This window comes from Cupressus sempervirens, chromosome 2 (assembly GCF_028749045.1).
Source record: "Cupressus sempervirens isolate cs-2001-9-10 chromosome 2, ASM2874904v1, whole genome shotgun sequence".
In the NCBI taxonomy this organism is placed as follows: domain Eukaryota; kingdom Viridiplantae; phylum Streptophyta; class Pinopsida; order Cupressales; family Cupressaceae; genus Cupressus; species Cupressus sempervirens.
In genome coordinates, this window is record NC_143119.1 from 261,579,938 (window position 1) to 261,652,026 (window position 72,089).

Sequence of the window (72,089 nt, forward strand, 5' to 3'; positions counted from 1 at the left end):
AATTCACTATGGTGATACAAGCTTGATGAAGAAATTGTGATTGAAAATAGGATTTTGCAACAAGCCTTAGAAAAGAAAAAGCATCAAGAAATGCTTAGGAGAGAACATAGGCAAAAGAAGGCACTCCAAGATTAAAGACACATTTTTAGATGCATTCAACTTGTCAACTCCTGAAGAGACCAAGCCACTGATAGAATGGCTAATAGATATAGTGGAAAGGGTCAGTAATGAAGACCTTGATACCACTACAAAAAATTTAGAATGGTCTGAGAAAAAGTTTCAAGGAAAGGTGAATGAGAAAATATCTAGTGAGATAACACTAACTCAAGTTGCATTGGCAACTAAGATTGAAGAGTTGAAGAAGGTACTTGAGAATAGATTCTCATTGTACAAAAAGCTATGAAATCCTACACTCTTCACTCAAGAGACCAAGAGCCATATTTTGAGTCTAGAGAGAAACCTCAACATATCAGGTACTAAGCTACCTTAGAACCAAACTCAAAGTGAATAGCATTTCAGAACATTGCTTCAGACACAACATCAATTAGCTATACTAATAGTAGATGAGGCTAGCATAAGAGCCAAATTGACATGTATATAGGAATCCCTTACCCCACACATGGAGATACTACACAAGGAGCTAGGTTATGTTGAGACTCTACTGAAGGAAAACCCCAATCTTTCTACTTTAGACAGCCTAGTGCACCTTGTTGCTGAGCTTGCAATCCAAATTAAGTCATTGGATGTTGCATGGGACAACTAGGATGCAACCCTCAAAATCATAATGGATGTCCATAAATCCTTTTTGGATAAACACACTATACGTATATAGCCCATTTGACATAAGTGTTGAAAATGGGGAGAATAAAGAAAGGAGGAGATATAACAATAAACGGGGGACAATAAATAAGTTATAGAAATAGGGGAAAATAAAGAATGACATTGGAGATAAAGTTTCAAGAAAATAGATATAGATATCAGATGAAAGAGTATTAGATACAACGTATTGAAGTCAAAGGGAGCATAGATTTTGGATATAGAACATGCAAATTAACTCAAGGGGAGTTATTAATTTTGAGGCATATAGGTTATTGCAAAATTCTAAAATTTTGAAGTTTTGTATATAAGTCAAGTCATGGATATGTTATGCTTGAGGAGATTAAGATTGATTATGTATATTCAAGTGTTTTTGACACTCATGTCAAAGGGGGAGATTGTTGATCTCAAATTGGTTTTGACAAGTAAGTTTCAAGACACTTAAGCTATTTACTTAGTTCATGCCAAACTAGTAATAAATGTCAAACACAACATATAACTTTTAGACCATGCTGAGTTACAATGAGTGCTGAGTCACTCATGTATCAAGTCACTCAAGTGCTAAGTAAATAGACCATTCCAAGTGATTTAGGAGCTGAGTAAATAGTGGATGTCAAGTAGTGCAGGTGTCAATTCATGAACATAAATGTAGTGCATGCTAAGCATCAGTAACTTCATATGCCAAGTGACATAATTTTTGACATATTTGTTTGTAATGGCACAAACAACTATGTAAACCATTTTAAAGCTGACTTAAGGATAGATTACGATCTTTTGGAGATAAGGAAAAATCTATATTTGGATTCCCTACATAATTACATGCAACCAATTAGAAAATGGGATGGTTTAAGTGATAAAATGAATGAATCTCAGCCATGGATTCATACCTAACCCTGAGCCATCTAAATCTTCTTGAGGAGGCTGAAGCTCTAAACTCTTTATGGAGTAACGGAAATGGATGGTTGATTATTTGAATTGGAGGAATGAAGAAGATAGTTTTCAAAGCATTCAAGGTGTCTTAGAATCAAGAGACCTAAATTGTAGAATTAGTTAGAGAAGAACAAAGGATAGAGAGAAGGATACAACATTGAGACATCTGATCATGAAGGATCAATTAAATATTGTGTAGGGGTGATATGTAATCATGTAAGCAATTGCCAATTGCAGGATCTATGCTGAGACATTTTAATAGGTGATTTTAGTCAAATCTCTTAAGTAGAGTAGTCCTAACAGGTTGTATGAAATTCTTTAACAGGGTGCTTACTTAGTTGTAAGTTGAAGTCCTCTAACAAGGCACACTTCTAACAGGGTGTTGAAATCCTCTAGCAAGGTGAGACTTAATAGTCTTTGTAAGCCTTTAATAGGGCATACCTTTCATACGGTAGACCATTATTCATGGTCAAAACATTGTAACCTTAATTACACTTTATAACTGCAGTAGTGAAGATTTGTGGGTGTCATTCCCACCCTAGTTTTACCTTCTAACTTGGAGGGTTTTTGAGTGATCATATCTGGTGTTATGTGTGTGATTTCTTACATGTTTACATGATTTGGATGCATATGCTTTACATGTCATTTTAGTTTACATATTGAATCCATATGGTGAATGAATGGTGAAATTTTTTATGGGTCCAAGTTTAAACTACTAAGTCACAACCCCCCCCCTCCCCCAACAATCTCAGAAGTTTACTCTTCCCACTTGTAATTCCAACAAAATTTGTGTGGATTTTATTGTGATTTTTTATTGATTAATGTTTGTATTCTTCAAGTCTACTATTTTAGAATAGTGGACATCTAGTTGAGGTTATTGATAGTTCATAGTAGAGACCAAGCAATGGAATGATAAGACCTGAACTTGTTGAAGTGTTTATATTTTCAATTGGTACCTCTAAACCTTGAATATATGATTCACCCCCCTCTCAGCTATTCTAAACATTCTAACAAAAATGAGTAAGAGTTAAAAGGCTTTGTGGAAGGCCTACAACTATGTTCAATTTTCAAATTCTAATATATTAAAGTTGAAGGTGGCTTAGACATCATCATTAATGTCCTTCAAAAGGGTTCCACATCTGATTCAAAATTAGAATCACTATTAGAAAAATAATTAGAGCCGCTTTAGTCATTCAAACATACTATAATTAACCACATATGTAGAGAAGAGAATAACCTAGTAGATAAGTTGGCTAATAAAGGAGTTGATGGTTCTAATAAGACTAGTATTACTCAAATGATTTGGTCAGATGGCCAACTAGGCCTAAATTATATTAATAGGGACTTCCTAATTCTCTCCTCTTTATAACCACTACTATATCTTTAGATTAGTTGTGTCAAGTATTTGGAAGACTAAGGAGGTGATTGGTTTATTATGGGAAGGATGGAACATAGAGGTTCCTTCTTTTCCTTCTTTGGTTATAGGTGAACCTACAATAGTGGGTTACACTTTTTTGTCTAAACTAACACTAAACTCTAAATTTTCAAGAAAACTTAATTTTTGAATGCAAATTTCTATTTAATAGTTAGGAATTTGAAGATGAAGTAAATTAGAGGCTTTTAGGATTTTTTGTGTAGAATCTAAATATATATTTTAATTGTTTTTTGAATTGATTTGATTGAATTTTTTTTGCTCTCACAAAAATTTGTATGTTATCAAAAACCTGATTTTTAAAAAGTGACATTATTTTTTACACACGTAACTTTTTTTCTATAGTAGATATCAATATGATTCTTTCGAATTTAGTTTTCTAACATCCATCCCAAAACCATGGAGGTGATATGATGTCTTTATCCTTAGTATTTCATATTTTATCAAAGTTTAAAATTGACCTATCTGGTATTTGGACATACATGACTTTTGACACATGTAACTTATTACATATTTACTCAATTTCAAAATTTCTTTTTTTGGTTAAAAGAGGACTTGAATAGGGAGATTGTAGTTATTTTTTAAAATTTATGTTCTCTTAGTTACTATTTTTCCATGAGCATCCAATATATAGGTTTATTTTTTATAAAAAAACCTTTGTTCAATTCATGTGCAAGAATGTCTACCTAAAAAAATTCAAAATGCAGCAAATTTTTAAAGCTCATTTAGAGTACTTCTATCATGCAAAATGACATGACTTTAGTGCACCACTTGAACTTGGTAAATGAGCTTGGAAGCCATGAAAAAATAGTATATCTTCTTACACTTAGGAAAAATCTATATTCACCTACTCTCGATAGAAACTAAGTTTATATCAAAAATAAAATCACTAGTTTCAATAGAAACAAAAGCGTCTAGTTTCTATCAAAACTAAGAACACTAACTCGTGTGATTAAATGGACTAGCCACACTTTCAACCAAAACTACTTAATGTAGTTTCGGTCAAAAGTGAAGTTGGCCCTTAGGTTTTTATTTTATTTTAAAAACGTCATATAAATAAATTTCAATTTTTTCAATTGTAATATTCAAATCCAATCAAATAATTTGCACTTAAATTGGGAGGGAGGAAATATTTTGCAACTTGTCTATTTTCAAATTTTGGAAAATAAAAATTGCGACATGGGAAATAAAGGTAAAAGAGAAAGTAAATATTCATGAAGAATAACTAACGAACAATTTGATGAAAATTGTTGAAAAACTTTAGCGAGATACTATAGGAGGCAACATATGTACATGTGCAATATTTTTCACAATGCATATTTAGTTCATATAGTGTGCAATTTTCTATTGTATACTTTTTGTATGTATATAGTTATGATTAAGGTTTATCCAATTAAGAATATGGTAAATATAAATTTAGGGTTACTATTAACTTAATATTAAGGGTTTATTGAATTATGAATATTTAGGATTTGGGTTTATTACATTATGGTTTTTAATTTATGAATATTTAGAATTAGGGTTTATTACATTATGGTTTTCAAATTATGAATATAAAGAATTAGTGTACATTTTAATTATTCTATTTTAAATTATGAATTTATTTAGGATGTAGTGAAATAGGAAAACCTACTAAGGTTGGAGAAGGTTCATCCCAAGTTTAAACATGTATGTATGCATGCATCTCTGGCAAGTATAGCCTCTCTTTAGATTTCTACCTATCTAGAGGAAATATTTATATCTTTGATATTTAATTTTAGAGACAAATCCCCTTACAAACTTGTTTGATTTTATTTGTTATATTGTGCACGTGTAATAGTAGATGATGAAAATGTTGGACATGAGGAAATTGAAGATGAAGTAATGGATATCAAAGAAGGACCATCTAAAGGTTAGATAAAATTGTATTTAATTTAGTTTATTTATTATGTACATACACATATGTCGACCCTAAAGAGAAGTTGTATCTAAAGTCTTTTTTTTAATTTTTCTTATAGCCCAAGATCAAATACCAAATGAGAATGTTAATGTTGGTCTTAGAATGGTCTTGACATTCAAGTGTCAATAGACTTAACCAATTCCACCATTTATGTCGAGTACACTATGTATGCCAAGTAAGTTGTAGTGGTTACTGAGTTAGAATCTTAACAAGTGCCAAGTGACTTCAGGTGTCAAGCAAGTAATAGATGCTGAGTAAGACAAAGTGTAGTATGTGCTGAGTGATTTGAGAATATTCATGTGCTGAGCATCAGTAATATAATTTGTGATGAGTAACACAAAATCAGCATAATAGTTTGTGCCTTCACAAACTAAGATGTAAACCATTTTTGGAGCTGACATAAAAAGATTTGGAAGGAGCAAAAAGATAAGGATGAATCATTTACATTACCTATGTGATCTGCATACAGCCAATCAAAAAAATGAACTAGGCATTCAACCAATGGGAAAAAAGCAAGGTATGAGCGGGAATTTGAGATTCAATGTGGAACCCTAAGTCTTCACAATTTTTAAAAAGAGGTCGAAACTCCATTGCATAAGTGGTAGAGAATAGTGTATGGGGAGATTATAGAAAAATTTCAGTGTGAAGAAGGGAAGACTTAGAGGAATAGAGCAACATTTTAATATCTAGTTGATGAGAACAAAATAGGCGACACATACAAAGATCAGATCAAGCAAGGATCAGAATAGGAAGAGTAGATCTAGTACCTGAACCCATCAATTGAAGATTGCACTCTATTAGGTCAAATGTTCTAATACTTATAATTTTATTAGATGATGAAAATCCTATGTTGATAGGTTAGCTTAATAGCTAGGTAAGAGAACCTTTCGAGAAGATAGTTGAAAATCCTATGTATTAGGTGGGTTTAACAACCTATTGTAAATCCTTTAACAAGGAGACACTTCATGTAAAGGGTTTGTAAATCCTCTAACTAGGTCACTATTGACATAGTGTAAAGCCTTTAATAGGGTAGGCCTTTCACAGGGTAGACCATTAGAAGTGGTTGAACATATTGTTGCAGTAATTTTTTGTGTAGAAGAGGTAGAAGTCAAGTCAAAGAAGAGAAAGGCTAAAACTCAATCTTCAGCTTAGTGCAAGACTAAGAAGGTCACTAAGCTAGCACAAGCCAAGCCTACATCATCAACAAGAGCCACTACAAGGGCATCCACACAAAAGGCCAAGGAACAATCAAAAGATAAGAAGAAGGCTAGTGAATAGCCCTCTGAAGAACCAAAGAAGAGAAAAAAAGTATGTGGCACATCCAAACACTGATGAAGAGGAAGGAACAGAGTTAGATGACAATAGCTAGTTTACAATGCTAAGTCATCCCTCCAAGTCTTCCATTGGCAAGTTATGTGTAAATATTAGAAAAGAAAACTTGAATGGTTTAAAGATTATATGCTTTAATAAGCTCCATAAAGAAGAGAAAAATAAAATAGAGAAATCAATGTATGCAATGATGGCCGAATAGAAACACACACCTCTAGACTTAGATAGTAAAATTCCCAAGGAGCTATACAAGATAGTTGAAGATAAGTGGCATTTTTGTTTACAAATGGAAAAGGAGATAAGAAAATCAACCCTAGCTAGAGTGTTGCTAGGCCTAACCAAAGGTCAACTAGCTAAGGCGAATAAAAGGCATAATAAGATAGAGGATGTTGTAAATCCACAAAATTGTGGAAGTCAATATACAAGAAAATTGATGATGTATTTGATGAGGAATATAAGGCAGAAGCCAATGGCAAGAGAAAAGAAGAAAAATAAATAGAGAAGAAAAGTGAAGAGGAGAAGAAAGATGAGGAAGGAAGAGTAGAAGAGGAAGTAAATAAGGAGGAAGAAGAAGAGAATATAGCTAAAGGAGAGGAAAAGGTATTAGATGAATAGGAAGAACAAAGTTTGAAAGACACACAAATGCCACCTCCTAGCCCTCCTCATGCCACTATCACACCTGCAAAAATCATAAAAGTAAAGGATGTTATTGACACTTCATGTCAAAACATCAATCCTTTAACTAAAGAGGATCTCTCAAAGATCCTTCACCAATCCACTCTATAGGCACAGTTGTGTACAAGCCTTGTATTGGTGAGTGTAGATGAACTACAAAGAGTAGTAGTAGTACCTCAAAAAGAAAAGGTGAAGCCTAAGGAACAACCTTTTACATACACTGCTACTAAACTCCTACTACTTCCACCACCATCTCCACCAAAAGTAGTAAGTGATGCACTTCAGATGTTGAGTGTAGGAATAGGAGAAAATATAGGAAAACAAGAATAGTCAATAGGTTCACCCCCAGTGAATGTTAGTGATAAAGGGAAATTAGAAGAAAAGAAGGAAGAAAAAAGAGATGAGGTGGAAGTTGCAATACAAACATTGGTTGAATTAAAAAAATCCGGTACTCCCACTCAGACTCTTCAGAAGTTGAGCATTGATATGATATCACTACAAGTTCAAACACTAGGCTCGAGCTCTAGAAAGGTAGCCAAGATACTTCACTATGGAGATCCTAAACTTGATGAAGAGATCATCATTCCCTCCTATGAATCCAACACCCCCACCATAGAAAAGATAAATGAAATACAAGGTGCACTAGATAGGAGAAAGAGAGAAGAAGTATTGAGAAGAGAATACAAGTATAGGCAACCATTGAATGAGATAAAGGACATCTTCATGGATGCCTTCAGCTTGTAGTGACCAGATGAAACAAGGTTTGTAATAGAACAACTACCAGATATAGTTGACTAGGTGACTAATGCAGACCATGATACAAATGTAAAATTCATGGAGTGGTCAGAAAGAAAATTCTAGCACAAAGTAAATGAGAAAATATCAAATGATATAGCATTAGCACAAGTTGAATTGGCTAAGAAACAAGAAAAAGTGAAGATTTTACTTAGGAACACTTTGTCATTGTACAAAAAATTGTGTGATTTTTCCAACTTCACACAAGAGACTAGCCAAAGAATAATCAGCTTGGAAAGAAATCTCAAGCTTTCTAGCATGCAACTTCCAACAAATCCAGCTATACTTATAGTAGAGGAAGCAAATATTAAGGCTAAATTGATGTAGATCAAGTCCTCCATAACCCCTCATTTAGAAGTCCTCCACAAGGAGCAAGCATACACATAAATAGTCCTAAAGAGAGATCCAAATCTTTCTACCCTAGATGGACTTGTACACCTTGCTATAGAGACTGCCATGCAGCACAAGTCACTTGACATAGCTTTGGAAAATTGGGATGCAACTCTAAAAACAATAATGGAGGTAAATAGTAATTTTTTGGCTAGGTATGGTATTACTCCTTAGAGCCCTTTGACATAAGTGTCAAAAAGGGGGAGAAATAATAATAGAGAAAGGGGGAGATAATAAGATAGGGGAGATATAATAGTAAGGAAGATATATTGAATGGGAAGATACAAAATTTTTGAATTTTGGCAATTGTATAGTAAATAGCTTTGATGAAAAATGAAAAAATTCCATAAAGCTCTAATAAAATAGATACAAAGACATAGGTACAGGATAGAAGACAATGAGTAATAGGAACATTTAGCATAAAATTTTGATTTCAAGAATAGACTAGGCATAACCAACTCAGGGGCAGTCATAAGGTACATTGTTGCTCACAAAATTTTGAACATTTTTTGAAATTTTGTATGTATGTCGAGCAAGAATAAAGAATGTACTCAATCAGATCAGTTCATTAATGCATAGTTAAGTGTTTTTGACACTCATTTCAAAGGGGGATATTGTTGGTCTTAGAATGGTCTTGACATTCGAGTGTCAACACACTTAACCAATTCCACCATATATGTTGAGTACACTATGTATGTTGAGTAGGTTATAGTGGTTGCTGAGTCAAAACCTTAATAGGTGTCGAGTGACTTTAGGTGCCAAGAAAGTGATAGATGCTAAGTGATTTAGGAATATTAATGTACTGAGCATCAATAATATAATATGTGTCGAGTAGCACAGAATGAGCATAATAGTTTGTGCCTTCATAAACTAAGATGAAACTATTTTTGGAGCCGACATAGAAATATTTTGAAGGAGAAAAAGGATAAGGATGAATCACTTACATTCCCTATGTGATTTTCATGCAACCAATCAGAAAAATGGGGAAGGCATGCAACCAATGAGAAAAATGCAAGGTATGAGTGGGAATTTGAGATTCAATGTGGATTGTAGATCCATACCTAATCCTATGTCTTCACAATCTTTAAAAGGAGGTTGAAACTCTATTACATAAGTGCTAGAGAATAGTGTATGGGGAGATCATAGTGAAAGTTTAGTGTGAAGAAGGAAAGACTTAGAGGAACAAACTAGCATTTTCATATCTAGTTGATCAAAATAGAATAGGGGACACATACAAAGATCAAATCAAGCAAGGATAAGAATAGGAAGAGCAAATCTAGGTACCTGAACCCAAAAATTGAAGATTGCACTCTATCAAGTCAAATGTTCTAATACTTTCTTATCATTTTATTAGATGATGAAAATCCTATGTTGATAGGTTAGCTTAACAACTAGGTAGGAGAACCTTTGGAGAAGGTATTTGAAAATCCTATGTATTAGGTGGGTTTAACAACCTATTGTAAATCCTTTAACAGGGTGGCACTTCATGTAAAGCGTTTGTAAATCCTCTAACCAGGTCACTATTGACACAGTGTAAAGCTTTTAACAGGGTAGGCCTTTCACAAGGCAGACCATCAGAAGTGGTTGAACATATTGCTATAGTAATTTAATGTGGGTATCTCTTGTGTCATGTGTTGATGCATGCTTTCATTTCATATTTGTTTATATGTTTACATGCATGTACTTTACTTTTAGTTATGTGTTAGTGACGGTTTAAAATGATAAAAACTAGATACGAGTAAAAGCACAAACCTGTGTCACCTTTTATAAAGGAGAAGTGATATCAAAATTTAAAGTCTTCAACTTTAACGAAATAAAAGTGGCATTTGTGCTTAGAATTTGAAGATTATGTAAACTAATTAAATGTGTAAAATTGGATGAATTTTATGTCTATAATTTTTTTTTTTTAAATTGAGTGAAAATTTTATTTATTTTTGAATTTTTAAAGTGTATTTTTAATTTTTTTTAAAAACTAAAAATATAGAGTTTTTTTCTTGTCAAACAAATATATGCAAATGTTCATATTTTGGTTTTATTTTGGAATATGTTAGAGTTAACATGTATACCTGGTGCACCAAAAAAGAAAAATTGAAATTTAGCTAATATTTTTGAAGTTATAACTGGTCAAAGTCAAAGTTATCAGAAATAGACAGTTTTTTTCTCCCGTCAAACTTTTTCCATCAAATCTACATATTTTTTAAAACAAATTACATATTCTTGAAGAAGACTCTCTCCTCTAGTGCACCATAAAAAAAAATTAATTTTTTAACATGATTTACTATTTTTTTCTTATTTTTGAATAGACATCTTCTTGAATCTTATGATACCTACTTGTAATATTTTCAAATTATAACATATTATTCATAATCAAAACTTTTAAAAAATTATACAATCATAATCATGACTCCGAGAACTACAAAAGTATATTTTTAGTTTTAAAAAATACTTCAATTTAGTAGGTCAAATTGGCCTTCAAAGTGAAATGTTTACAGAAGTTTGGATTTTTTCTTGTTTGGCTGCCACATAGGCTACCGCATAGACTATTTCGGCCGCAACTATTTCAGCTGGAACTGTTACGGTCGAAACAGTTTCAGCTGAAACACCTACCGGCAGTAGAAACCGCTAGCGGTTAATGTGACTATTTGATATAAAAAAAATATTGTTTTTCCTTTTTTAAAAAATTAAATATACAAGGACAACGAAAATTGGAAGAAGATTTTCGAAAAAAATTAATTTTGAAGCAATTTTCAACAACTATTTTGTGGATTTAATCAATATTGCAAAGGCTCGAATATTTTGAAGGTGCTTTTTTTCTCTTCTAATTATTTTTATTTTTATGTATTATATATTGAACCATTAGCTGATATTTAGTGAAATCTAAATTTATTTATTTATTTTTTCTATAGATTGAAATATTCAATGGGTAGTAAAAGGAAAAGATCAAGGAAATATGGTTGAAAAAGAGATGACAAAATGAAAGGCCATACAAAACATGCTCAAAACCAACCTACTGAAATTCCTAAACATGATGAGATTCATGAAGAAAATGAAAGTAATGAAGAGGAAGAAATTGGTAGTTCTATTGATAGAGACAAATTAGAAAGCATAAAAAATTTGATGGATTTGGATGAAGAACTACTTTTTAACCAAATTAGATCTAAAGATATGATAAATGATAACACTATCAGAAAGCATTGTCAGAACATGTGGGATGAATATTTCAAGGATAAAAGTATATTTGGACAAGCACAATTATTTGTCAAGTTATTTAGGAGAAAAGATATGAGACATGTTTTAGACTTGTTAGGTGTTGATAATAGGAAAAGCCATGCCCATAATATTAATAAAACAATAGTTGAAAATTTGCAAAATGCTTATAATAAAATTGACAACACAACTCGAGGAGGTGATTTGAGTAATGCACGTAGAGCATTGATGACTACTATATCTAGCAGAAAATTGACACATAGAAAATAGGTACGTGCAATTTTTGATGTACTACATATATCTAGAAGAACTGTCCAGAGATACATCAAGAGGAGAAATATGCTAGATGATAACATTGAGAATAACTGGGTGAATAGTTGTAGAGTTCCTCGAAAAGATAGGATTTTTGAAGAAGTAAAAAGACAAGTTATTGAATTTTGGACCACACATTCTCGTGTTTCTTCCAACAGGTGTGATACTATACAAATTAAAGATTAAGAAACAGGGGCCAAAATTGAACATCCAAAACATTTCATAGATATAACTCAAAGTGAACTTTTTGAAGCATTCAAACAAGAATTTTCAAATGTCAAAATATGTCAGAGAATGTTTGAGATTTTACGTCCTTCCTTTGTATGCATAAATAAGATGCGAGAAACTTGTTGTTGTAGAAATCATGTTGAATTTGGTCTACACTTGCAATCATTTAAAAAAGTTATGGCAATACTTGATCCTAATTTGGTCATCCCTATCAATACAACACAATTTGTGAGGTCCATATTATGTGATAAATTAGAAGATTCAGATGAATTCAAAGTGCAATGCATCAAAAATCAGTGTGAAGATTGTGCAGATTTACACAAATTTTTTGAAATTATGCAAGTTGAGAATATTAATGAATCCACACCAGTTTCATGGATGAGATATGAATATGAGACATACCAAAATAATAAAGGGGATGAATCCAGAAAATTTGTATTGAAGAAGAGTGAATTGCATTATGATGAGTTCATGGCCAAGTTTCGTCCATTGATATATCCACATATCCAACATTGTCATGGTGCACGACGGCAAGCTAAATAGTTTCGTGATTCCAAAAATTGTTTTCCACCTGGTTGTATACTTTCAGTTGTAGATTTTTCTGAGAATTATACATTTGCACCTCAAACAAAGCTCCAAAGCCAATATTATCATTCTGAACAAGTTACAATATTTGTGCAAGTGACCTATAGACATGCACAATTTTAGGTGGATTAGATAGAAAGATTGGATGAAAATGAATGCATCATCATCAAAGAGGTTCATTTCTATATTAGTGATGATAGAGTTCATGACAGGAGTTATGTGACTCATTATTTTGCAATGTTCTCTGAAGATCTCAGAAATCATGGAATAAATGTTTTAGAGCACTAGATTTGGTCCGATGGATGTGCAGGTTAGTATACACGAAATAGTTACACATTTATTTAACTTTATTTTAACTTATATTTATTTGGACATGTCTATTTCTATTTGATATATGTACTTGGATAATTGTAGATACTTATCATGTTTCATGTTCACAGGACAATTCAAATCTGCAAAAGCATTTAATTGGTTAGCAATGCAACATGCTAGAACCAATGTTAATTTTTTATGGAATTTCTTTGAAAGTGGATACGAAAAAGGGGAGCATGATGGAGCAGGAGCATGTATAAAACATGTGCTTCAACAACATGAACTTGCAAGTAAATATATGCATTTTTTAAATGTACATGTTTAATGCTCTAGCATATATTTTAAATTTTATATATACATGCATATTGTATGTACATATAGGGAATAGGATAGAGAGCACAAATCAAATTGTTGAATGGTGTAAAGTTCATTTTGCTACTCGAGATACTGAATACAATAAGCGTTACTTTTGGGAGGTGAAAGGTGAACTAAGTTATATTTATTTTTAATGTCTTTTTCAAATCAAGTTGAGTTTTTAATTAAATATTTATTTTGAAATATGACAATTAGTTTTTATATTTGTAACAGGTATAGATCGATCTAATCCTTACAATTGTCAAACGATTCCTAGAATTAGAAGTTTACATCAAGTGATGACTACAGGAAACCATAAACCTCCAGTAATTAAAGTAAAAGAGAAAACATGTTTTTGTGATGACTGCAATAAGGACAATGTAGTGAGTGCATGTGAAAATATTGGGAATGGATATGTTTCACATTGGGATTTGAAGGAGATAGTTAGAAAGCCTCCTTTTGAAGATGTTGACATTGACATTGACATTCATGATCCTGTATATTCAGCTGATTATGAGCACATTTCTGATTTAGTTATGGCAGGTTTGTGTGCATATATACATATATATAAATTAATATACATGTATATTTGTTTTAAAATTAATTTATATTTATCTTTTTATACACATGCAGGAGATATTTTTGCAGTTCAAGCCTCCAATTGGATCAGTTGTTATTGAAGGAACATATTATCAACAAACAAGGGTAATTGGTAGTGGTATTGAATTTATTGAATACAAGCCTAGAGAAAAGGTTTTACACTACAGTAACCATGTTATAGCAACCAAATTACAATTTGAAGCAGTACAAAAAAAATGACGTCGTGAAAATCAAAAGTGGAAATTGCCTATTGAAGAACATGAAAAACTTCTAGAGATAATAAAAAGTAGAGAGGATCCTAACAATACATTATTTGTGGAGCTCTAGTTGAGTTATGCCTATATAGCTCTTATACTTTCATATTTAATATTGACAGGATATTTGTTTTATAAATTTTTGTACATTGGATCATTTATCTTGCATATGCAAAATTAGACATGTATTGTTATTTTTATTTAAATTTGACATGGATATCTCATTTAAGACCAGGTCTCTTAGGACCTCCCCTTCAGACAACCCTTTTAGTATTTGTATGTATTTGTATGTACATATAATCTTTATATGTTCTTATATGATACATTATTTATGTTTGTATATAATCGTTATGTTCTTACATGTATATGTTATATGAACTATGTTACATATTACATGTACATTATATTTTATTAATTAAATGCTATTAATTATAGTTAATTAAGAATGTATGTCATTAAATACAGTTAATTAAGTCATTAAATAGAGTTAATTATTAAGAAATTAAATATAATTAGATTAAATATAGTTAATTAGATTAAATATAGTTAGTTATAGTTAATTACGTTAAATATAGTTAATTATAGATAATTAAGGCATGTCATTAAATAGAGTTAATTAAGTCATTAAATAAAGTTAATTAGTAAGACATTAAATATAGTTAATAGGATTAAATATAGTTAGTTATAGTTAATTAGGTTAAATATAGGTAATTATAGTTAATTAAGGCATGTCATTAAATATAGTTAATACATGATCTACATTAAATATAATTAGACTAAATATAGTTAATTCTACAGTTAATTAAGACATGTCATTAAATATATTTTATATTGTTATGTACATTGACCATTAAAATTATATAGTTAATTACACTTAGATTAAGGCATTAAGATGAATAACTATACATATACATGTAAACTTGAATATTGAAAATATGAATAACATATAGAAACATGTGCATAACACATACATAAGTTACATAAAAGATGAAGACATCAAAAGATCAATAAAATAGATGTCTACATTAAAAGATCAATAACATACATGTGCATATATCTGGAGAATATAATGTACCCATATCAAATGTATAAAAATAGATCATGTAGATCAAAAGTCTAGAAATAACATATATAAAACATGAAAATCTCCATATAAACATGTATCTGGAAATAACATATAAAACATCATTTAGTGTCCATGATATAAACAGGTATCTAGAAATAACATATAAAACATCAAAGTGTCCATATAAACCATGTATCTGAAAATAACATCTAAGACATCAAAGTGTCTGGATATAAAATGTATGCATATGGAAATAACATATAAAACATCAAACTGTCCATATAAATATGTATCTAGACATAACATGTGTGTAATAAAATAAAAGGCCACATATGATCTAATCAGCTACATCCCCCCTCCTGATCCTGGGCCTTGTCCCCAAAAGGGTCTATCAGTTGCATCGGAACCCTATGTCAAATGATAACAAGTGAACCATTTAATTATGTGTACAGACAAATTATATCAATATCTACATGTATATTGGTTTTGGATTAATATCCTAAGGGAACAAAATGGTTGGTTTTAGTTTGTTTAGTTCCTTGAGAGCAGTAGGATGACTATAATGTTAAATGGAACTAACATAATCTCCCAGTCCAGAAAAGGTTTGATTTCTTTTTTGTAGGATGTCTTCATAATGAGGCACCTTTTGTCTCCAACCAACTTCTTTTTGAAGTGGATTTCTTCACTAGAGGCTTTAAACAAAATATAAGGGAACTTGCTCCCATTTTTCATTGTATTTCTCTCTTCTAAGAGAACTTTTGTATTATCTTCATTAGTATGTAGCTATTTAAACTCAATAATATTGAGTTAAATGTTATGTAAAAGAGGGTGTGCCCTCTTCAAGTCTCTATTTGGGAATTTGTATATATAAAAGACTTTAGTCTTAGGCTTCACCAAGCATTTTCCTAACCCAATTATCTTCACACTAGTGCCTACACTTGAATGAGGTATTTGTAAATATTTTTAAATTAATAAAAAATGGGTATTTGCATCCTATTGATAAAAACAAAGATTTGTAATGACTATAAGTTTAATATGTATTGAGTTATTGTTAGTTTCAACTCTTATTTTAATTAAAAATAGGATAATTAGCAATTCAATAACTTTTCACTTCGATATTTTAGGATAAATAGTAAATTAAGAGAAAAATAATATTAAGAAATGTGTATGAAAATAGTATTTTTGATACCTTTCTATTAAAAATTTAAAATTAGATATTCATAGATCAAGTTAGAGAGATCGAAAGGAACCTTTGTTTGATTTATAGTCTCTTTTACTTTAGAACTTAATGTACTCTGAAACGTTGAAAAAAAATGAACACCATAAATTACATCCTCCAGATATTGAAGCTCCAAATCTAGCCTCAAAAAATTTAAATCATAATCATTTGGAAAAAAATATTATTAGTTAAGTGACAATCAGTTCTTTAAAATGTTTCTTTTCCACAAAAACCACTTTTCTAAGGAGAAGGAAAAAGGGATACAAATTAATTTTAATTTTTTTTAAATAATATTGATGAGATTGAAAGAGAATTATAGCAAGAAACTTGTTTCCATCATCTTCAAAGTCATGATAATTTTGCTACAATAGGTGTTTGAAAGTGGTGTGCTTTTATAGAATGTTGATCTAAATATCAAAGTTGGCCATAAAGTGGGACATACTATTGTGGGACCACCCATAAATGACATATTAAGTCTAATATTATAATTAATTTGTATTTAGAATCATTAGTTTGAATAAAAGTAAGATTGCAAGTTAGGTGATAGCCTAAAACACAATGGTAACTTTTGAGCTACTCATATGGGAGGTATTAAGTTCAAGTCTACTTTAAATTAACAAAGTATAATAATTAATTTTAATAAATAATAATTAATCTAAGCTTTGGCCTATTGCTGATAAATAAAATAAGATTGGACATTATTAAAGAAGATTGTAAGATGTATCCATAAGTGTAGTTTATCTACAAGTGCCAAATCATAGATCCATGGAAGAAGGTATTCTCTTGAATACTTGAAGGATGAATGATTGAATGCTTGTGCAATTTTGATGAATGTAGATCTCCATCCTTGACAAAAAACTCCACTGCATCTAATAAAGTAAGTTGTTGTATCTTGATAAATAAATGCATAAAATTGGGGTTTCTAGTGAATCCCTTCTTTCTTAGCATGGTCTCCTTGAATACACCTTGAAAACTTTCTTGCAAATGATGGTTTGACTATATTCTTTCTCATGATATTATGAAACTCTCTTTGAACTTTTGTATTTCCAAATAAAGCGAGCAATTCCCCTTTTATAATTATTTTGAGATCAAATTCAAAAGAAGTTGGGCACACTAAGAAATGAAATGTTGAAAAAACTAAAATAATATTGTGACCTAAGAAACAAATCACTGGGTAAGTGATGACCTCAACCCTTACTAGAGGTAAGCAATAACCTAAACCCTTACTAGGATTAAGGTACAACTTTGACCTTTATCTAGAGAGTGTAGCAAAATAATATGTTCTCCAAGATCTTGGGGTTGGATAAAAAATAGTAAAAAATGTATAGAAACACATAAAAATGAAGCAGTTAAAGCATAAATGCATTCATTTTCTAGGAGATATCTTAATTGGGGCTTATGAAGTCTTTAGATATTTCAAACTAATATGTTTTAACTTTTTTAAATGATATAATTTTTAATCTTGAAAAAGAAATCATGTATTAGACATATCTAATAGTTACATTTAAACCATATAGATGTATAATATTATGATTAAGTCTAATATTATAATTAGTTTTTATTTATAATCATTAGTTTTAGTAAAAGTAGGATCATAAGCTAGGTAACAATATAAAATAGAATGTTAACTTGTGAGTATCCCATGTGGAGGTCTTGGGTTTGAGTCTACTTGGACTTAACACATGCTAATAATTAATTTCAATAAATAATGATAATTAATCCAGGGTTTTCCCAATTACTAATATATTTAAAAAAAGTAAAATTGCACACTATTAAATAGTACATACATATATAACTTTGTTTCTATATTGTATGTATTATAAAACATAAAGCAACACATATTAAACTATACATAAATTTAGACTATCACATATGGTACAACCATACATTTAGAGATATGTGACTACTATAGTATAAAAGCTTTATAAATTGAAATATGGATCAAACTAATCCATTTATTCCTAGTTCTGCATTTTCTATTTTTTTTAAATCTTTGTAACTTCATGCTACAGAGGGTAGGTAAAAACTATTTTATAGATAAGAAGGAACAATAGTGTCATTAAAACATGTCCACTTTTTTTTCTAAAACTACCTTCAGGTCTATGTCTACTTGATCTTTCATAGATTTTGTGAGGATTTATTCTTCTTGTTCAAATTAAGCCAGATACACTCCTTACAACCATACATTTTTTTTGACATCACTGTGCTTAAAAGGATTCCTACTGTCAACTTCTCTAGAAGGAAAATTATAATCTCTCATAGTAGTATAGGTCATAACCATGAAAAGAAAATCATTTACATAATCCATAGGTTTAAGTTCCACAATATTTGTAAAGGATAATTAGACTATTAAGACATAGTTTGCATGTTTGTAAAATATCCCCCCAAATCACTATTTGAATTGTGTCTTCTTGACCTTGAACAATTCAAGATGAATGTTAAGATTAGGACATTCACTAATAATAAAAGGAATTACTAACCTTTTGCTAATAACCCTAACTTGAATATTTACATTTGCTGACAAAAAATTAATTGGAAAATATTAAAAATAAAATTATTTAGAATTACTATAAGGAAATATTTATGGACACTACCACACATCTTAAAACACTTTTCAATCATATCACAACTATGAATTTCAATGGGAAGTGAAATGATTTTTAATATTGCAAGATGTGCATATCTTCAAATAAACAATATATTCCACGATTTTGGAGGACATACTTCTCCAATTTACAATCATTTTACACATTAACTATTGATCATTGACTATTTAACCTTGAGCCCTTTGATATTTAAGTATCAGTATATAGGGTCCTATTCAACAGGGTAGCATACTACACTATAACAATGGTTAATAATAATTTAGGGAAAAATAGTTCCTAAGAAAGTTTTATGAGATTAAAAGCCATATGCATTTCCAACAATATTTTTCAAATATGTATATGTTAAAAATGTGATTGTGTTTTGCTAACACTAAAAACCTGATCGTGTTTTCGTTATATTAAAAACCTAATCGAGTTATTTGAATATAAGCTAGGTAATCCAAAACCATAAATTAATTTAGTTATTTAAATTAAAAGAACCCTAACTCGGTTATTGATGATTAAGGTTTTTTCTTTTTAGAATGGATGGCTACTCTTTTGCACACTATAGTGGTGCATTTACCCTAAAAATCTATAGTATTCTATCGTGTGAACAATTCTAGACTAATTAGCTTGGGCATGTAGATACTACGATCTGATATATATTTCTAAATATACTTTATAGTGTGGTTTACCTATATATAGTGTAAAATATATATAGAAAACATAGAAGACATTCAATCAAGAAAATATGTGTACACTATCAATCTAAGTGTTGTACTCATGTATTGAGGACTAAAATTATTTTATTAATGACCTCCACTAAAATTTAAAAAATAAAATAAAAGTGAAGTCTATCATAACTTGTAATTCATAATCATATGAGTCAACTTATGGTTGTGTCAAAGATTATTCAATTTCATTAATTGCTAACCATTGACCTTTGCGACCTTTGATAATTAAGTAATGGTATAGGCTCCCATTCCCATTGTAGCATATTGAGCATAATAGATATAACTGATAATTGCATAAGCTAACTCTTACTATTATTCAATTTAAACCAATTTATACTTATGCTAAGAATAATTTAACTCCCTTAACAAACACAAAAACATTATTAAATCAATAGTAATAAGTAAACATCTCTTGATAAAAGTAAGATCTTATATTTCACCGATCAAAACATCACCTAAATACGATATACTAGTAATTCTTATTAAAAATAGATTGTTATGAATTAATAACCAAAATAAATAAATTTGACTGGTACACTTTACAATTAAGTCTTCATTACAATAGATCCATTATTTATTGACTTAATCCAACCAACCAACCAACCGTTGACTGCTGACCCCCGACTATTGACATTGACCTTGACCCTAATTTGAGGCCTTTTTGAGATTTAAGTAGTGGTGTAGGCTTCCGTTCCAAAGTAGCATACTGCACCATAACAATGGTTAGCAATCGTAAGGCTCTTGTCCTATTTCTTCTCGTCCTTGTCCTTATTCCTCCATGGCCACCTGCTCAAGCTCAAACGAACTTCATTGCTGAAACTAATTTGTCTTCCATGAATTTGTTTGGAAGCGCTGCAGTCATCCCCAATGTAGGCATCCGCCTGACCGAGCAAGCAGATTTCACAAAGGGAAGAGTTGTATACCCACACCGTGTCCGCATGAAGGCTCCTGGGTCAGTAGATGCAATCTTCTCCTTTAGCACTAGCTTCGTATTTAGCATAATTCCTCCTCCGGATTCTTCGAAAGTCGGTGATGGAATAGCCTTTATCATAACACCTCACGCTTATCAAAGCGCAGCTTTAGCCGCTCAATACCTTGGCTTGTTTGACAATTTTACGAGCATGGATCAGTCCTACAATCATCTGTTTGCAGTAGAGTTTGACACAATCAAGAACGAGGAATTCAACGATATAAATGGCAATCATGTAGGTGTGGATCTCAACTCTCTCGTCTCTGTAGACTCCACGCCTTCTGGTTACTGGATGGATAACCAGTTCTTCGATCTGGATCTGAAGAATGGACAGAACATACAAGCATGGATTGACTACAATCATCTTCGAAAGGAGCTCAACGTTACTTTGGCCCCTGCTGGTTTCCTTCGCCCCAAAAAGCCCCTCATATCTATGAACAACCTGAGCCTGTCCAGTATTCTCGAAGAAGAAATGTATGTTGGGTTCTCAGCATCGACAGGATTATTAATCGAAGACAATTACATCCTCGCTTGGAGCTTCGCCACGAATGGAGCTGCACCTGCCTTGAATACATACATGCTTCCATCTGTTCTTCGGGGAGAATCCAGATCCAGTAAGTTGGGACTCATAATCGGAGTTACTACAGGTTTGGTTGTTTTTCTAATACTAGCGTTTGCAGTTATAGCTGCTATGTGGGTTAGACGAAAGAAAGGCAGAGATGGTGTGGAAGAATGGGAGGTGGAGTATTGGCCTCATAGACTGAGCTACAGAGATTTAGCCATCGCAACCAATGGGTTCGGAGAGGAGCAAGTCTTAGGATCTGGGGGCTTCGGTAAGGTTTACAAAGGTGTCCTTCCGATGAACGGCGTCGAAGTTGCTGTGAAACATCTCCTCCAACAGACAAAGGAAGGAGTGAAGGAATTCATATCAGAGATTTCAAGCCTGGGGCGTTTGCAGCACCGGAATCTGGTGCGACTGAGAGGCTATTGCAGGCGAGGAAAACAGCTATTCATAGTGTACGACTACATGCCCAACGGGAGCCTTGACAAATTGATGTTTGGGAATGGCGGTACAGTTGTAAGGTGGGGTGAGAGGTACAGAATTATCAAGGACGTAGCTGCAGGACTGCTGTATCTTCACCAGGGGTGGGATCAAAGAGTAGTGCACAGGGATATCAAGTCTAGCAACGTCTTGTTGGACTCGGAGCTTCAAGCAAAGCTGGGTGATTTTGGGCTTGCTCGCTTACATAAGCACCGCGACGAGATCTCCCCAAGCAGTCGTGTGGTGGGCACGCCTGGTTACATTGCACCAGAAGTAGCACACACGGGAAAGGCCACTCCCGAGTCTGATGTGTTTAGCTTTGGCGTTCTGATGTTGGAGATTGCCTGTGGTAGGCGTCCCGTGAATCCTTTTCCCGAAGCCCCTCAAGTCAGTTTGTTGGATTGGGTAAGAGAAGTGCAGGGCAAGGAGAAGATCATGGATGCTGCGGATCCAAAGCTTAATGGTGAATACCTCGAGGAGGAAATGGAAAGGGTGCTCCGATTGGGAGTTATTTGTTCCAGTGCCCAGCCTGAAGATAGACCTTCCATGAGACAAGTGCTGCAGATTATTCAAGTGGAAGCATCCCTCGCTCAACTTTCACTTGACATGGGTAGGCCAACCCCAACAGGAGACACTTCAGACAATTACAGTACAGATGCCTATTGTTCCATTTCCTTAGAGGCGCGTTAGTCATGTAGCCGTAGAAATAAAGTCACAAATATATACACAAGTGCTGTTCTGTTTCATCTTTCTGTAATCAATTTCTAAACTAATATATCATTAGAATATGGTTGTTGCATTTATTGTTCTTGATCGGTTCCGCTTGATAATAAACCCATTACAGAAATCTTTAATTCTAGAGGTTGCAAAGACCTTTCTAGGTTTTAGACTAGCTTGTCTGTTGTTCAATAATTTTCTTCAATCCGCCGTTGTCTTTATTCTGTTAATATCATTGCAAGGGGAAATTATATATCCCAGCATAATTGCGTTTTAGCATGAAGCTGGTTCGTCGAATCCGTGTTGAGTAGCCTCCATGTAGACTTCTGGATTTTATTTGATAAATGTAACTAAATATAAGTTACAGTTTTATACTCTGGCTCAGCGTCAGTTCTTTTGACTGCTATATAATATTTCAAGAATATTTACTCTTTGCTGAAATTTGTTTTTGGTATAAAGATTACTATGTTCAAAACAAATTTGCTTTTCACCTAATTCTATTAAACAGGCGTGCTGTTAATTAATTTTCTTTAATTCTTTCATTTTCATAGTTAGAAATTAAAAATTTACACAATTTGCTGGCCCAATATATTGCTTTCTTGAAATAAAAATAATTGAAAAGTGAATTGGATCTAATAGTTGTTGTAGATGAATAAAGTCGTGATGATTTCAGAGTACATTTGTAGTCAATAGTTAATGAAATGTTACACATAAGAAGAATATAACCCTTGTCAAAGAGGAAAGTTAAACTTTTATAATGCATTAAGATAACCCAAATTTTAAAATTCCATCAAATTAAATAATGTTTCTTTTTGTTTTCATTGAAATTCAACACAAATAAGAGTATCAGCGTAAATGAGAATCACTTTAGAAGAATGGTGGATGGTTTGATCTAGCCCATCACTAATAGACTCGACATATTGTATGATGCAAATTTTGTTTCCATATTAATTATGGCAGACACTTATGACAGTCACATGAGACTGAAAAAATAAAATATATTTTACAATTAATCAGATTTTGGGATTCAGATGGGGTAGACGATAAAAATTAAGTTTTGGTATTGTTTTTAATTAAAGCGTTCAAAAAATCAGGAGACAAATCATTAATACAGATTCATTTGTTTACTTTAATCATCATATTTATATGTTTAAATTAAAATTGTTCAAAATGTTTCTGAATTCCACTCGAGAAAGTTCTAATAGCTAACATAATATTTTTTGAAATGATTATCTACTGCGAAAATTTGGAAGTGCTATACGAAGCTCTACGTACCAATACAAAGGGCAGAGCTGTGCATAAAAATGCCTTCGCAACAACTCGTGGATATAAACATAGGACGTATATGCCACTTTTGTGTAGTCTACATTTCCTTCACAATTATGTTGTACATAATTGCAACTATCAAATAAAGTTAAATGTTTCCAATTGTTATTCGAATGAGGTAACACATCAGAAAGTCTGTAAAAGCCAGCAACATTCTTCTTGTGACTAAGTAGTGTTGCAAAGCGTGATCACACCTACCAACAACATTCTTCTTGTGACTAAGTAGTGTTGGAAAGCGTGATCACACCCACCAGCAACATTCTTCTCGTGACTAAGTAGTGTTGGAAAGTGTGATCACACCCACCACCGAATTGAAGGCATTAACATGCCATGTAACAAAGCACAACTGAATCCCTTAGATATTTGAAGACTTATATTGTCAATGCCTATCTTTATATTAGTTCCACTAGTTGTCATATTTGGTAGAGGTCGAAGAAGAAAAGATGAAACCTCAAAAATCTGAAAATCTATCATGAAACTATTATACTCATGCAAAATTTAGAACACATAGGGAAAACTCATGCAAAAGACCACTGTAAGTACAATTTTCTTCATACCAAGAGGGAGAGATCACGGTGTAGGAGGTGGATGGAGTGGATAAAAGACAAACACAAATGCAACCATAAACATTCAAATCAATAAGTAATATTAGGTCCACTAGTTGATTCCTATCTTATCAACAAAATTTATTGAGGAGGGTAACATAAACTTGATGAGCTGATCAAACAATTAATCGGTAATTAATTACAAGTTGCCACATTGGGTAGAGGTCGAAGAAGAAAAGATGAAACCTAGAAAATCTGAAAATCTATCATGAAACTATTAGACTCATGTCAAATTTAGAACACATAGGAAAAACTCATGCAAAAGACCACTGTAAGTACAGTTTTCTTCATACCAAGAGGGAGAGATCACGGTGTAGGAGGTGGATGGAGTGGGTAAAAGACGAACACAAATGCAACCATAAACATTCAAATCAATAAGTAAAAGACAAAGACTCATCAAACTGTGCTCCAACACTTCATACTCATTAACATAACTAAAATCTATTAGAAATCCTTAGAATGCTACAGCATTCTATCCACTCATGATCCACAATGATCAGATAAATATTTGATACCTAAATCCTTACATAATGTTTCTATTTATAAAGAACTAGGAACAATCTAGATTGTAAACTATCATTCAAATTACATGTGAATATTATAACAGATAGTGCTAGAAACTTCCATATTAAATATGCTTGTTGGGAATCTCCATTGTGCATATTATAACAGATAGTGCTAGAAACTTCCATATTAAATATGCTTGTTGGGAATCTCCATGGTTGATAGTGGCTGTAGAAAACAGCTTTTACTGTTTTTAATATAGTCTGAGTGCCGATAGTTTGGTGGTAGAAATTATGATCTACCCACACACAATTGCAACAGGACGGCGAGAAACGCTGAAAGACGATCTTCTAAGACCAGCTTCCATTCAAGGGCATCTCCATGGATTTAGAGGAGAAAGCATCTAAAGGCTCCTCTATCGAGCCTGATTCAGTCATCTCAAATGAAAGAGGAAGATCACAGGGCGCAATGGAAGCTTCGCCTTCAAGTATTTGAACTACTTGTCTCATAATAGGCCTGCCTTCCGATTGAGGATTAGTACAGAATAGTCCCAATTTGAGAACTGTCTCCATCTCTTCCTCAACAAAATCACCACCAAGCTTTACATCGGCGGCATCCATGAGCCTATCACTGGTATACAGATCTCTTACCCAATCCAGCAAAATTATTTGAGAGGGATCCAGCGAAGCGTCAACAGGGCGCCTTCCACACACAACTTCCAATAGTAAAACCCCAAAGCTGAATACATCCGTACTGCTGGTGGCCTTTCCTGTGGAAATAAGATCTGGTGCGATGTAGCCAGGAGTTCCAGCCACATGAGTTGTTTGGGCGTTCTCATCATGCCCATACAAACGAGCAAGCCCAAAATCTGCCAGCTTTCCTCCAAGCTCAGAGTCTAACAAAACGTTAGGAGATTTGATGTCTCTGTGCACCACCCTTTGCTCCCATCCTTCGTGAAGATACAACAACCCCGCAGCCACGTCCCTCAGAATTGTGTATCTTTGAGACCATTTAAGTCCTACCGAAGGATTTCCAAATATCATCTTATCCAGGCTTCCATTTACCATGAAATCATACACTATGAATAACTTTTTCCCCCGCCTGCAGTACCCTCGGATTTGCACAAGATTCCGGTGCTGCAGACGGCCAAGGCTTGAAATCTCTGCTATGAATTCCTTCACTCCTTCTATGGTCTCGCGAAAGATGGCTTTCACAGCAACTTCGAGGCCATTACTAGGAAGGACTCCTCTATAAACCTTGCCAAAACCTCCACTTCCTAATACTTGTTTCTCTCCAAAATTTTTGGTTGCAACTGCTAAGTCTCTGTAACTTATTCTATGAGGCCAATAATCGAGCTCCCACTCTTCAATGACCTCTCTACTTTTCCGTCTTTTAAGCCACACAACTGCAACCGCAAGCACCACGAAACAAACAAAACCTGCTGTTATGCCGAGTATCAGACCAGATTTTGGGTTGTTCGAACGTGATTTTACGGTTGTCAAAACTGGAAGAATAGATGCGTTCAAGGCCGGTGCTGTTCCATTTGTAGTGAAGCTCCAGGCGAGGATGTAATGTTCTTGCACAAACCGTCCAGTAGCTGCTACAAAACCAACATACATGACTTCCTCGAGGATGTCGGAGAGGTTCATATTTTTCTTAGAAATGAGGGGCGTCTCGGGGCGAAGGGAACCAGCAGGAGCTATGGTAACGTTGAGCTGCTGCTGACGATGATCATAGTCAATCCAGGCTTGAATATTCTGCCTCCCATTCAGATCTAACTGCACGAACTGGTTATTACCATCCCAGTAGCCTGCATCTTTGGGTTCTACAGAATAGAGGGAGTTGAGATTTATGCCTACGTGATTGTCGTTGATGTCGTTGAATTCTGCGTTCCGAAACACGTCGAATTCCACGGCAAAGAGATGATTGTAAGGTTGTCCCATGCTTGTGAGATTGAAGAGACCAAGATATGAACCTGGCAGGCCTCCCTCATGCGTTTTGTTTGGTGTCATGATAAACGACAGTCCTTCCGCACACTGCAGAGGATCTGGTGGAGCCATGGCGAATACGAAAGTAGTACTGAATGACACAGTCGCATTTTTGGACCCCGGATCTTTCATTCGCACGGGATTTGAATAGAAAACACTGCCTGTAACGTATTCTGATTCATTGGTGAGGCGAATGCCTATTAGATCGGGTCCCGTTACAGAGTTCCCATCTATATACAAGGTTGAAGAATTTCTATTCAGTCTTGCAAAGACGAAGGATGCTTGTGCCAGAGAAGACAGCCACGGGTGGAGGAAGAGCAGAAAGTACAATAACACGATGATAGGTATGCCTGCCATTGATTCCTTAGGAGCTCGGGATGAAGGATGAATGTAGCTTAACTTGAGAGATGAAACTCTTTCCTTTCAAGGGGATGACTCTGGACGGCCGTTCCTGTCATTGAATAGCCCGTCAATTGACCAATCTGTATGTCACTGTCAATACATTGTATGTAGATAGACAGATGAGGCAGCGGCTATTCATCAATCACCACGCATCTTGAATGGATCTGATCTCTACCAATCTATCCTCATGTGTATCAATGCTACGGCCATATAATTTATACTTACTTTTATATACCCATCCTGAACCAACAACTTCATTACTTGGAGGTAACTAACCCAAATCCCATGTCCCATTCCTTTCAGTTGTGTCTATTTTGACGTTAGTTATTTCTTCAATCCACTCTTCTTTTCCTTAAGTTTATTCAAATGTTTGTTGTTCATTATTTTCTATGATTTGAGTCACTTTTGCTTGTGATGTTGTCATTTTTATAAAATTTGAATTTAATATAGGAGTTGATAGATGATTATTTTCTACCCTCTTTGATATTTTTGATACTTTCTTTCTCCTACACTACATGATTTAGGTACATATTCTCGTTCCTCCACTTCAAATTTATCAGTTGTTATCTCTTTTCCTTTTGACCCCGTTTGGTTGCTGGCATAGGAATAGAAAATTAGAATAGAAAAATGGAATGGCAATGGAAATGAGGAATGGGAATAGAAATAGGCAATTCCAATCATGTTTGGTGCATTTGAAATTCGACTGGGAATATGTTAATCTATTGTTTGGTTGTACAAAAATAGAATATGAATAAGGTTAAGTTTTGTATTTTTAAAAACATTTTTCCTAATTTTTTTTTTAATTTATTATTTTTTTAGTTAATTCATTTTCATTTTCATTTTTTTAAACAAATAGATATTATTTAAAAAAATGTTATTAAAAAAAATTTAACAAAAAAAATTCAAAAAGTAAAAGTAAAAAAAAAAATTCAAAAAAAAAAAAAAATTCAAAAAAAAAAAAAATTCAAAAAAAAATTTTGAAAAAAAAAAAAATTTAAAAAAAATTTAAAAATATTTTTTAATGGAAAATCGGAATGGGAATGGAAATGGCCTATTCCAATAACAGATATTTTTTGGCATAGACATATGCTCATTTTAGGGGAAAAATTGGAATATGTCTTCCTATTCCCAATTCCGATTGAGCTTACCAAACAGCGAATATAAAACATATTCTAATTTCATTTTCCTATTCCACTCATATTCCAGCAACCAAACGGGGCCTTTGTTTCCTTTTCGTTGGCATATTATACTAGTTCGTTGAATGATACGTATCTACTTATCACAAACATTTTGCCTATTGGATCATACAATCTGTATGCTTTATTTTAACCTCCAAAACAAATGTAAATTCATTTGAGGCCTTTATCATCTTTCTTAAACATTTTTTCTTTCAGCATGTGTGCATAAGAAAAATTCACAAATACCCTAAAGTGATCAATACTTTGTTTTACCCCATACCATGCTTTTTTAGGATTCGTTCCTTCAACTACTTTTATAGGCCTTCATTAGAAGATAAACTATCAAGTTTCTATTGATTTTTCACAATATATTTTATCCAAAAAAAATTCTTTCAACATCCTTCAAGTGCCATTTAATTTATTTTTTCCTATTCTTCCTTTTAGAAACTCTATTTTGAAGTGGAGTGTGGGAAGTAGTGAACTCACTCTTGATCCCATTAATTTTTTCCAAAATCAATAAATTGACTTATCTTGTACTCACCTCCATTGTTTGACCTTATCACTTTGATATACTTACCACTTTGTTTTCAATCAAACTCTTGAACTCTACAAATTTATCAAATACTTATGATTTTGAAACCAAACAATACACCCAAGTTTTTTTTGAGTAATCATCAATGAAGGTTAGAAAATACCTAGATTTGCTAACATAATATGTTTCCATTAAGACCACACAAATATGTACATAGATTATCTTAAGATGTTGATATTCTCTTCTAGAATTTTCAGTAGGTAATTTTATCCTATGTTGTTTTCTAACAATGCACTTTTCATACACTTCTTTTCTATCTTCAATTAATGTAAAACCATAAACCATTTCTTACATTTCAAGTAAAATCAATTAACTAAAATTCAGGTGACTATATCTTTTATTGCAAATTATACTTTCATTCATCTCCTTAGTCCTTAGTGCTTGGCTTCCATTTGTGAAAAGATTGAGAAACACCCTATCTTTTGTGATTTTTTTCTATTGCACCAGTTACTTTCCTTTGGGTTTTATCTCTTAAAATGCACTCATTCTTATCAAATTTCACTTGATAATGTTTCTCTAACATTCATCCAATACACAACAAATTCTTTTGAGTGTTGAAACTAATAGTGTTTCATTAATAGATTGACACTTTTCCATATTTTGTTGTACATGCAATGTTTCCCTTACCTTTTCTTCCATGCAAATTATCATCTCCTAATACTATAGTAATTTTATGCTTTTAATCAAAATTTAGAAATAGATTCTTATTATATGTTGTATGTGAAGAACATCTAGAGTCTATACACTAGACATTATTTTGACTATCATTTGTATCAAAGTAAGAAAATATTTTCTTTACTTATCCTCAATATTGTTATGAGCACTTATATGTCCATCTTCACCTTGTTTAATAAAAATTATTATTCCTAATGTCCAAATATTTTGCAATGATAACATTTGGCATTCCTTTTACCAGTGTCCCCTACATTATTTCCACCTCTTCTTTTTCCATCTCTAACTTTCCTACTTATTTCTCTACAATAGCATCTTCTTCCTCTAGAATTGCTAGATTCACCTTTCTCTTCATTCTTGCTATTGTCATAAATTTTAATATGACTCTTGAAAAATTTATCTATTTTTCCTCTTATATTTTCTTTAAAGGAAAATTGTTTCTCTAAGCTTGCTTCATTGTGTTCATTCTTTCTTTAGTAGTTTAGAATTCCAATTAAATCATCAATTGGCATGCTTGAAAAATCCTTAGACATCACAATTGTAATAGCCACAACTTCAATCTTTGGAGTCAAACTTCTCAAAATATTTGAACAATGATATGCTTGTCATCTTTATTCTCCTAGTACTTTTGTCCAACTCACTAGACCTTGTAAATTTGTTAGAAATTCATTGATAAACTCACCAGTTGTCATTTTCACATTTTCAAAAAAATTCTTCATTGTTTGTAATTAACCTATTTGTGCACCTTTATATGTATTTCTTAATATTTACTATGATTTCTTAGAATTAAAAACACCACTTATATGAGGAAATATAATTTGAGTAATTATTCCACGAATCAAGAATAAAGTTCTATTGTTTTTCTTTATACTTTCTCTATATTCATTTTTTGTTGGTTAGTTGATGTGTTCACATGTTCAATTTCAACTATCTATTTTGAAAAATCTTTCTAAAATGGTTATTTTTTTAGTTGAGTTCATTCTATAGAAATACTATGTGAAATTATCAATAGGTTAAGCATTACATTGCCTACCATATTTTGTATAAAAATATTCTGAAAGACCCAAATGCTTAACGTATTACAAGAGAGATTATTGCTAATGGATACTCTCCTGGTCCCTTCAATGAAGACCCACACACACCATTTTTATAACATTATAATAGAGAAATAAGTATTGGTTACAATTGATAATGCACTTTATTACAAATAAAATGTTATATATCTCTTACAATAATTTTTTGGATAATCCTTCAATAGTTTGATTTCCAAAAATATCACTTTCTTGTTACAATATAAAAAAGGTTTAAGAATATCACATTAAAAAATACTTATATAATATCTTTTAAATAAATCTAGGCTTGGAAAAATAATTTATTACATACATTCAACCCTTTGATAAACTTATATAGGGTGAAATATGATGCAAGTAAATAAGTCTTAATACATCACATATCCCTGCACCTAGAGAGGGATCAAGGAGAGATATCATTTCTAAACTAACCCAAAAGTTATTGGATCTTCACAAGTTAATGAAATCCAAGTGATATAGGAGCACTAACACAGGCCAAGATCCAATGGATATAGAGCTAGGTGAGAATATCAACTTCTTATAAGACCTAACAAGTATAGAAGAAAATCAATTTTAATCAATGAATAAGAAAGAAGAAATAAATTACTTATATGAAATGTAAATTCTAGAACCAACTAAAATAAAAAAGGTACTTACCTTAAACTTGAAAGTATGACATCTATAAAATCTATAATTTTTTTATCTCCAATATACAATTTCCCTGCAAGGACACTGTCAATCAAGGGCAAGGTTAATCTATGGGAAAAAGGAATGAATTACATCCTTGTCCTTTAATTCTTGATTGCAAAAGTAATTTTTGATCTCTAAATCTTATGAAATGGATATCCAAATCTAAGCTCAATTATTCTTTTTAAAATGTTCCAATATCTAGAAATAGGTGTTTTGTAGCTATGTAGGGATTTCCCTTAACCAATCCCTCATTTCGGTGGCTCCCATCTCCATGGATAGCTCTTGAATATGAGTAAATGTGTGTATTGATCTTGTACGAGATTTCAAGGTGTAGAATGCTAAGATTTTAAACCCTTGTATGTAGATTGAATTTGAAATTCAAAATGAAGTGATAATGCATAGATTTGAGGATAACCAATAAATCATATTATAAGCCCCCCAAGACTAAAGTACCCTAAGCCATAATAATAATCTTTATTTGTGCTAGAAATAGGGAATCCTAAGAGGGGCAAGGGCAAGTCAATATTCAATAATTTTTTTCCCAAATATGGATATTATAAATCAACATTAAACTTGCATAAATGATTAAGCTAAAAATTAATAATAAGAAGACAACATAGAAACTCATAGTTCACCATATTTGTTTTAACTAGGGAAACCTTGGCCAAGGGAAAACCCTAATGGGGATGGTACTTATTGTGGCTTTATAACATACACCCCATCTTTTACTCAAAACTAGGGATCCCCTCCTTTTCTTTTAGAATAGAGATAATCACTCTTCAGGATAGGGCATCTCCCGAGATGCCCCAATGAGCAGGCTTTATGTAGGTCTAGTCTAGTAATCTAGTTGGTTTTTTGAATTATAATAGCTTGAAACATACATTTTGCACTATGGAAATAGGGTGCGCACATAGCACACATGCCAACATGTGCAACTTTAATCTTATTCCCATTGTGTTCACATTATCAAGAGGAACACTTGCGCACCCAACATAGTTGTGCATCTTGACAAGCTGCATAAGGTGCACCCATCTAAGTTTCATGGCTATAAATAGGGGGAACCCCATTTTAGAGTTCATTGTTCTTTGTGAGCCCCTAATTTGTGCTCGTTCACACCCTTCTATCTGCAAAACTTTATCAATTTTCTTTGCAATCACACTAATGTAAAGAGCCTTGCACACTAGTGCACTAGGAATAGATGCACATGTGCATGTTACATGTGCTCATAAATATAAACTTAGATTTAGACCACACCTTTGCACAATCTAGCAACATATTTGAACACAGTGTGTTCATGCATATGTACACAACTATACCAAGCATGTAAACCAACCCCCTTTTAGCTTTCTTGTGCACTAGGTACACCCTATGCATGTATGTTAGTGCATAATTTGGAAGTTTTATCAATTCTACCCTAGTTTATAAGTCTTTCTTCAGCTACATTTAATTGGTAAGTGTCATTTTGAATTCCAAGTAGTAGCATACTAATGTTCATCTTTTGTGTAGGTTAGAATGGTATCCTTATTTGATATAGTAGAAAAATCCACCATAAACCAATATTATTTAAGTTCCAAGGTGTGCTAAAGAAATCTAAGTTTATAAATGTGCATTCCAAAATATGGGACACAAAGCTCAGATATATAGACTAGAATGTACTCCATGTGCTTTGCAATAACCCACATGAGAGACAAAGAATGATATCCTCCCTCATCCTTAGTGGTTTCGTGAATGCACTATCCCATACGATATTGATGTAATATTTCAATTTAATCATGATGTTAGCTCAAAATTATGCATCTAAAGAAAAATTCACCTCAACAGCATGACGAGAGATATTCTTTTGGACATAAGGAAAGAAAACATTGAGATGGTCTTCCAACTACCTATTGCTGACCAATATCAAAAGATCACATATGACAAGGTATACCAATGGTATAGGGAGAACTAAAAATATGAAAAGGCCCTGGTGCAAGAGAAGTTCCTTATTGTTAGTCCCTCTCCCAATAGGAGAGAAGGAAACATTTGTATGACTAGAGGGTACATTATTGACTAGAGGGTACATTATTGACTACATAGCCTACTGTATTGTTCATTTGAGAAGAGTGATTGGACTTCTTTTGACAAGTTAGTTGGAAACCTAAATGGTTTATTTCATAGAGACCTTTAGCAGAAGGACCCTCAAGATTGATTGGGGAGCATAATAAATTATTACTTCCGATGAGAAACTTACTTTAGTTTAGGTGGATCCTCACTTTGACATGACCTCATGTGTGGTTTACTTTTTGGCTATAGGAGAAAACAATTATCTAGGTTTGGACAAGATGAGAAGTTTGCAAGAACCTAATGCATGTCCATACATTATATAAATCTGCAATTGATGTAGAATAATATTTTGGAAAAGAGTTTATAATATAGGATAGTCAATTACACTTTCATCTTCGTCATGATTTATTTTGTTGAAGAAGATTACACAAAGAGTTTATTAGTAGAAGCTCCAGCCAGGGTAACACAAGTGTGTAGATACTTCATCTAGTTCAACACCTTCACATACATCTGGGTAGCTAAAACTCTTCTATGCCCCTAGAAGATACCTCATTGTTAGTTAGATAGACTCATTATTTTGGATATCACTAGGAAATTGGCCTCAGCATCGAGAGAGTATGGAAGTTTCACCAAAAGACATAGGTGTGGCCAATCACCATAAAGCCTTATGAGGTAAAGAAGAAATAGGACATTACCACCTATGACGTAGAAAGTATTCTTTGGAGGATTATCTAGTGCCCTTCCCTTACTTTGAAAATATTAGGATGATTCAAAAAATCATGGAAAAGGAGTTCATACCTGACTTGTCATTAAAGATTATTGGATAAATTATGTAGATTTTTGTTTATATCTAAAACCTACTTCACATTTTGTTGTAAATTTGGTATATGTGTTTCATCCTTGATAGCTTTCATTTTAGAATTTCAACATTCAAGTTTTCAAGTTTCCTCTTCATTGTATAGTCCTTTCCACCCTAAAATCCACTTTGTTCCTTCATTAAAATCAAGACTTGAACAAAGCTAATGATACAAAAAATTGCTCCCACTTTGGAAAAAAATGATACCTCCAACATTGCAACCATATGATAAGTGGGAATAGAACATACCCGAACCATAAACCAGTTAAATTGGTATAGTTGCTAATTTTTTGGGTTGATTACAAATTCCTATAGAACTACCATCAGATTAGGTATGATAATATAAACAATCAGTTGTTCCCAACTAGCAGGATCAAATACAATTTTCCAAGGTGATGAAATTTCATATGTAGATGCATCACTTGCATGTTAGGCATGAAGTGCATTCCCCAATTTATAACAAATGGCTGGATATAAAGGCTCCATATACTAGCCCAACAATGGAAGCTAAGGATATAACTATGCATGTATTGAAACTATATCTGGGCATCACTATATGATCCATCATGTTTTAAGGTACTAAATCCTGTAGTAACTTCTCCCATGTCTCTAGAAAATAGCATAGGTTTAGGGTCCCTTGGCTCCCACGATTTTCTAGCATAGGTTCAGAGTAAGAACTCCTTACACTTAACTCTTCACTGAAGTTATTCTCTCTACCACAATGACATTACCTCTAAATATGAAAAGGATGTTGAAGTGGTTCCCAACTTGAAACACTCTTATAAGCAATGACAAAGAAAATGTAGATGCAACACATATATTACTATTATTTATGTATATGTATGTATGTATGTATATATGTATGTATATATGTATATACATATGTATATGTATATATGTGTATATATACATACATATACACATGTTTTTTTGCCTATTTATGTATATATACAGAGATAACTTAAGAAACATATAGACAATCTATTATTTTTAAGGGACTTGATAACTTAATAAACATTACACATTTCCAAGGAGATTATGACTTGAATGTAAAGGGATTTTCAAGTGATTCAATAGCATACTGTCTCATCCATGGAACCTATTTCATTTTCAATTCTACAATTTTCATATCTTACACATCATTCAAGAGACTTTACTCCAAATGTGTATTGGACAACATCTTCAAAAATAATCCAATTCATTACAAACTCTAAATCACACTATTTCTCTTCCTGATTTATCAAATGTCATCCTTAGAGTTGAATCATATGCATTACAAACTCTAAATCGCACCACTGCTCTTCTTCCATATCCTGCACAAATAAAAAATGTTGCCTCCAACATTGCAACCATATGATAAATGGGAATAACAAATGCCTAAGACATAACCCAGTTAAATCAGTCTAGTTTATTATTAGATAGGTTGATTAAAAATTCATGTAGATTTGTCATCAAATTAGGTACAATAAAATGAACAATTAGTTGTTCCTAGCTAACAGGATCAAATATAGTTTTTCAAGGTGATAAAATTGCATATGTAGATGAATCATTTTAATGCAAGGCATGAAGCACATTCCTCAACTTATAATGAATGGTATGATATGAAGGCTCCATATGCTACCCAAATAATAAAAGCCAAGGTTGTAACAATGCATGTATTGGCACACTCTCCATACAATGATCCCTAGTATCTATTGCTGCTACTAATTTGGTATAGTTGCTAATTACCTAGGTTAAATAAAAATTCATCTAGAACTATGATCAAATTAGGTATAATAAAATGAACAATTAGTTATTCCTAGCTAGTATGATCAAATATAGTTTTCCAAGGTATATGCAGATGCATCACTTGAAAGCCAGTCATGAAGCACATTCCCCAATTTATAATGAATGGTTGGATATAAAGGCTCCATACGCTAGCCCAATAATGGAAGCCAAGGATGTAACCATGCATGTATCGACATGCTCTCCCTACAAGGATCCTAAATATCTATCACTATTGTTAATCTAGTCTAGTTTCTAATTAGCTGGGTAGATTAAAAATTCTTGTAAAACTGTCATCACGTTAGGTACAATTAAATGAATAATCTGCTATTCCCAGCTAGTAGAAACAAATATAGTTTCTCAAGGTGATAAAATTACATAGATGGATGCATCACTTGAATGCCAAGCATGAAGCACATTCCCCAATTTATAATGAATGGTTGGATATAAAGGCTCCATACCCTATCCCAATAATGGAAGCCAGGGATGTAAGCATTCATGTATTGGCACACTCTCCCTGCGAGGATCCCAAGTATCTACTACTACTATTAATTTGGTCTAGTTGTTGATTAGTCAGGTTGATTACAAATTCCTGTAGAACTATCATCAAATTAGGTACAATAAAATGAACAATCATTTGTTCCTAGCTAACATGATCAAATACAATTTTCTAAGGTGATAAAATTGCATATACAGATGTATGCATGCATGTATGTATGTATATGTATGTATATATGTATGTATGTATATATGTATGAATATATGTATGTATGTATATACATATGTATATGTACATATATGTGTATATATACATATATACAAACACATATGTGTGTGTATATATATATATATATGTAGAGAGAGAGAGAGAGAGAGAGAGAGAGAGAGAGAGAGAGATATTTTGTGGGTTATGGAGATCAATGGATATCTAGGACTTTGTTGATGTGTCCTTGCGATTGTTGCATTTTGTTGTTGTACCCTTGTGATCTATGGATATGTATATACATACATACATACATACATACATACATACATACATACATACATATATATATATATATATATATATATATAGACACACACACACACACACACACACACACACACACACATATGTATATGTATATATGTGTATATGTATGTATATATGTATATAAATAGAGATATCTTGGCATAATAGAAAAATAATAAAACTCGCTCAACACATAGCATGGCCACAGATGTGATGGGAATTCCTATTGGTAAGTATATTCCTCTTTCTCTTCCTCATTTGTCATTTGTTTATTTCATTTGAACTATATTTCTTTGGAGGCATTTGTAATATTGGATTCATTTTATGTAGGAGGTGATGAGAACATTCTTGGATGTACCCATGTGACAAATTGCTCATGGGCAATGAAGATGGACTTCCCTTAATAGTAACAAGAGGCAATTACAATATTCCAAGTACTTTAAGGATTGATCCTTTCTTAAGGATTTTATATATTAACAAGGAATTTAGATGTTTCGGGGGTGGGGTGGGGTTGAGGCTGATTGAGCTTCCACCTTCACGTGGTTAGCATTGATTAGTAGAGAATATTAAACTATTCTCGAAACCAAGTAAAGCTCAACATTAACCTATGATTGCATGACAATTAACTGTGTGAATCTATTAGTTTCAGACAATGTAGACAATGTAGAAGGATTCCATAGTATATGCAATCTCAATTCAAATACATACAACATTAGGTAGAGTTGAAAAATGAAATAGGTTTGCATTTTTTTAGAGGCCTTTAATTAGATGTTTTAAGTTATAGACCATCACAAACATTTTTCATGATGGTCTATAATTTTAAAAACTTAATAGATATATTAAATAAATGTAAGCATGTTATGTTTTATTAGGTCCTCCTATTGTCCATGCATTTGAATGCAATTGCATGTGCATTCTTGATTCAGAGTGGCAAAATCTTAATTTGGATGTGACAGAAAAATGACATGCACTGAAGATAGGAAATATGTCACTTTTGCAGGTCTAGAACCTTTTTTTGTACTTTAAACATTAATCCTTTCTTAATTATTTTAGATGTTAATGAGGAATTTAGATATGGGGGGTGGGGGGGTGGGGGGGAAGGGGTGGATGAGCTTTCACCTTCACATGGTTGGCCTTGGTTAGTAGAGAATATTAAACTATTCTCAAAACCAAGTGAAGCTCAACATTAACCTATGATTGCATGGAAACTAACTATGTGAATCTCTTGGTTTTAGGCAATGCAAAAGGACAACATAGTTGAATATGCAATCTCAATTCAAATGCATAAGACATCAGGCAGAGCTAAAAAATGCAACAGGTTTGCATTTTTGTTAGAGGTCTTTAATTAGGTATTTTAAGTTATATACCATCATGATGGTTTGTGATTTAAAAACTTAATAGACCCATTAAATAAATATAATTGTGGTTTTCTTTATTAGGTCTACCTGTTGTCCATGCATTTTAATGTAGTTCCATGTGCATTCTTGATTTAGAGTAGTAGAATATTATTTTTAATGTGATTGAAAAATGACATGCACTAGAAGATGGGAAAATGATGTCACTTTTGGAGGTCTAGAACCTTTTTTACTTTAAACTTCATCATTTCTTAAAGATTTTAAATGTTAAGGGGCCAGGTGGGGGGTGTGCAAATGGGTTTCCACCTTCACATGGTTGGCCCTAATTAGTAGAGAATATTAAACTATTCTCAAAACCATCTGAAGCTCAATATCAACATCTGATTGTATGATAATTGATTGAGTGAATCTACTATGAGCTACAACAACATCATAGCTATTCAAAGTTTGCTACCAAATTATTGTTTATTTCATATAGCAAGTTGTCACAATTGCGATGACTTCTTCCAAGGGATAGCTATTGGTCCCATATAATTGCTGCCACATACTTGCCACTACTGTGATGGACTATTCTGATGGCTAGTCATCGATCCCACATCATTTTTTTTGTAGACATGTTGCATGTGTGATGACATCTCTGACAACTAGCCCTTGCAATTGGGATAGTGAATATGAACTCTTGGCCCTTTTCTTACTTCAATTTATGACATCTTTAGCCATCACAATTGTTATGGTCTCCCTTGTCATCACAATTTAAAATAGTAAAATTCAATGCACATTCGACTAGAGCCCATTTCTATTGTTGTCACTTAGGCAACCGGTGGTTGTCAAAATTGTGAAATCATGTTGTCAAAATCTAGGCCCAAATGTAGTAGCGATAAGAGGAAGTCTAAAAAGGTGGAAAAAGAACAAGACAAGGAATCTCTAGTCAAAACTAATACCTCCCTATCGATAGCTTTAGAAGTAGGACACAAATGATGGTTGTAGGTATTGAGATAATAGGCATTGTGCACATTGCTTAATATTGTTGTATTGTATTTTTTTTATCATGTAATATTGCACCTAGGAGAACCTAGATGGAAATGCAACATGTAGAGATTCCTATGGGATATACCTAATGAGTTATATTGTAACATTGTGATAATATTTCATGTAATTATTTAATATTGGGGAAAAGAAATTAAATGTCCAATATTAAATGTGGGGTCAATAGGTTAGGTAGCAGATGGTTTATGTAATACCACTTCGATATTTTGTGGGACTTTCTACTATATAAGAAGCCATAAGGGTAGCTATTGTAGTAAGATAGAAGGTAAAATTGACAAGAGTTTCAGTGGAACAAGAATTGATAGGTTACCCAAAGGAGCATTTGTGAAGGTGAGAAGCATGACATGATATGTAGATTCATGCTTGTCCACATGGATTTATTGGTTGTGGCTATGGCTTTGAAGGATTCCATGGTTATATTGCAATGGTATTTAAATATCCTTTCCATAACAAAATCCACAAAAAATTGAACATATTTGAGGAGGAAACCATATGGTTTTCAAATGAAGGTATAAAATTATTGTTCATTTAAATTGTTTTTATAATCTTACCTATTGATTGTTTAGTTTGTGCATACAAATTAAAGATGAAGTCAAGGTAGTCACACTATTGTGGTCATTTCCTATACCATGGAATCATTTACTCACTTCTATTAGATTTACCACAACTAACACATTTAAATTCTTTTATATTATGTAGTTTTTGTTGTCTAAAGAGGTGTGTATAAAGTCTAATACCAAAATCTCTAGTGGATAGAGGTTGATCCATAGAAAAAGGAGATAATTCAAGAGGTCCATCTAGATCTAGGTCAAACAGAAAAAGGGTAAGGGAAGATGTTGGTACTATAATAAAATAGGGCATCCATAGAACAATTACTGAAATTAAAAAGAAAATTAAAGATGATTCCTAAAAGGAAGAACATTTGGTTGATGAAAGTTTAGATAAGGTCTATAAAGAATTATTTATTTGTAATTCCTTATATAATGTAACTAAGAATGTTTATTAGATTTAGGTCCTTCTAATCAAATGTGTTATCATAGGAGCATTATTTCAACTCACCAACCAATTGGTTATGTTGTAGTTCTTCTAGGAAAATTTAATTCATATAGGACTACAAGGATTGGGAATACTTACATTAAAATATTGAATGGTGTAGGCCAACATAATTTGAATCTCTCTTTGTCAATTACAAAAAGTTTGCAAAATTTTCAAACTATTGACTTAGAAAATGGTAGTTATCATATTTCTTCATAAAACAATCTAATATCTAGTTTTTCTAAATCTTTTAAGGTCCACGGATTCTTTACCAACACAACTTTTTTATATGATGTGCTATTGGAAATATCTCGAATTGTAATACTTACAAGAAAACATTTTTGAAAAAGGCAAAATTATGTGGCTACAATGTATTATTATTAATATAAACATTAAAATATCATCTCAATATTAATAACTAGATATTGTCTCAATGTAAAAGAACTCATAGATTCTAGATGTATGAAGAAAATATTTATTTTAGAAACCTAAAATGATTTACCTTCATCAATAATGAAAAATAATGCTATGAGATTGTCGTGATCCTTATTAATGTATAATTTTTTTATGATTGCATAACAATGTTTGAAGTATCAAAATTTTACACCACACTACATGATCCATAGTTAGAATATAAGAAAGCTAATGAAAATAAAATAATAGATTGCAAACTTTTAAAAAAAAAGGTAAGAAATGAAAGAGGGAGAAAGAAAGGGAAAAAAACAAACAAAACCTACCATGATCACCAAGAAATAAATAACCAAAACTAAAACAAACCTAAACTTTGAGGAATTACATTTAAATATTTTTAAAAGTATTGATCAAGAGAATATTTATTGGTGCCTAGTGTATTGAAAAAATTATTTGCTAACAACATGCCATTCTAGGGTTTTCCTATGCATATGACATCATGGATGCCATATATATAATAAGGCATAAGATAGACATATATCATGCCACTTTTTCAATTCAATGCAAAAATGCAATCAACTCGGTTTATTGAAATTTTCTCATTCACACAATAGACTTAAGAAAATGTGAGTACCAACAAGGATTGATCTAAAGACCACAAGAATGTTGTCTATCATTTATAAGTGAATGCATAACATTTAATATTTAATATGGTTGAGGACTAAACTTCAATTACCTTTCAAACAAAAACCAATACAATTAGTGGACCTCTCATTGACTTTTGTGCCTAAAAAATCATACTAAGGAAAAATAACACATCAATATTAAAATGTGACTACAAGACGAGTCATCTCATACTAGAGATGCTACAATTTGAGGCACACAACTCCAATACCATGATTTTATTGTGATATCTTGTCTAGGTGCCTCTAATAGTTCTTTCCTAATTGTTCTTACAATTAACTGTTGTCAATTCACATAGAGTTGTCAATGTGTATGGATATTATTTCCTATCATGACTGAACATTTATGTACTAGTGGGCCTTACCTCCGTTCAATCAAATGTGGAGTAGAATTAATTTTTTTGAACAAAATCAAGTCAATATTCTTCAATTTTTTTAATGGAGGGTTCCCATTTGATAAGCAATCGAGTGAGTCATGAAGCTAAGGCTTGATCCCTACTGGACTCTTTGTGAGCCACTAAACTTCACTAGACCAAGGATCCATTGATGTCAATATTATTTTTAAAATTTTTAAGGGTCACAAAATTTCATTTTTTTTTCATTTGAGTTGTTTTATATTTAAAAAGTAAGACAAATATTAAAAATTTTCTTTCAATAACTATAACTATATTTTGAATGCATTTTAGTCTTAATAATAATATTATTTAATCTTATCAAAAGTGAATCCATTGAAGTGAGTATACATGATATATGTTTTAGTAGTGTATTATTTTTATTTTCTAAATCTTAATTTTTATATTATTTTTAATAAATTTAGTTTTATAGAATCAAATATATATGTGTGTGCACATGCACATATATTTGTGTGTGTGTGTGTACACACATATACATATTTTTACACATACATACATACATACATACATACATACATACATAGATATATATATGTATGTATGTATGTATGTATGTATGTGTTGGAAATATAGATGGAGTAAATGAGAGGTGGGGTGAATCAGTTATCACAAAAACAAATCCATAGATCCCTTAGATGTCTGATAAAACTACTTACTGCTGTCACTTGGTAAACATATAGAAATTGTCAAACTCGGTAGATGCAGTGTATGTTAACTTTAATAGATCTTAAACATTCGCAGTGATTAACATGCAAGCATAAAGAAATAACATGAACACATGAGACACCAAATTTAATGTGGAAACTCAATATGGGAAAAGCCACCAAGTAACTAGCTACTGATTTTCACTCTTATGAAGTGAGTCCTATTAGGAGCCAACCTAGTTAAAGGTTACAAAACACACTATTAGGTGTGACCTTGTTAGAGGATTTAATCACCTTATTAAGAGTGGCCTTGCAAGAGGTCTTTAGAACAATTCAATGGAACTGTCACCTTGTTAGAAGATTTGCAACTGGCTATTAAACCAACTCTGCTAAGAGATTTTGGAATCACTACTACAATGATAAGAAAATAAAAATGAAATGACCTAAATGAGATGCAACTAGATTGCTGATTAAAGATCTCTGTTTTGCTTCACACTAGATCATTTCTGATCAAATAAAACTTTGCTACTCCTCAAGGATGTCTGATCATCCTTCAAATTTGCTCACACTTTCCTCTTCAAACAATCAATACACTTGCATACTCGCTCATAATCCTTTAGAATTTCAACTTGACTTTTCATATATACCTTAAAAATTGTCAAGTCGGCCCAATTACAAATTACAATTACCAATAATCATTACATCAGTCAGCTAGAATCATTACTTGAAACAATTAAACTTCATTTCTCAAGTTAACAAAATCCTTCATTGGCCAACCCTACTCGATAAACACCACTCCTAAAAAAATGTCTTATGTTAACCAATAGAAGCTCAGTTAACACTACAAATCGACAAAAAATCCTTTGGCAACCAAGTGAACTTGATAAACACTAACTTTCCTTCATTAACCATGAGAGCTCGGTTAACACTACTTTCTACCACAATTTTCTTCAATGACTGAGTGAGCTCGATAGACACTGTCTACATAGAGTAATTTCTAAGACTGCTAGGTAGACACAGAAAATTGCTTTGCTAACCAATTGAGCTCAGTAAGCATTGTCTCCCAAGTGATATGAAATTTGTGTAACATCAAAGATAACACACAATTAGGCAATTGTATCCAACAATGTCCTCTTTTCCATTGATGAGAACACAACATGCCATAGCATAATGAAATCTATAAACAAGTCTATCTCAGACAAAAATTTCTCCCTCTAAGATTTTATGCCACAAACTTCTCTTAATGCAATAATCTCCCTTTGTGAAGGAATTACATAGCTTTTTCTTCTTATAAGAAACTCTTCTTCAAATTTTTTTTAGAAAGATATGACAACAAATTGTTCCTCTTTGACAACACATGCCAAAGACAACACATACCAAATCAGTATCAATGTACCTTGAGTACTAATTCATATGCAATGTTCTCATGACTATGTTGCATCAAATAATAGATCTTCAACTTGGTTCATATTGATGCATCACTAAAAATTTATTTTAGTGAGCTTCAGATAGGGGAACGACCCCTAACTTACCTCTTAGATACAAGAATGCATCCTTAGGTAATGGCTTGGTGAATATGTCTACAATCTATTCTTTTGTATGGACATATTCCAATCTAATCTTTTTATCTGACAAAGTGGTATTTTATAGCAATGTGCTTGGTTTTGGAATGCATTACTAGATTCTTTGATATGTTGATTGCACTTGTATTACCACAAAACATAACAACTAGTTCTTTGATTTCAACCTTCATGCCTTCTAACAACTATTTAAAACAAACAATATTTGAACAATTCACTGCTACTACAACATACTTTGCTTCTACTGTAGATTGGGATCTACAATTTTGATTTTTGCTTGTCCAAGACACCAACCTTTTTCTAAGAAAGAATGCTCCACCACTTGTACTTTTTCTATCATTAATGTTTCCTAGCCAATCAACATCTAAAAAATCTTTTAAATCTAGATTTCCTCCAAGTTTATACCACAATCCATAATCTTTAGTGCCTTCCAAGTATCTCAAGATCCTTTTGATTTCCATCATGTGATTTTCTCTAGGTTTTTCCAAGAATCTTGCCACTATACCAACTACAAGAGCAATATTAGTCCTTGTATAAACTACATACTATAATTTTCCAATCATTGATCTATATAAGGTCTAATCTATCTCTTTTGAATTATCATCTTTGGTAAGCTTTAGTCTAGTACACATGGGAGTTCCAACTAGCTTTGAATCTCCCATACTAAACTTCTTAAGTATCTCCTTGATGAACCTAGACTGAGTGATGTAGATACCATTCTTGCTCTGTTGTATCTGAAGACCAACAAAGAACTTAATCTCACCAAACATAGACATTTCAAATTCTTTGTTCTTTTTCTCTAAAAATTCTTTGCATAGATCATCATTCCCTATAAAAAAAGTGTCATCCACAAATATTTCTACCAAAACAATCTTGTTATCTAGTCCTTCCTTAATGTACAAGCTACTATTATCATTAGTTCTCTAGAAACCTATCTGAATAAGTTTGTTATGCAATCTCTCATACCATGCTCTAGGGGCTTGTTTTAGACCATACAATGCTTTTTGTAACTTTCAGACCATGTCCCTTTTGTCTAGATCAACAAAGCCTTTAGGTTGTTCAATGTAGACTTCTTCATTAGGAATACCATTGAGAAATATTGATTTAACATCCATCTAATATACCTTAAATTCTTTATGTGCTACATGTTCTAGTAAGGTCCTGAAACCTTCCAATCTTGTAACAAGAGAAAAAGTCTCACCATAATCAATTCCTTCTTCTTGAGAGTAGCCTTTACATACCAATCTAGCTTTGTTTCTTGATACCTTACCATCTTCATTCAACTTATTCTTGAATACCCATTTTATTCCAATCACATTTTTATCTTTAGGCCTAGGTACAAGAGTCCATGTTTTTTTTTTCTCTATCTTTTCTATCTCTTCATTCATAACCTCAATTCAAATTTCATTTTCCAATGCATCTTAGACATTTCTAAGTTTAAAATCAGCAAGTAAACAAGTACCTTTCAACTTACTTCTACTCATAGTACCTTCTGATTTGTCTCTAATAATATGATATGGTGCATGATGCCTTCTAACATACTTGGTCAATAAAGGTTCATTACCTCTTGAATGAATTGCATTGTCATCCTCTTGAATTTCAACTTCATTTTTTGGCTACTTAGACTTAGTAGGCATTGGCTTGGTAGCTTCAAAATGTGACTCGAGTCCTTGTGACTCAGTTTGAACTTCTTGCAACTCAGTGACTGAAGAAGACTTGGGAGTAAAAGTCTCTTGATTGACAGATGTATATGGCAATGTATCAAGTTCAATATAAACAAATCTCTTGTAATCTTCTAGTTCCTTTTTGCTTCCTTCTTCAGTCCTTTCTACAAACTCATCAACTTTCACATGTGCACTTTCTATGATTTTGTGAGTAAGAAAATTCAAACATCTATATGCCTTACTCTTACAAGAATACCCTAAAAATATATCTTTATTACCCTTCACATCAAACTTTCCTTTTCTAGATTCTTCCAAGATGTAACCTTTACTTCCAAATACTTTCAGGTAACTTACATTGGGTTTATAGCCATACCATAACTCATAGGGGGTTTTGAATGAGTCCTTCTTCAACTATACTTGGTTTAAGGTATGAACTATAGTGTTGATAGCTTCCTTCCAGTATTTGATAGCAATGTTCTTCTCAATCATTAGAGTCCTTGCACAATCCATGATAGATCTATTTCTCATTTCAGCTATTCCATTCTGCTCGAGAGTTCCAAGAACTGATACCTATCTTTTGATTCCTCTTTCAAAGAAAAAGTAAATTCATTGGAGATAAATTCACCACATCTGTCTGACCTTAAGAATTTCAATCTTTTCCTAATTTCCTTCTCTACTCTAGCCAAATACCATTTGAATTTCTCAAATGCCTCTGACTTCTCTGTCATATACATAACAGTCATCATTCTAGAGTAGTTATCAACAAAAAGAATGAAGAACTTTTCTCCACCACTCTCAATTCCAATAGGTCCACATAAATTAGTATGCACAAATTCAAAAATATCTTTAGACTGATAGTTTTTACTTTTAAAACTATTCTTTCCCATTTTACCAATCTGACAATTCTTGCATAGACCAATATCAGGTTTCTTCAAACTAGCAATACCTCTTACTTTCTTGAATTTTCTTATTTTCACCATGTTATCAAAATTTACATGACATAACCTTCTATGCCATTACCAAATTTCTTCAAGTTGAGCAATAAAACATGAGCACTCACCAAGATCAAGGTAAAACAAGTTACCTTTTGTTTGTTTACCTAATCCAATCAGTTTTCCTTTGTAATCCAATAGTCTTGCCTTGCCATGCATGAATTCCACCTTGAATCCAATGTTAATTAGTTATGCTATACTCAATAGATTGTGTTTTAGTCCTTCAACCCAATAGGCATTATCACATACAAGTTCTTTGGTTAATGAGATTCAACCTCTTCCTTTTATGCAACATGGTTCATTGTTTCCAGATCTTACACTACCACTATCATAGTCTTCAAAGTGTTCAAACTTAGTTTTTTCACTAGTCATATGATGTAAACATCCACTATCTATGATCCATGTATCATTTTTTCTCACATGAGAGATAAGTGCCATTTTATCTTCTTCATCATTATCAGATTCATCTTTTATAGTAATGTAAACAATTTCATCTTTACTATTATCAAAATCCTTAGAGTCCTTATCCATAAAGCATGTTTTCTTACCTTTGTCATTGAATGATTTGAAATCTTTCTTGCCATTGCACTTATGACCTTTCTTCTCATCCTTGCTTTTCTTGTTTGGGCACTTGGCTGCAATATGACCAATTTCTTCATATGAAAAATAGACTAGAGGAACTTTACCTTTGTATTTTCCTCTACCTCTAGAATATTTTCTTTCAAGTAGAACTTTAATAACCTCAAGATCACTGTCAGAACTTTCCTCTGATTCTTCTTCACTTTCTTACTGAGTGTCCTTTATTTTCTTGCCTTTTTCCTTAAGTGAAAGCTTGGCTTCAAATACTAATTCAATGTTCTTGGAAGCTAAAACATAATTGTCATAGTTATCTAGCTCAAAGTCATTCAATCTTCCTACCAGGATATCCAAAGTTATCTAATGATTTGTCTCACATCTTTTTTCTTGAATTGCAAATAATCTAATTGCATAAATGGGAACTAATGTTCTAAGAACTTTACTTACAATTATTTCCTCCTTAATCTCTCATCTAGAAGCTTTGATTGCAACACTTCCTTTGATCCTTTCAACATATTTTGCAATGTTTTCATCCTCTCTCATTCTCATCTGATCAAATTGTCCTTTGAGACTTTCTTTTTTGGCTCTTCTCACATTTTCATCACCTTTGTAGATATCTTTTAGCTTGTTCCACATTTCAAAGGTAGTTATGTAGTCCTTGATATCATCAAATTCCTCATAGCTTAGAGCAAATGCAATGTCTATCATCATGGTGTTATGAGTCTTTTTCTCAGCAATGTCATTAATAGATAATGTACCAAAAGGAGTTGTATATTCTTTATTAAGGTATTTCAATCATGTATCTTCAATGGAAGCCAGATGAAGCCTCATGAGACCCTGCCATGCTAAAAATTTATCTCTGTTCAACCTTGAAACTTCTCTCTTGTAAGACATCTTGATCTTTAGCTTAGGTCTTTAAAACCCTTCCTGCAAGCACCAAAAGATCTAATACCAATTGCTGGAAATATAGATGGAGTAACTAAGAGGCAGGGTGAATTAGTTACCACAAAAGGAAATCCACAGATCCCTTAGATGTCTAATAAAAATACTTACTACTATCACTTGATAAACATATAGAAATTGTTATAACTCAGTAGATGCAGTGTATGTTAACTTTAATAGATCTTAAACATTCATACTGATTAACATGCAAGCATAAATAAATAACATGAATACATGAGGCACCAGATTTAATGTAGAAACCCAATATGGGGAAAACCACCAAGTAACTAGCTACAGATTTTCACTCTTCTAGAGTGAGCCTTGTTAGGAGCCAACATGATTAAAGGTTACAAAACACACTGTTAGGTGTGACCTTGTTATAGGATTTAATCACCCTGTTAAGAGTGGCCTTGCAAGAGGACTTTAGAAAAATTTAGTGGAACTATAACCTTGTTAAAGGATTTACAACTAGTTGTTAAACCAACTCTACTAAGAGATTTTGGAATCACTTCTACAATGATAAGAAAGTAATAATGAAATGACCTAAATGAGATGCAACTAGATTGCTCATTATAGATCTCTATTCTGCTTCACACTAGATCCCTCCTAATCAAATTAAACTTTGCTACTCCTTAAGGATATCTGATCATCCTTCAAATTCACTCACACTTTCCTCTTCAAACAATCAATACACTTGCGTACTCACTCATAATCCTTTAGAATTTTAGCTTGACCTTTCATATATACCTTAAAAATTGTCAAGTTTTCCCAATTACAACTTACAATTACCAATAATCATTACATTAGTTGGTTAGAATCATTACTTGAAACAATTAAACTTCATTTCTCAAGTTAAAAAAATCTTTCATTGGTTGACCTTGCTTGGTAAACATTGATCCTAAAAAGATTTCTTGTGTTAACCAATAGAATCTTGGTTAACACTAAAAATTTGTTAAAATCCTTTAGCAACCAAGTGAACTCGATAAACACTAAACTTCTTTTGTTAATCATGAGAGCTCAGTTAACACTACTTTCTACCATAATTTGCTTCAAGGCTTGAGTGAGCTTGGTAGATGCTATCTATGCAGAGTAATTTCTAGGACTGCTTAGTAGACACAAAAAATTGCTTTGCTGACCAACTAATATGATATTTGTGTAACATCAAAGACAATACACAACACACAATTAGACAATTGTATCCAACAATATATATATATATATGTATATGTATATACAAATATATGTGTATATGTATATATATATATGAATACATATATATAAATATATACACATATATATGTATGTATATATGTATACATGTATTTACATATATACACATATGTATATATGTGTATATATATGCATATATGTGTGAATATGTGTATACAATGTATATATATGTGCATATATATGCACATATATATACATTATATACACATATTCACACACATATGTATATACATACATATATACATATTATATGTATGTAGACACACACATATGTATGTGTATGTATGTATGTATGTATATATCTGTGTGTACATAGACAATGCTATGTGTGTGTGTGTGTCTATATAGACACATGTATACATACATTTATATCTATATATCTTTATGTGTGCACGTGCATGTGTGTGATATAGATTCGAGATAAATTTTTATCAATGTGTCTATTTGGCTGACTAGTCATTGAAAATAGGAAACTTGACAAACATTGTATTTAAGACCTTTTTTGGAAAATTTATTTTGACATTTCTTGATGAGATATGAATCTATTCCAAGAATAAAGATGAACATTACCATGTGTGTGTGTGTGTGTGTGTGTGTGTGTTGAGGTTTGTAAGCAATAGCATAACCTATGGACTTTTTATGAATTTTAATTTTCTATTATCATACTACACATGATCGTTGTGGTGACTCTAATACTAACATCAAATTACTAACTATTATCATAGATCTAATACTAAAAATTTATTCATCTCAACTCTAAAATTTGCACATTAGCTCTCGTCACAACCCTTTCCAAATCTATATCCCCACATTTATCATAAGCCTAGTTCTAACCCTAATCCTAATCAATATTGTAAAACTATAGTAAACCTGCACCATACCCAACTACTCCAACACTTTATCTAAATATCAAACTACTTGTTAGATTAATGCTAACTTGATAACCTACTTTTAATTGGTAACCATGTCCCTAATCTTATTCTAACAATCAACCAAATTGAACCTTAACCATGACATCATGCCTAATTTTAACCTAAATATAAATGTTAGACACTAACTCTTACCATAATAATGAATTAACTTTAACACCAACCCTAATTGTACACGTAAATAAGATACTTATAATACACCTAGAAATCTAAACCACTTTCACAAACCCTAACTATACTAAACATTTTTTTAAATTGCAAAGATAAACCTAACTTGAAACATAGTTGTACTACTAAGTATGATGCAAAACTTATTTTTAAAATGTGCATTCCATCCCTATCTATTTTCAATATCTTCCTTTCACAATAGTAGGCCTAAATATAATAATAAATATTACTAATCCTAACCCTAGCCCCTTATGTTAAACTATATAGTTAATATTAAACTAAATATGATACACCCCCTAACTATAAACATAATTATTATAGTAACCATAATTGTAACCATAAATCTAATATTAACTAGATGTTAGGGTTATAATTAATGTTAGCATTAAAATAATAGGTAGTGTGATATTATGGCATAACATTGGAGTATTTTCCAAACTTAAGGATTTGGTATAATTCTATAACATTGATTAAGGATAGGGTTAGAAGTAGAGTTTAGATCAATGTGAGAATTAGGGTTTCAAAAGGGATGTGATGAGAGATGGCATGCAAGGTTTAGATTTAGGATCAATATTGTACTTATTAGTACTAGAGTTAGAATTTGAGGTCATACTATGATGTAGGCATTAGAGTTATGATTATGATCATGATTGTTAAGATACATAGGGTTAAAGTTAGAGTTATGATTAATATAATTGGTAATGTGAGATTTAGGTATATTGTTCGATTATTTTGTAAGGATAATTTTTTGGTATGGTTTTATAACATTGGCTGGGGTTAAGGATTAGTATAATACTTATTAGTATTAAAATTATAACTAGAGTTAATAATGTGATGTGTATCTTAGAGATATGATTATGTTCATGCTTTGTAAGATAATTAGGGTTACAAATATATCATGTATTAATATAATATATACTTTGATATTTAGGCATACTATTGGATTATCTGATAAGGTTATGGTATTGGTATAGTTTTGTAACATCGATTAGTGTTGGGCTTAGAAGTAGGGTTAGGATCATTGTGAGAATTAGGTTTTGAAAAGAGATGCAATGAGAAATGACACATAAGGTTTTGAATTAGGATCAAATTCATTCTTTTTAGTAGTAGAGTTATGATTAAAGATAGTAATTTGATGTAAGTATTATAGCAAGAATAATGATCATGCTCAATAAAATAGTTTGGGTTATAAGCATAGCTTTCATAGGTGTTAATTATGATTTTCATGAAATATAGCATGTACAGCCACTTAATGTTAGTAATATGGTATGTTTAATTAAAATTTACAATTATCATCAATTTTATTTAAATAATGGTTACCCTTGGAATAATTATTATCTTTTGGATTAGTATTATGCTTAGAATTAGCATATGGGTTTTATACATAATTTAGTCCCTAAAACATTAGTGAGATTTCTTTTGTAAATATTCATTCATGTTTATTTTGCACATCAATTGAAAGAAAATTTTTTAAGGAACATAATTTTGAAATTCATTAATTATATTAGAATTGCAAAGTTCAGCATTTTTCATTATAAAATCTTGCAAGTATACTTGTAGATATCACTTGGATAGTGAAAATAATTTATTATTCTCGTTTTCATAAATTACATAGATGGGAGTCACTTGTAAAAATCTTTTGAATAGTTAAAATAATTTATTATTAGTCTCTAATATATATAAATTTTTTAGTAAGCATAAGCCATGTGTAAACCTTAAATCATTGAAAATAGGCAACGTTAGGAAGGAATCATACCATGATGCATAAAGTTGGCATTTTTGATAAGGGATTTTATATACAACCTTATTTTCTTTTGGAAATCTTAGGAGTGGTAATATTTCTTATCAAAAGAACAATGGTTTTGATCTTGCATACTATTCTAGTCACAATGACATATAATATTGAATGTTAGGGTCTACTAGATTCTAAACACAATTTTATAATTCATTATTTGAAGTGAAGCCTAAATTTATAAGATTCATGATGAAATAAACTTATACATATTAAATAATCTTTTGATTACTTTTTGGATAAATTAAATTAAGTTAAAATACTCATTTTGAAGTCAACTTCATGTGTTTCTTGGACAAATTACATTTGTTGACTGAAAATTATAGAGTATGGGATCATGAATAGTTTTATTGATAAAACATCTACTACTATTATTAGTTATCCTTTGGAGGTTTTATTACTTCCTTAAGCATTATATTTGGAGGTAAGGTAATTTGCAAGAAAAGATATCATTCAAGTTGTTTTTGTGACCTTTGAAAAGTAACAAAAAGATGGACTTATTGACATTTCCAATAGACCATCAATTTATGATGCTTGAGCATTCAAGGCCATCTTTCTTGCACATGAAAAGGCCTATAGTGATTCATACACAATACAATATCAATAGATTTGTAGTATTCATATTTTTAGGCTAGTAATATCTGAGAATGGAGGAATTTCCATGATCTCCAATTAGCTTCTCACTTTAAGATAATGCTTGTATGAGATTCATTTTTTGGATTCTATTTCACAATTCTTTCTTTTACTATAATGCTGATATATTTGAATGATACGTGCTTTGTGAAATTTCATTTTTGAGACAAGTATATGACTTGATATTATGCTCAATATTGATCAGTATTGAGAAAGATTCAAAGTATGTAATCTAGAATTTTACCCTTTCATATTCATTAGATAATGATAGAGATCTATCACATCACTTACGAATCATTATTAAATAATTCAAGACTTTGTAATTTAAGAATAAAGCTTGACGCTACAAGTTTTTGAGAATTACAAGATAACCTGATTGAGCCTTGTTTGGTTTAGGGTCTAATACTTCAAAAAAAAATTCTCAAAATATGCATTTAAATTATATAATCAACACTTTTTTAATGTAAATCTTAAGGATGAGGTCCCTATGAAAATGTGAATTAGATGTTTTAGGATTACTACATTACTGGGGCAAGTGGGGGGGGGGGGAGGGTGGGGGAGGAGGCTGAATCAGTTATCCAACCATCAACACAATCATCAACCTTATTAGTTCTAAATCATATGATTAATACAATCATAAATCATAACAAGATACTCATGCATAATAACACCAAATATGTTAACTAGGAAAAGACTTGATTAGAGGGAAAACTCTAGTAGGAATAGTGTTGAACTTCAAATTGCATCCTTGATTTTGGCTACCATCCTAAAATATGAGCTCTATAAGAACATTTAATGCATGTGTACCCAATCATCCCATTGAGGCCTATGAAGTGTTTAATGTTTCTAAAACCTTGCATTCAACATATCCATGCATCCCATGATGATAAATTTTCATTCTGAGTCATTCTGTGAAGTTCCATTTTAAGCAATGTTCAAATATGCATTTTTGCTCAAGTGTCAAACAATGACAGGAAGACTAGTTTGTATTTGAATATCCTATATCTAGTTATGTTTCATGACTCGCCACATTGGGCATATTTAGTATGCATATCAGAGAGCCAATGTTTCATATTTTGAGTCATTTTAACATGTTTTGACTAGGTTTTCAATCCCTCAAAGTTGGTTTTTCACTGTTGTCATGCTGATGTAAATTGTTTAGAATATTGGGAGGCCTTGCTTGACCAGTTATAACTTTGACCTAGTTGACCAAAATGAGAAATTTCCTTCTGCATTACATTCTAGGGGTTAGAGACTTGCTATATTTTAGATTTGAGCTTATGATGAATTTATTTAATCAATTTTAAAATGTTATTCCAAATACAATTTGTGAAGTTTTACTAGTGTCATAAAATACAGATTGATCAGTACCTTTATTCGAAATGTCATAACTCTAAATTTGTGATTGTTTGAATCAAACAGATTGTACCACTATGTTCTACTCTAAAAATGTTTTAAGGTTGCCAATTTGTAAGTCTTGATGAATCTTTTTGCACACTTTCCTAGGTCCATTCTATTTGTAAAAATTAGTGTTCTACTAGTGTTCCCAATCCCGTGATTCCAAGTAGCTCACTTTGACCGCTTGCCAAATGCCCCCTATTATTTTTCATGAGCCCAAATCATAAATTTATACTCTCCTAGTGAAAGTGAACTAGTGCCCCATTTTTCATGCCCCTAAGTGTTAATTTGACCTATTTTCAAAGCTAAAGAGAAATGCGGTTTTTGGTTTTTTGACATGTTTTCTTGCGGGAAGTTTGAGAAGGTAGCTATAATGGTCAATATATTTTGACAAAGTGATCATCATGATACAAGATTTGACAGGGTAAGAGAGAGTGGAAAAAAGAATAGATGTGTCATATCTTAGGGTGTAGTTAGGTGTTTATGTCATTTTTTAAGGCTAGTTAGAGGACCCCTTTGGCACAAAATTCATAGTTTACAAAAGAGGTGAAATGAATTTTTAAGTTTTATACAGTGGTCAAGTTTGATTTCAATTAGTGTCAAGTGATTAGTTGGTAATTTTTAAATGTCATTTGTTTAAAAATAAATTTTTTTTTTAGCCATACTCACTTTTGGGGCCTGACTATTTCCATCAGATTGACAAGATGTTGAGGTAGAGAATGTTTAAAGCCCAAGGTTGACAATATATGCATCAGTATAAAAGATTATAATGAAGATAGCATTTTTCTTTAAAGATTAATCTAATTGTAAAAGTTTCAGAATTGATGGCTTGGAGATGTGTTTCTAATAGTGATTTATTTCTAAAACAATGACATGTACAAGTGAAGCAATTTTATAGAAACATTGATTTACATTTAGAGATGGTGGGAGAACATAGTCTACAAAGATCAACTTAGAGTCAGAATGAATTTGGATGACTCACACCACCATAAAAAAGGGTAGCACTATGGAGAGGGAAATATGTATCAGGCCCACATCCAATGTGGTAGGCATAAAAAAGGTGATTAGAGGATTAAAAAACCACATTGAACAATTTGAAAACCCAGCTATTAAAGAGGGAGGAACTTGTTATGATACACAGGGCAATACTTGGTTTAGTTGAGCACATGCTTGCCATCCTTCTTGAACATTATGTAGGGAAATGGATTTTCTAGCTTAGTCCTCGCCAAGCTTTTGTATGCCCTATGTTAGAAAAGTCATCAAACTATGCATTGAAGGTTTGCAATCAGATCCATGAAGCTAGTTATTATGTTGATGTTAACACATTCGATAGGAAAATCTGAAAAAAGGTGCAAGAAGCTCAACTAGCTCAGTATAATTATATCTTTTTTGTTGATGAGGAGGAAGAAAACATTGTATAGATACCAGAAAAACACTTGGGGGGCCTAGAAACATATAAAGAAGCCTAGATAGCTTTAGCTAAAGTACTAAATGCATTTGGAAAGCCATGGAAGATAGATGAAGGGAGGTGGAAATAACATGAAGGACTTGTTGTGATTTGGGTTGAGGTAAGGCAAATTATTATCAATGCACCAATTGCATTTATCAACTACAATAGCTCTGCTTTGCTTCATTAGTACCATTTTTATGGTGAAAACTCTGCTAAATTGCCACCATTCACCTCCAATTTAGTAGATGTATCAAAATTTGTGATGGGCATGCATGGATTGACTTGGATGGAAATGTGTAGATCAAATCGCTTGGTGAGGGTTTCTTTGGAGTTCTATTTTCTCGATATCTTCATTGACTTGAGATGCCTTGTTCGGTGATGAAGGATTGTTGGAGGAAAACCATGAAATGGAGGAGTGAAGGGAAAACAATGGAACACTTTTAGTCCCACATTGGGTGGGTAAGGAAGATTTTTGTTGTTTAATAGGCTCAATACAATATTACATAGTGTGTTCAAGATCTAAAGATTTTGGAACCTCATCCTTGCATGATGGGCACACTCGACTAGGCTAGAGAAAAATATAAAGAAATTTTTAACATGCATGATGATGTGAGAATAATGTTGACCAGTCAAAACAACCAAAATATGATATGTGGTAGCAAACTAGACCAACTATAGTGCAACATGTGGTGAGCATTTCTAGACTTGGCACACTTCTTGAGGTGTTGATGTGGCAGGGGTGATGTGTGGCAAGCTGAGGATGAATGTTGCATCTCCACATTGACGTGACAACCTGCTATCTATGAATGAGTGGAAGCACTATTGTGACACATGGAAATTGGTAGTGACATGGCACCAAACATATTAGATGCACAAGATATTGAAACATTTTAGATTCAATGGCTGGTACATCCCTAGAAACTAAAGATGCTTAGAAGATAAAGAATGCAAGGAAGTGCAGAGGTGCCATGTGGCAGTGGGCCTGAGTGGCAATGACAGAATATTCTAGCAAATTAGAGGATGTCATGTGGTGATGACATAGTAAGGTGCCTAGCAAGCAGGTGAGGTGTAAATGATGGAGTAGGGTTTATACCAATCATGTGGTGACACATGGTAGAAAGCAGTCAAAGTAGTTTGATCTAGATGCATAAATAGAGGGAAAATTTCAAAAAGTGCAAAAATATATTTTTGAAATATTTTTCTTTCAAATTACATGGAGGGTCTTTTAAATAAAATTTGGATTATATACTAAAGTTTTAACTTTAGAAAGGGGATAAAATATTTGAAAAGAGATGCAAACCTGAGAGTTTTATTTGAACTTGATCTTCAACTGGATGTTTTGGACATCTCTAATAAGACAAGATAGCACTATCATATACTATTGGAAAGCTCTTGGAACAAAATTTTCAGTTTTGAGGTTTATTTTTGTAGAGAAAGCCATATGTTTGAGCTATTCAATGTTTTGTACCAAGTTCCTATTTTTCAACCACATTCTATTATAGTAGTTTATATTTAGTTTTTGCTGAAATGATGAACTAGATGTGTGCCAAAGAAAGTAAGGATGAAGTTAGTGATGGTTTTTTCATTCTCACATCAGTTTAGAAGGAAATTTTATTAGCATTTTAGATGCATATTTGATATTTTATCAGAGCAAGGCTTTTTCATCATTAGGAAGAGATATTTCAAGTTTGTTACACTCAATGATGAGATTCCTTTTAGATTTTGGTTGTAGAGAGAAGAGAGAAGCTTTATAGCAATAGAGAATGAAGATTCAAGTGGACATGTGTCACTTCTAGATCAAATCCATGACTTCATTCCTCTTCTATATCTTTCTCTTCTCTTTCTTTCTCTAAGGTTGGATCCCAATTTCTCTAAGCAAGCTCAACTAGGATTCCACCATTTTCTTTAGAGTTTTCTGTATTGTGAACAAAAATTCTAATTTATTATAAGAAAATAGATTATACAGTCATATGTTGTATATATTTTGAGTCTTGCATACATTTGATGTATTAATTTCAAGGAGATTAATAGAAGCATTTATTGAAAGTTTCAATCTGAACTTTGTCTCCATTTTCATGATTTTTTGATTTTCTGTTGATATATGTATAAGGTACATGTTAGGAATAAGGTGTCTCAACCTTGTATAATTCCTATTCTTATTATTTGTTTTGTAAAATGTATTTCTTACAAATAATGTTGATGTGCCGACATCTTGAATTGTGTGTAAGGAGATCATGACTAAAATGGTTATGACAGATTCCTATGACACGTAAGAGCTATGTTAGGAAGATTCAATGATAGGTGAAGACATGTGGCAACTAAGATATTTGAGTACTGTACACTCTACCCCAATAGTGGGTTTCGGGGCATCGTCCCAAAAAAATTTTTGGGGTTCCTATTTTCTCAAAGAATGGTAAAACCCTAATACGATTTACCTTTGGGAGTAGCCCTAAAGTGAAGCACATGTTATAAGCATTTTTAGGGTTGCAAGGAGAAGTGATGCAAAAAGGGTGTATTGTTGGTACTGCGAGTAGCTACTGGAGTCTTCTGTTGTTGATATTGAACTTGCACTACAAGTGTGTTGTAACCTTTTGTTGAAGATAATACATTGTGCAGGTTCTAAAGGGGTGGGGTTGTTTTAGTGAAAGGTTTTTCCCCATCGGCAAATCATTGTGTTATGTGTTTCTTTCTCTGTTTATTTTTTGTATGCATGTTTTGCTGCAATATTGTTGTTTACATGATATTGAATCTGTAAGTGTAGAATATTTTAATAGGATTTGCATCATAATTTCCTTATGAGATTAGTGTAGGAAGCTATTTTCGCACCTGAGTTTCCTTACAGTACATATTAGCAAGTTACAGCTTTGTTTTGAAGTTGTATGCTAATGCATGTTTTTCTATTGGGTCAAGGGCTCAAATAAATTTCTTGATATGTATTGATAGAATTGTAGGGATCATGGGAGGATCTTATAAGTATGAATTTTATTTTGAAAGTAGATGTCTATTTACAAGGTGAATGGATAGATCAGATACTTAAATATATGAGTATATCTTGGGTATCCATGTCATGTTTTGACTTAGCTTATGCCCAAAGGATAAGGGATTGATCAGCTAGAAGATTGCATGTCTTTTTTATTCATACCTAGGGTTTGTGTTGATATTCAACATCATTAATCAAAATCTTTTCCCTTTCATGTTGAAGAGCTGAAAAGTGTTACCCTCACTTAGCTTATCTAGTTCATATGTTATGATTCTAGCTATTTCATGTTTATTTTCTCTGTATAACTATTAGAAGATTAAGGGTATTATCTTCTTTGTTATATTCAAGTGTATGCTTTAACATTGGTACCATATGAATGAGTCTGAGGTACACCCACCTAGGTTTTGCAGAGCTTGAAGTAGAAGAAGGGTATAGCCTTATAGTTGGCCCACTATTTGAATATGTATGTTGTAGAAAGGAAGTAGCTGCCCCTAGATATATTCTATGCTCATTGGGATATTTGAAACATGGCATTTTAAAACTCCAATAGATGGTACCTGCAAAATCATGTACTAATGTAAATATCTCCTATAAGAGGATAGACCCTATTAGGATTATGTGAAATTCATTCAGTACATATTAGTCCTTGTTAGGAGACTTTGAATCCCTATTAAGATATTCCAACCCTGCTAGGAGTTGTGCCAACCTTGTTAGGATTTGTAGAAGGTAGATGGACCCACTATCCAAAGAGCTCCAAGGGCAAGACCAATGAATTCACTGTCTAAATGATATTTGTATTATTCCTTTTAGAATAATAAAATTGAACTATACTACTCCTTCCTCTTCCTTTATCTTGTCAACTAGACTTCTTCTTGTTCAGATCTCAATACCAGATCACAAACATCACATCCAATATTCCATTAGATCATTTACTTGAATTTACCAAATACTATGCTCTTGTTTTCACTTTCTTGAATTCTTTGCACTTAATACTCACTTACAATCAAGGAAAATACTTTCCTTTATACCAAGTCCTCAAAAAAATTTCTAGAGTCAACCTCGAGGCTTTCGCAATTGATTATAATAGGACCCTAATAAGATAGTTCATTATTTTGCAATTACAATAGCATTTTTAACTTAGAACCTATAAAAATGCTCAAATGTGTGAATTTAGGGCTTGCACATTCATTGACATTATTATCAAACTATCTTATATTATTGTCTACTTTTGCATATCTAGATTATAGCTTTGTTAGAAGATATAATTCAATCATCAAAAACTATTTCTTGGATACTCTATTTTGCGTTGTTCTCTATAAAACACTTATAACTTCTACATATCTTCAACTTAAATTATGGTAACTTAGCCTCATTATCAAGACACAATGTGGAACATTCCCTTAACTTTGTGTTACCTAGTGATCATTAAAAATCTGTTCATATGACCATGATCTATGCTTTTTATTTTGTCAATCTTCAAAGAATTACTTCTATGTTGACATCAATGACCAACATAGTCATGAATACAACATGTTAGTTATGCCACATTCTCACTAATGCTTAGGATACTCACTAAAGGAATACCATCAAAATTCATGCTAACAATCTCCCCCTTTTGCATTGATGGTAACATAGATGAAAAACATTTAGATTCCAAGAATACCAAACAATACTTAGTTGTTTCTTCTATTCTCATCTTTTCAAATCCTCTTCATCAATCAAATCTAAAATCCTTTGAAACACTACTCTATTCTACATCTTCTTGAGGATTGGTGTCAGTTGTTCACACACTAAACAACTCTTGGCTTCTCCCCATAGAGATATTCATTTTCCTTTCTTACATGAATCTTTCCAAATCTCCCTAATAAAGTAGAGATTTTCTCCCTCATTTAGCTAGAGGATGTTTTTAATCTACATATCTTCCCCATTGACATCAATGATAAAGACTTCATTGTGCCAATTGTCTTCTTTAAGTCTTCAACCAAGTCAAGTGTCCAAAGAGGTTGTTCAAGACCAATTACCAAGAGCCCTTAATAACTCTTCTCATCACATATACTCTCACATACAAGAAGCATCAAAATTTATTCCAATCAAACAATAGTGCTTTGTACCATAGGACTGATGCAATCTTTGTATCATCTACTCTAAAGTAGGCAGGGGCATAACCCCAAGCATACCTCTTAAGTACTCAAATGTATATTTAGGAAAAGGTTTTGTAAAAATATATCCAATTTGATCTTTAGTACTAACATACTCCAATATGATCTCTTTTTTTGCTACCTTCTCAATGAAGACATGATGCTTAATAGAATATTCTTAGTCTTAGAATGCAACACATGATTCTTAGACATACTTATTATACTTGTGTTATCACTATTTATGATGAAATATTTTGAAAATTCTATCCCAATATCCTTCAAAATTTGCTTCATCCACATCACTTGATTATAATTATTTTCTACTACTACATACTCTGCCTCAGTTGTACACTATGAAATACAATCTTGTTTCTTGCTTAGCCAAGAAACAATCTTCCTCCAAGAAAGAATTCTCTACCATTGGTGCTTTTTCTGCATCCATGCTACCTACCCAATCTACATCAGTATAAGCACATGGAGTGAAATCATTTGATCTATCATACCATATTCCATAATTAGATGTTCACTTCAAATATCTGAATATCTTCTTTATTATTGCATAATGATACTCCTTAGGATCATCTTAAAATCAATTTATAATCCCAACTACATTTTCTATATTTGGCCTAGTGTGAGTCAACTATTGCAAATGTCCAATCATGGATCTATACTTCCTCTCAATTGTAGGTGTCTCATCTTTTCTAGATAATTTGTGACTAGTTATCATTGGTTTATCATTAGGCTTACAATTTTCCAAGCCAAATATTTTTAACAAATCCTTCAAATATTTATCTTGTGAAATAAAAATGCCATTACTATTTTACACAATCTGCAAACCTAAAAGGAACTTCACTTCTCCTATCATTCTCATTTCAAACTCATTCTTCATTTCTTCAGCAAACTTATCACTTTCTTCATCATTTCCTCCAAAAATTATGTCATCAACAAATACTACTATTATTAGAAAACCATTCTCAATTTCTTTCAAATACAAGTTACTATATGTCAGACCTTTAGCAAATCCAAGCTTTGCCAAATCCTTGTCCAACCTTGCATACTAGGTTCTTGGTACTTGCTTCAGAGCATATATAGATTTCCTCAATCTACATACAATGCCTTTTTCTCTATTAGAGGGAAACCTTAAGGCTGGTCATTGTATACCTCTTCTTCAAGTTTTGCATTTAGGAAGGCTAATTTGACATCCATCTAATATGCTTTGAAGTTCTTATTCACTACATAATCTAAGAAACTTCTCATTGCTTTCATTGTGGCTATAGGGGCATATATTTTCTCAAATCTATTCCTTCTTGCTATGAATATCCTTTGCATACAAGTTTGGGCTTGTTTCTTACAAGTTTGCATTGTTTATTCATTTTATTTCTAAATACCCATTTGATTTTAACGACATTCTTGTCTTTAGGTCTAGGAACTAACTTCCATGTGCATTCTTCATAATTTGACCTATTTCTTCCTTCATTTCTTAAATCTAATGGTCATCTTTTCACACTTCATCTATGCTCTTAGGTTCAACTTGAGAAATCAAACATAATTTCTCATTAACTATGTTTCTTGTCATCAAGCCTCTGTCTTTGCTTCCAATTATTTTCTATGGTAGGTGATTATTTTTCATATTCCTATTAGAAGTGGGAGTTTCTAACTTAAATCTTATATCTTCTCTTGGCTCAAATCTTTATTCTACTCTTTGTTCAACAATTTCCACATCATTTTGTAGATCATTTTTAGTCTCAAAGAAAACTTCAACATTCTCTTTAACAATTCCAATATTTTCTTCTTCTTCATCAAAATTGTAAGATATCATATTTTCCTTAATTCCAAACTTTTCATCAAATTTTATTTTTGTGGATTCAACTATTGTCTTGGTTCTATGATTAAAACATTTGTAGGATTTTCTTTTCAATAAATAACCAAGAAACATACCTTCATCACTTCTTGGATCAAAATTACCAACATTGTCATCTCTTTTTATGCAACACTTACTTCTAAAGATTCTGAAATACTTTACTGAAGATGTATGACCAAATCATAATTCATAAAGCATCTTATTCATACATTTTCTAATTTATACTTTGTTCATGGTTTACATTATTTTATTGAATTCTTTTCTCCAAGATGTCTTAGATACATCATTTTCAAACATCATTTCTCTTGTTTCCTCTGATACTTATATGTTTCTTCTTTTTGAAATATTATTCTTCTTAGGGGTCATGGGTGAAGATAGTTGTCTCTTAATTTTAGTTTCTTCATAAAAAATTTTAAAATCTCTAGAGGTGAACACTTAACTATCTGATCTTAAATCTTTTTTACCTTCACACTAGATTCATTCTCAACTCTATTTTTAAAAATCTTAAACTTTTCAAATGCTTCATATTTATCTTTAAGAAATGCTACCCACATCATTCTAGTGAAATCATCAATAGAAACCATGAAATACCTTACTCCATAGAATTCTCTTGTCTTGGTAGGGCCACATAAATCTATGTGAACAATTTCCAAATTTTCTATAGTAATGAACTTCTTGCTAGCAAATGACATCTTCTTATGCTTAGCCATGATACATCATTAGCATGGTTCATTATTTTAGGAAATTCTCTAACCAAAAATATTCTACTAACCTACACAATGTTATCAAAGCTTATATGAGAAAACCTGCTATGTCATAACCAATTTTTATCCACTTTTGGAACCAACCATGTCATCTAGTGGGATTCAATTGAAATATATTACCTCTAGATCTTGTACCTATTCCAATCAAATTACCATCTTTATCCTTGATAATGAAAATCTTTTATGTGAATTGCAATTGATAACCTTTATCCACCAACTATCCAACACTCAATAAGTTATGATTACACCATAAAAAAAAAAAAACCATCAATCTTAGTCTTTCCATCAAGAGTAATAGATCCCGTCCCTATAATGTGACAAGCTACATTGTTGCCAACTCTAGCAATACCTCAATCATGATTCATGAATTTAATAAAATTGTTCATATCACCAGTCATGTAATGTGAACATCCATTGTCTATTATCTAATCAAATTTATTTTCTGCTTGGTAAACTAGAGCATTTTCTTCTCTATTTTCTATATCAATATCATTGGCTTTAATAGCTACAAATCCTAGGTCATCATCACTTTCACTCTAAACTCTTTCATCAAATTCCTCATCTTCATTGGTATAAAAAAAGTTTCTAGGTCTTCTAGGTTTAAACTTTACCTTATAGCTTTTCTCTCTTTTTGGACATTTAGATGCATAATGAACAATTCATTACAAGTCCAACATTTAAAGATATTGTTGCCATCTAGTTTTGTTCTTACAAGAAGATCTATACCTTCTTCAATCTTCCTATCTTCATTACATCTAGTCCTACTACTACTAGCAAAATCTCTATGATTTCTTGCACTTCTAGACGGGAATGGATGAACATTTAAAGAATTGAGAGTTGTCTCTAATCTTGCCAATTCTCTAGATTGTCTCAAACCTAATTTTGTTTCTTCCAATCTTCCAAAAAAAATTCATTAGAAAAATTCTCAATTATAGGGTATCAGTAGTTCAATCATCTGTGTTATTTTCTTGAATGGTGTTGTCAAAGTTTTCAAGATCTTCCACACAATCTTATCTTCTTCCTTGGTTCCACCATATGATTTGATTCCCACAACTATCTAAGATATCCTACCAACATAGCTTCTTCTAATTCATCTTCCATCATTTTAGAATTTTTAAATAAACATATCCATTTTTGCAATCTTATTTTTTTGTATATTTATCTCCTTCAAAATTAGATTCTAATGTTTTCCAAATTAGATTAGATGTTTATAAAGGTTTTACCTAACTATATTCATTCTCAAGAAGAGTTGTTAGAAATGCTTCTCTAGCTCACATGTTAGACATGAACATATCTCTCTCTCTACTTCACTACATTCTTCAAGCTTCTCTTCTTTGCCTATTTCCTTATTACCTTTAGTAAAAATCTAATAACTTGGGCCCATACATAAAACATGAGTCTTCATCTTTTCTTTCTAGCTGTCATAGTTAACTCCATCAAACTTAGGACTATCCTTTCTTAAATGGCTTGCCATTAATCTCCCAAACTTGTTAAGCTTTCTCTTCAATGACCCAAGGCTCTAATACCAATTATTAGAATATATATTACACCAACATAATTGAGAGGTGTGGGGGGGTGAAGTAGTTATCCAACTATTATCACAATTATCAACCTTATTAGTTCTTAACCATATGAACAAAATAATTTAGGAACCATAACAACATGCTTATGCACAATAACACTAGATATGTTAACTAGGGAAACTATTGATAAGAGGGAAAACCTTAGTGGAGATGGTACCCACAAGATGATATACTAATATAAATATTCCTTGTTAGAGGATAGAACCTATTAGGAGTCTGTAACATAAATTTAGTACATATCAGTCCTTGTTAGGAGAATTTGAATCCCTATTATGATATTCCAACCCTATTAGGAGTTGTGCCAACCTTGTCAAAAGTTGTAGAAGGAAGATGGATATATTGTACAAACAAATTCAGGGGTAAGACCAATGAACTCACTATCCAAATGATCTCTATATTATTCCTTGCAAGATAATAGAATTGAAATTTACTTCTCCTTCCACTTTCTCTATCCTATTAATAACAAGACCTTTTCTCCGTATGATCTCAATGCTAGATCAAAAACTTTGCATCCAAGAATCCCTTAGATTGCTCACTTGTATTTACCAAATAATCTTCTCTTGTTCATAGTTTCTCAAACACTTCATGCTTCATACTCACTTACAATCAAGGAAAATAATTTCCTTTATATCAAGTCCTCAAAAAAATTCCTTGAGTCAGCCTTGAGGATTTTTTAATTAATTATAATATGACCACAATAAGATAATTAATTATTTCACAATTATAGTAGCATTGCTCTTCTCATAGTATATACAGCTTCTCACACATATGACTTTAGAGCACTTAGTGACATCATCATCAAACTATCTTCTATCACTATCTAATTTCACATATCTAGATTATATCATTGTTAAAAGATATAATGCAATCATCAGAAGCTACTTCTCAGATACTTTATTTCTATGTTTTTCTTTATAAAACACTTATAACTTCCACATGTCTTCAACTTAAGTTACACAAACTTAAGCTCATTATGATGACACATTGTGGAAGATACTTTAAATTCGTGTCATTTGTTCATCAAACTCTATCTGTACAACCATGATCTATGTTTGTTATTGTGCTAGTCTTCACCAAATTATTGCTATGTTGACATCATTGACAAACATAGTCATGAGTGCAACATGTCAGCTATGCCACATGCTCACCAATGCTTATAATACTCCCCCAAAGGAATACCATCATCATTCATGCTAATAATGTTGGTATAATATATTGAAAGTATAAGTGAATTTTTATTATATGATAATTACCAACTTTTTGTAATAGTGACATTATTAATGTATCTATATGAAAATGCTTCATAAAAAATTAAAATATAGAAAAAAAGAATTATATTTTAATAATAAGGTTGCAAAAGGACTCAGATTATGTATGTTTCAAACTATTGATAAGTATATTATGGACAATGAGTGGCAATCGTCAATATGCAAGCATAATTGTGTATTGGAGAACAATTATAGACATTATGTCTATGGTAATAGGATGTTATGTTCTGGTGTTGATGACTTATAGATGCTATAATCAAGACTAGTAGCAAACCTATCAAAAGAAAATTATGCCAGAGTTAGTTCTAGTATTTTGTTTGTAACTTGATGGTGAGCTAGAACTAATGATTGAAAACATAGAAGATGATAAAAGATTGGTTGGTGCATGTATGTTTGGAATCATGGATTTATTTTGTAATGGTCAAATGGTCACTAATGTGTAACATGTGATATAGAATATTGGTTGCCAACTAGAACATGTACCATTTTGATATTTATGGCAAAGATTTGATTATGCATTGTAGGCTTGGTGATCACTTTATGCAATGGTTATGTACTCGATTAAGAAGGTGTTTATTCTTTATAATGATTATATGTATTTAGTTGTGCATTTAGTATGTCCTAATAGGATGACTTAATTTCTTACTTGTAATTGGTATAAAGGAAATTTATTTTCCTCATTTGTAATGTATGGAATGTATAGGATAACAAATATTGTTGGCAACCTTGATTCTAGAATACCAGAGTAGAGTTGAAGGATTGACAAATAATTTGAGAATAGGTATGAGTGGAAACTATCATTCGTAGTGGACTTCTATTTTGGCAATTGAGTTGTAGATCGTTCAATTCATGCTTATTGAATTTATTATCAAGAAGAAAATTTTCTTCACCTTCTTATCCTTGAAGAAGTATGCCTAGGTAGTGAGCCTTTTGTTCTTATCAAATCCTAACAAGGTTGATTCAGCATGAATGATGATGCTATTCCTTTGGGAGAGTATCCTAAGCATTGGTGAACATGTGATAGTATGGACATGTTGCATTCATGACTACCTTTGTCATTGATTTTAACATAATAGTAATTTTGTGAATGCTAGAAAAGTAACAGAAAAAGATCATGTACTAGTGCCTACCCCTAGTTTGCTTTACAATTATTATTACCGAACTCTTTTAGGCTAGCTTTATGTTTATGCTTGATGATTAGTGACACTATTTTCAAGATCATTGGATATTATTTCATACTCAATTGATTATATGATGAGCTACTTTGGTACTATTTATTTCATGTATGCATGATAATTCTTTGAAGATGATCATATATAGTGGTTTCCAATTATTTCATGGTGTTAGCTAGATGGATTATTTATACATGTTTTCTATAGATACTTGCCCCATACTGTATATGTATGGTATGCTTGCATGTTTTATCTTATGTATGATGTTTCTAATATGGTTGACGAAGTGAGTCATAGTCACCTACTAGTCAGGATCTACACGATGCACCACTTCATGCCATTGCCTATTTAGTTTAGAATATATGTGTATGTACATGCATGGATTTTATGTAGATTGTAGGTACTGGGTATCGACTTCCTTGAATTGTGAAGATGAGTGTACCCTATCACAATATCTCAATGGTAAGAGAGGGGAGATAAATTCTTGAGTCCAAATCCTCACCTTAAGCCAATTGCCCTAGAAAGTAGGACAAGTATCTGAGATGTTTACCCTTCCAAATTCATCATATGAAGTAAATTCATGATTATAACCCTTGACTTTGATCTAGTGTGTTATTCTTTCCAGTGCATTTTCATAGTTCGTCTTGTGAGTCTATATTGATTTGATGTTAATTAAATCAAATTAACAGAATAATTAACAATTCAATTTAATGAAAAATTATTAAGATAATTTAATATTTAATTATATTTAATTAATTATGAAATTAACTAAATAAAATAATTAAATTTAAAGATAAATCTATAGTTCTAATTTGGAGTGTAATAATAGTTATTTAATTTAATAATAAATATTTAGGAGATCATTTTTAAATAAATGCTAAATATTATTATTACTAAAGTTAATAAATATTTTTATCAAAAATGCTTCGAAAATCAAATAAAGAGAGAAAGCTAATTAATTTAATAAAGATATTTTTAATTGCAAAAAGTGTGCATGAATATTTAAAAAGTAATAAAATATTAAAAGATATTGATCAACAAATTCCCTCTCATGATTGCATAATTAGAGCCCCAAATTTAGGTGAGAACTCCTTATCGGAGATCGAGAGTTCATTTTTCAATTACCGAGATTTAGAGAAGCAATTTTTAGACAAGGAATCTCTTTAGAAGGAAGAGGTTTTCTCATGTGGTTTGTGCATTTCTGTGTTTGCATGTTTGCATCAGATTTGGTTAGAATCTGGTGATTAATTTGTGCCATAGATTTCCATTCTTCAATTTTTTTGTCTTTGTCATGTCTGGTTAAATCTATTTTTAGAACTTTTAGAATTGGTTGAAACCCTTGTGATTGAAATTTATTATTTTACTTTCTTGATCACGTGTGTGAACAAATTATTTAAATTAAAACCCTTGTCGTATCTTTTAATTGTTCTCCATTATGAGATTATTAGTATATGAGAATTGAGAAATTGGAAACCCTCTTTTTGGGAATTAAATAGTTGGGTATTTTAAATCAAGAAGGGCTTTGGGAAGAAATTGAATTTTTAGAATGCAAATATCGATTGGTTTATTCAGTTTTCTCTATCAAATTAAATTAGCATTTTTAGTTTTCTCTATTTTTATCTTTTTTGGTGGGGGGTGTTTTTATTTTATTAAAAAAAATAAAAAAATAGAAAACAAATTAAATTTGGGGTGGGCAGGGGCCACCAATCCCCCGCCCACCGTGTTATTGTAGCAGTATAGCTGGTAGCAGCAGTAACCCATAGGGCAGGCTGACAAGCCTTAAACACCTGGTTTTATTTTAATGTTTTTTTTTTAAATTTTAAAAATTTAACTATTATTTATAGTTGTATAGTTTAGTATTTATTAATTAATTTAAATAATTTATTTTAATTAAGTTTTAATTAATAATTAATAATATTTAGTAAAGTTTAAATTTATTTATTATTATTTAATGATTTTTTATTATTAATAAAAGTGTAATTATTTTATTAAATAATCAATAATTATTATTTTAATAATTTAAAAAATAACTATTTTAAAATTATTTTATGATATTTAATTGTGATCTTTGTATTTTCATAAGTTAATGGTAATTGTGTGATTTGTTTTAAAATGGGAAATGGGTTAAGTTGTAAGGGGAAAATTGTAAACCTCATCAATTTGAAAACCTACATTGAAATGAAAACTTGAACATTACTATAAGTTCAAACTGTGTGTTTCTAAAATCAAACAAAACTATGAAACTACATTGTTAATCGTATGCTTTCTTGTGTTTTGGGTTTAGGGCTAACTTAGAGTGTTGACTAGTTTAGGATGTTTACTAGAGGGTGGGTGTTTTTTTTTGGTGATTAAACATAATGTCATGATTTGGTTTATTTATACTTTCTTGGATCAGTCCTATTTGGATGATCATATAGTGATGTTCATATTTTGATGAGTGATTTTTAGTACTTGTAAGTTGCTTGTTTGAGAAATGATGTATGGTACATAGTTTTTTGAGATCTTTTTTCTTTACTAAACTTAGGGTAGGTTATATGTATGTCATGTTGGGAAGTGGCTTCCTATGGAGGCCAAGGCCCTAAAGAGGCTGACAGGTAACCCATTGTAGGTTATTTCAATAGGTGATAAGATTTCATTAAATGAGAGTAAAAATAATTAATAAGTCATTGTTTTCCTCTTCCATGCCTCAAGTGCTAGTACATGTGAGAATGTGAGTAGAGAGGATGCTTGGTTGTGACCTTGATTCATTAGTATGCCTTGTTAGTATGAAAGGATACTAGTGATGCATAGAGTCGCTAGGGGGTTGAAGGAATTAAAAGACTACTAGGGTAACCTTAGAGTTGGCTCATGTGATGAGACTTTCCCACTTACTTAGTAGATTTCACATGTGTAATTGTTTCCTCTAGGTTTAGATGTCACTTATTTCACGGTACCTTGAGTTAGATTTATGTCAAGTTTCCTTGACCTAGATGTTGGTTTTGATGAGTTCACTATCCTATTTGGGACTTGAGACTATCTCCTGAGTGTAGTGGGAGTGGATTTTTTTGGGTGTCATGAGGTTGGGTGGTAGTGCTTTTTACTATTACCATTGAGATCTGACAATTCGATGTTGTGGTTGGAATTCCCTATTTGTATTTTCTTTCATTCAATTCTTATGTACTTTGATGGATGGTTGTACTTTATTAGTTTTATTTTCATGGATCTTATGAGATGATGTAATATATTTTTATGATGTATATTCTTTCAACCTTTCATACCCTTTGACTTTTATAGTGGACTATTGTGTATTTTGATTATTTCCAAATGGCATCTGAGATAATTGTATATTACTTAAATGAATTCGTACTTGTAATTTTTTGTTTCATGTGGATTTAGTATTAATTAAACTTAAATGTGAGTCAACGTCATGGGATCCTTAAGAGATGTAATATGTTTATGGGTTACTTATTTATGCATGTATGTTATTGCATCTTCTATTTTATAATAGTTGTTATATATTATCTTTCAAAAAAAAATTGTTTGGCAAAGTTTGATATTGCTATCAGGATTTAACTATGTGATTCAGAGTGAAATTCATTGACCCATGTTTCATGAGTAGTTATTCAACATGAATCAATCTCTCATGAGATTAAATGGAACACCTAACACTCATTGGATCTAGGTGATGCTCACAAGGGTGAAACACTAGGACTTCCCAAGAGATCACCCATCCTAGTACTACTAAAACAAGAGCATAGTTAACTACGGAGTTTCCTCCATGGTTAAACCCAAACCTTGCAACCCCATTTGCAAAATTGAGTGAAATTTTAGGTTAGTTCTTTTGGATCCCTTAGTAAGGTGTTACATCTAGTATTAGAGCCCAAGTTTCTACATTGGGAGCTCTAGGTATATTGGAATGCCACTAGTTGCTAACTAGTTGAACTAAAACAAAACTAAAATTGTTATATGTATTTATTATAAACTTAAAAAATTGAACTAGTTGAACTGAAACAAAACATAAACTATGATATGTATATTCTCAAACTTGAACACTTGAACTTCAAAATTGAAATATACTTAAACCTAAAATAGGAAAAACTAAAAATTGTTTTTGTATTATATTCAAAACATGTTTATTATGTGTATGCTTTATAGTAGTATGTTTGTATGGTTATTATAGTATCTCGTATATTGGATATATTGTAGGAT

At 32.0% G+C, this 72,089-nt stretch overlaps 2 pseudogenes across 1 annotated transcript; one reads left to right on the forward strand and one right to left on the reverse strand.

Moving 5' to 3' along the window:
• The first annotated feature begins 20,481 nt into the window (after positions 1-20,481).
• Positions 20,482-22,573, forward strand: LOC149572054 (L-type lectin-domain containing receptor kinase SIT2 pseudogene; annotated as a pseudogene). The gene has a single exon (XR_016358863.1). The product of XR_016358863.1 is annotated as an L-type lectin-domain containing receptor kinase SIT2 pseudogene (transcript).
• Positions 22,574-24,894: 2,321 nt separating this feature from the next.
• Positions 24,895-27,376, reverse strand: LOC149572055 (L-type lectin-domain containing receptor kinase SIT2 pseudogene; annotated as a pseudogene).
• Positions 27,377-72,089: the final 44,713 nt, after the last annotated feature.